Raw genomic sequence first — 62,356 nt, forward strand, 5'->3', positions numbered from 1 at the left:
AATTTCAGTAGTATCTACCGACTCTGTAGTATCTCCTGCTATATACCTACACACCCTAAATGCATTAGTCAGTAGTATCTACTGACTCATGAGCAATATATAATTTCAGCAGTATCTACTGACTCCATAGTATCTCCTGCTATATACCTACACACCCTACATGCATTAGTCAGTAGTATCTGCACACACATGGGGGGAGAAGAGGACATCGGAGTGCGACGGGCGAGGCGCCGAGACGTCCCCTGCACGAGGTGGCGGCTTACGGGGGCCGTGAGCCGTCGAAATTCGAGTGGCACAAAAACGACAGCAGGGCCAAGAGACGTCACTGCTTGATAGAGCGGTGCACTTTGAATAGAACCTCATCTGGCAGAGAAGCAACCTTATGAGCAATATATAATTTCACTTTTGAAAGCTTTTAAAACCGACGATTTTAAAACGATGAAAGAGAAGCTTGCAGTGTACACCCCATGATGTACAAACGTGTTTTATATCGATGCAAAAAAATGTATTGGGCGTTGAATCGTGGAGTTTGACATTTGGTAAACTTGTTATGGTATTCATCTTCTTGGTTCTTTCGGTAAAGTTACGTAGAAGGGAAATAATAAAATAACAGGTCTGTCGGAAAGACAGTGTCTCATTCAGACGCTGTCTTTCCGACAGACCAGTTCTTCACCTGAGGACGGCTGCTTGTGTTGTGGCCGAAACGTGGTGAGAATTGTATTTTATTATGTTTTATTTTTATTATTTTATTATTTCCCTTCTACGTGACTTTAACGAAAGAACCAAGAAGATGAATCCCTGCAGTCACGAAAGCTTCAAATCGAAACTTGTTATAGTATTCTTCATATCACAAGACACAGTTTCCCTATATTTGAAAGCAAGATTTGGGGGTGCGTCTCATAATTAAAACGGAGGTTCGTGTATTCATAATCATAGCTTTGTTGACGATGTGTCAACTCCCTCGCCTGGTATACAGGAGGTCGTGGGTTCGATCCCAACCCTGACCGCCTGCGTGTTTGGAGTTTGCGTGCCTCTCTCCACGTGGTCGCAAGGATTTTTCTCTGGGTCCTCCGATTTTTTTTTCCTCCACATTTAGAATCAACATCACTCGTTTTAGAGTATTTGGCTGCTATACATTTCCACATAAGCCACTTCGCCGAGCTTTCATTCGTGGCCAGATCGCTTGTGGAAAAATAGTTAAACAGTTCAGTGGGCCTTACCTGGTAAAATAAATAACAGTTAAAAATAAAAAAATAGATTTTACCCTTTCTGGCAATACAACAGTTGTGTTAAGATGTTAAAACACCAAACAGAAACCTTTTGCAGGAAATCATGTCTGCATTAACCACCTATACTGGTGAACATGCAAATAAAATAAAAACATGCTCTGGTAGCATATGCTGCAGTCTTTGAAACGGATTGGTCCATACCAGAGACAGCTTTCTTTAGAGCCTCGTCTCAAACAGTGTTAGACCAGAGGACGCCAAAAGGCGATCACAGCACAAAAACATTGCACCATCAGCACATTGAGTTCAGTTTTCGTTTATGATGCTGCGTGTGTGCAGCATGGGCAGAGTTCCAGTCGGGGATGGTGCTGCTACGCAGTAGGGGATGGTGGTGCTGCTACGCAGTAGGGTCTCTCAGCCAGCAGCAGTCCTCTTATCCCCCCTCCCCCCGCATATGTGCAGATACTACTGCAATATTTTGCTCTTTTCTTGGATTTTGTTTGCAGTCACTTTAAGATGTTTTCTTGTTCATGTTTTTTGTTTGTTGCGGTTGCACCCGATTCAAGAGCCGAATGGCTCACAGGGCTATACCAAATAAATGAACTTGATGAGCAGATTGCTAAACGTGCTCTGTAAGATGTGACGGTCGCTATGGTTATTCTCTTATTATTGGCGAGCGGTGGAGGAGGTATGGCGGGATACCTTGAAGAAGAACTCGATGGCACAGGATGGTGATTTTGAACTCCATCCTTGATAATAATAATTACATTTTATTCCGCGTCATTCATGCAATTGCATCCCACAACGCCGCACATCAATTATCCAGTTCTGTACATAAGACAAAAATAAAACCCCACTACTTGGCAAAGATTTTTTATATAAATAACGAGAGAGAAATGCACATAACACGTTTTTAACTCTGAAGCCGCGTGTATTTGCAGTAAAGAAACCAAAGTGTTGTTCTGTTCTGAGCGGCGGTTTTTGAAAACTAAATTCTTTAGAACGGAGTTTTTTGTGTGTGTTTAGTTTGTCCTTCCCCCCCACCCCACACCTCCTATAAGCGCGGTTGGCTACGTACGGGTGCGAAATAAGTCCGACACACATACATACATACAAACATACATGAATTGCAGGACGGTGTGTAAGTAAAGCACAAAAGACCAAAACCAGCAAAAACACGAATTAACTTTATTGAAGTTCTGAAGTGTGGGAAGACAGTCCAATAAAAGTCAGACACCAGAGATGCACATAAGGCAGTGACACAGAAACCTGAGTCCCCAAAAAGGCACATGGACATCTGGACATTCGCATCATCATCACGTGGCAGCATTTGTATACATTTTTTTTACACATCCCCCACCATTTTTGTTCCAATTATGTAATTAACGAAGATGTTACGAGACAAAGTATATCCATTATGAACTCTTTTCCAGAGCAATGCATCACGCCCCGGGTTATACGGCAACGGCGCAACTGAAAATGTCAACAGTAGGCCCGAGATTCGTTCCAAGTGACCTCATCATCCACACGCCAGGGAGAGCAATTTCTGCACGGTAATCAACTCGCCGTCTTAATTATCATACCGAGATGGAAGCCTGCAAAAGCCTTCCAGTGGCTCTCCCGTGCAATGGTCTTCGTCAGTTAACCTTCAAACGCAAGACCGTCACATCTCGGTCAACAACGTGGACGTCGATAATTCGAGCTCCGCCTAAAATGATCAGCCCAGCCGAATATCGGATTCCAAAAAAACCGGCCACGGCTGCCGGGAACAACAAATCGTTTGCCTTCGCCGCCCTCATAACAAGGAAACTGGTTCCCACCGACGACGGAAATCTGGCACAGCCCAAGATCGACCTCTCCCCTCTCATGCTAGCTCAATCACACCGGTTTGTCGTCATGGCCTGCTGCCGAGGTTGGCCAACATCATCAGATGCCGTTCTCCCACAACACCCAACCGTACTTTCGTATGTAACGTATGGTAACTTTCCCACCGAATGTAGCCAAGCGTGCTAATCAGGATACATCAGAGGTCGCAAACGGGTTTTGATTCCTTACCCGTCCCGTACCCGGCCGCACCAGAGTCGCAAGCACCAGGGTCGCAAACGGGTACGGGTATCGGGTACCTGATTGCGACCTCTGGGATGAGGGTACGGGTATCGGGTATCTGATTGCGACCTCTGGGATGAAGCCATGTTGCAGGCGCGGGTGGGTTGATTCTAGGAACTTGAATTGTGAGAAGAGACAAGACGTTGGGAAATGAGTGACAAACGGTGACTCACCAGTGACTCACGGTCTACCCGTACCCGTACCCGGCCGCACCAGGGTCGCAAACGGGTACCCGTACCCGGCCGGGTACGGGTAGCCAGGTATCAGGTAGGGTACGGGTATCGGGTACCCGGTTGCGACCTCTGGGATACATCTCCCTTGTAAAGGCAGCCACCAGAGAATTATGAACGGCCTTCCACAATCAAGCCTGGGTACTAGCACCATCACCGTTGCAAAGTATAAGTGCACCGCCATGAGAACATCATCTTGCAAATTAATATATGCAGATGATAAGAGTTCTTGCTGCACAGGGCACACAAACCTCGAGGACATTGCAAATACTCAGCCGATCTGATATTATCGGAGGCATATATCCATCGCTGGAGACTGACCAACTCCTTCTAAAAACCGCAAGCGCTTTCCACCTGAACAATTTGTGCAACAGATGCCACTTCTTACGTGTCATGTGGTGGAGCAGTGTACTATGACCCCCAAATCTCCAGATGTCTGGGTGGGGGGGGGGTTAACATGGATAGAAGCCTGGCCTCCCAAGTCCCACATAAAAACCTGTGGGTATTTAAGAAATAACTTCTGCTCCGGAAACTTGCAGGAATGACCCGGAGCGCGCCTCAGCAGATGTGCTGCCAACGGGCACTCCATCGCCGATTTACCAGCTTGGCAGTGTGTATGCCCTCCGGCCTGGTCAGGGAACTCATACACAAAACTACCGGATGCAGAATTAAATAACGCAATGCGGCATCATCACCAGAAAACCACACCAAATCGCACGGCACCCTGAACGTTCTGCCAGCAAATATCCACTCTCTGTCCTGAAGCCCTCCGGTGGCGAGCAAGACTTCAACACTGGCATTCAACTCCCGAACATATTACCAATAGGCAATTTAGCGAGGCGAAGTAAAATAACAAAAAAAATATAATTTGATATCGGCTTTTTTTGTTCCTGTGCAGCCATAGGTGACTCAACTGAGACCACCAATTCAGCACACTTTTGAAAACCTGGTTTAAATCGCATGGTGGCTGCCCGGATTTGAACCCAGGATTTCTCAGCGTTGTTGGGCTCGGTGCTCCGACCCCCTGCCGCCCCCGAAGCCATCCACAGCCACCGACACGTTTCACTTGTTGAATGAAGCATATCTTATTTTGTGTATTTGCTTTTTTCGCTGAGCACAGAATTCTAAATTTGAACACGATACATTGCAAAGCTTGCAAACCACACGCCGATCTTTTTTCACGAATTAATTATCTTTACAACTGTGCAGTTAAACGTTGAATCGGCCACTACTTTACGGCTCCAAAGAGGCCAGGTGAATGAAATCAGTATTCGTGGTGAATTGCAATGTATTTTGTGGACAATTCATAAGCATGAAATGATAAAAACTAGCAAAAACAATACCTTCTTGATAAATGTATTGATGGGTTTGTATATTGAGACTTTTCCGTCTATAGTAGAATAAGTTTAAGTGATGCTGCGTTCACCATGACCCCCAGTAAAGCGAACAGTTCTTTCGCAATGGACACAACACCAGAGACTGACACACAAAGCCAGTGAGTCAAGTTTACAAAGTGGCTGCATCACGACATCCAAATCCATGTATGAAAAATAATGTTTTACCCTTTCTGGCAATAAAACACAGAATAGAAAACTTTCGCAAGGAATCAAGTCTGCATTAACCACACGTGCTTGTGGTGAACATGCAAGCATGGTGTAGGCCCAATCAGCTTCAAAGCCAATATTATCAGACGATGTTAGCTTGCATGTTCACCAAAAGTATTTAGTGTTTGCACATCTTACCACCTCCTGTTTTATTGCCAGAAAGGGTCAAACCTATTGCTATTTTCCATAATATGATAGTGGCAAAATAAGTCCCATGGTATCCCAATCTATGTCAACACGGACGAGGCAGCTTTCATGTGTGCCTTCGCTTTACAATAAGATGCCTTGTACTACCGCGTATGATTTCAAGGTCGTGCAGATGATAGCGAGGATGGCGACTGGTAAAGCGATGTTTTGAGATTGACGGCTGTTGGGGAGGGTACCTTTATATTTGCGATGTGTGCACGGCAGTCTGGGATTAGCCGGAGTCACTTGCCACCGCTTGTCATTTCGGTGCGTGACGGATGTCAAACGACGGGCCAAAACGAGGCAATCGTTTTGACGCGACGATGGAAGTTTGACGCAAGAGCGGTCACAGTTCCAGCTTGGCCAATCAATTTTCCCGTGTGAAAGTGTACGTGATTTTACACCCATTTTTTTTATACTACAAGGACATGACTCGACTTACACATCCCATTTACTTGTATATACTTTTAGTGTAAGGACACAAAAGGTTGATCCATGTCCCAAAATGTAGTCCTGTTTTACAATACCGTGAAACAACATCCTGCGCCCTGCTGTTCTGCCAATTGTCATAACCCAAGCGGCCCACCACCCCCTCATCCTGGATAGATGAAGAAGCCACGGATTGGTATCGTTTACAAATTGTGCGAATTCGCTCATTGTGACGCCACGGAGGTGAGATGTTAACTGCCTCGCTAGGTATGCAGGAGGTCGTGGGTTCAATCCCGACCCAGACGCCAGCTGTATATTTGGCATTTGCGTGTTCTCCCCGTGCCCGCGTGGACTTTTCTCCAGGTCCTCCGGTTTTCCCCTCCACATTTAGAATCAACGTCACGCGTTTAGAGTATTCGGCTGCTGTACATTTCCATGTGACGAGCCGCTTCGTTGAGCTGTCATTTGTGGCCAGGTCGCTTCTGACAAAAGAGCTACAGAGCTCAGTGAAACTTGCCTGGCAAAATAAAATAGTTTAGTTTGTAGTTTACATTCAGCATCACCACATGGTTAGACACGTGTTCCCAATTGTCCGATTAATCTGTAAAATCTGAAAATAAGAACCTCCCTAGATAAAACATTTGAGTTAATTTTGGGGGGGGGATGGTAGTCTGGTTCATCCGAGCGTATGACAACGCAAACGTGAGACTTCACTATTTCAGCTTTTCCCCACCAAACAGTGATGTCGAGTTGCATCAGGTCACGTCACAATGTTTCCGATGGTTATTTAAAATCGTTACGCATTGCAAATGATACTAACATCTGCAAAACTCTGCACAGATGTGACATTGTAAAATAAAAAAATATCACGCATTTTGAAATTACGAGGACTCTTCGGTAGCACATGCTAAATTGTAAAAAATGAAAACGACCCCAAGTAACAATGTAGCCTCGATAATATTTCACTTAACGTTAAGCAATTGCTCAAAGTGAACTGGGAAGTGATGTTTAAAAAATAAAATTATCACGTATGTCCCGCTAATCGAAATAGCTCGATTTCATAAGCGACCAGGCTATCACAAATGGCTCTACAAAGTGGCTTGTCGTGTGGAAATTGATAGTAGCCAAAGTCTCTAAAACACGTGATGTTGATTCTAAATGTGGAGGGGAAAAGCCGGAGGACTCGGGGGAAAACCCACGCGACCACGGGGAGAGACACGCAGACTCCAAATATACAGCAGCGGGCGTCAGGGTCGGGATAGAATCCACGAGCTCCTTTATACCAGGCGAGGTAATTAACATCTCACCACCACGGCGATACGTTTCGTACGGATGGTGCACACCTTCACATTTAAAGCAGAAGGGACAACATTTGGTTGTAAAAAAGCTTACTTTGTGACGCGCTACAGAACCACACAGGGTCGCATTTGAAATGTAAACTTCAACAACAAAGTGGGGAGTCTGAGAAGCAGAGTTCCAAAGAAACACACTTACACATCACAGCATTCTTAATTCACAAAAGGAGTAAATTCACAGGTTTTATGTAGTTAACGTTTGTGCATGCTTGCGATACTCGCAAATAAACAAGCAGGGTATGTTGGTAACACCACTTTATAACGGTGTTTGGCTCAACGCAGCTCATCTGGTTAAGGGGTCCTCGCTCCACCCCCCACTACCGAGTTACACAACCGTTGTGTTGAATTGCCAAAGGTGTAATGTGGCGAATAGTTTATTTAACCGACAGTTTATTCAACGAGATCTGTTTAAGAAGTGGCATGCAACTGAGGCCAAAGTACCGCTCAATTTTGCAGCGGCCGCCAGCCGTAAAGGTTTGACGTCTCTAAACTTCCAAACTGTTTTTCATAATTCGAACAAGACGAGAACGAATGTTGTCAGAAATGCGGATGTGGCATTTCAGACTACGGCTCATGAAAAGAGACCAACGTTAATGCAAAGACAAGAACTGTTGTGTAAACGAATGTACAGAGCTGCAGCCACTGCACTGATACTTTATTTTATACAAGTTGCAAGATAAACAGACCCGGATCGAAAATGACTTCTTCAAGAAAGTATACTTATGAACGTTGGCAACTCTGTTTTCGATCTCTAACCACTCCTGTCCCGATGCAAATTATAAAAAATCTTTACAAACGTGACCCACGAGGGCCCATGAAAGGTGATATTTCTGCATCGACATCTGGATTCTGGTGAATTTCCAAAACAGTTTTAGAAGTATCCCACCCGCACCTCCGATTCCAACGGTTCGATACACACACGGTGACAAAGAAGTTCAACATACGTACAGCATCACACCTGTTGGCAAAATGATAATTAACCTGGTCCTCTCAATTTCTGCTAGAATATAACAGTCGGTAAATTGCCTGGCCTCTAAATTAGGTGAACCCAGTATGTGGAAAACTCCATGGACTAAAACTTGCTATGACGACTTAGCCGTCATATAATATGGACCTGCAAGCTTTTTGATTTTAATCGCTTTTGAGTGTGATATCGGTTCAAATGTGCGCACTACATTTGCAGCTTTGACAACAATCACTTGGTGAAATTTCAATGACACTGATGTGTGTGCTGTGATAGTTCACTGAGCCCGCTCCACCCGAGTCCATTCAAACACAGGTTTGAACACGGATGAACCAAGAAATTCACCAGGGGTTGCAGAGACAAGGGACCTGTGCTTTGCTTTGAAAAAAAACTCTGCAGGCTCATGTGGATTAATCAGGATGGATTAAACAAAGTCTGACAAAGAAATGTAATAAATAAGCTCGACCAAAGCAAGCTTTGGGTGCTTAACACAAACGTATCTTAGTAAAAAAACAACACACGCACGCGCGCGCGCACACACACACAGTAAAGTAAAAATAATCACCGCAATGAACCGCAAACAAAAAACATCATCACATAAAATGTCACAGTAAAAAAAATGTACAGAAAGTATAAAGGCATGGATAAAGTGTGGTACTAAATAATTGTACATTTCACCATTTTGCTACATTCCACTTGGCTCTGTTGTGGCACGACCAATGGAGTTGACCTCGTCACTGCCAGGGGAGTGGCTGTTGTTGCCATCCGAGACGACAAACACATCCGTTCAACTCGCAAAATAAGCAACAGGCATCCCCCCCCCCCCCCCCCACTGCACCGTATCAGTGGCAAACGTACGGTGCTTCGGTCTTCTTGCGATTCACCACTCGCACTTGAACGTTGAATCGCCGGTCAAATCAGCCACCATAAAAAAGACTTCCCGGTGCAAGCCACCTCTCTCGCTGGAAAGGCAACCAATTAACAACACCCTTGCCTGCTCTATCAGCTTTAGATTCCCTACTCTTTCCATTGTGAATATAAAAATAAAAAACGAAACTCACGTAATACAAACGCCCAACTTATAGATAGGCCAAGCAACCCAAGCAAATGTCACCACATTTCAAATGTCAACATTTCTGACCCAATATCGAACGTCCCTTATTATAACAGCTCTCTTTAAGGCATCTCACACCGAATACATTCCACCCAATTAAAGTACAGTCTACACATCCACTGGCAGGTGAAGCTTTGCTATAATTAATTCACGAAACAAAGAGATGAACATAATCATAATAAAATAGTCATATATATATGGGTCTTCCTCAGTCACGGTCCTTTGTTTTTAGAGGCAAGCAGCATATTGTCGGTTGAGATATTATTGACACTATCAAATGGGGCGTACTATCCCAACGTACAATTTAAATGGAATACAACAGCCCACGTAATAATCGCATTTGTCGACGTGTACAAAGACGGCAGTCCGAAGGCTTACTCTCTGCACGTTCCGTGGCCCTGTGGGATTCATGCTAAAAGTAATGAGCACGAAGAGTCCTGTGGATGGTGAAAATTATGTCAAAAATAAAAAGGCATGCCCTATGCATAGCTGTGGAAAAGCCAGTCTAATTAGAATAGTGATTTGCGTTTCCTCTTTCAAAACATCAGGTGAGCATGGAAGAGTAAGCCATATACCCATCATGTAGATTTGTTCTTTAGTCGCCTGCAGCGGAGGGCCCTTTTCGCCAGCAGCGTCATGAGCAAGCAAGTAATGAACGGGGCCTGTGCCTGTTGACTCGCTCTCAAACATTGATCTTGCCGAGTCACAAAACAAGGTGTCCGACAGAGGCAGAACCGCCCCCCCCCCCCCCCCCAACAATCAAACCGCTGGGCCAGTAGGAGGTCCCGGGGGAAAATAAGTGATCTCAAAACTTAGGACTGAGCAACTACAAGACATCTGAACAACACTTCTAACCACGCTCAACTCGGTTAACCTTTTTGTTGTATTAACGCAATAATCTCACAGATGCCCTGTACTTACCCCCCCCCCCCATATCCCTGCTGTGAAATATTTCTGCCGCTTATTTTTTTGCAACCGATGTCGACAAAATGTACAAACAAAAATATTCAACGACCAAAATACAGAGACCTCTAAGAACACAATTTCCCATAGTAAGCAGTAAATTAAGCATACTTTTTGTTGCCGTAATAAAATGTACATCAGTTTCCATGGTCTATTCAATGCCATGAATAGTCCCATCCACAATAAGGGCACACAATGTTAAATCTCATCACAATGATGCGAAAACATTTCCAATTCCCGGTTCCTACTTTTAATGTGGTTCCAAATTTAAGCCTGCAATGTTTATAGCAAGGTTACATCACACCAACATGACAAAAATTAAGAAAACATCGGGACTGACCGTTTCCTTCTGTTTCAATTTGGCACGTGAAAGTCGAGCTCAAACATCTGGCCACACTGTTCACTCATAGGTGACTTTACAGTTTATTTGATCTACGATTCTTGGAGACCAACAAAATCCAGTCTCTAAGAACTGTCTGAAAATCCGTACCCTGTAAAGAAAACCTTTGGAACTGGCAATTCCATGCCATGTTTTAAGGCCTCTGCAACAAGTGAAACCTCTTTTCATTCTGAAAAATGGGACTTAGAAATCATAACATAATGTGTGGACCGAGACCGTTTAGGGCAGTAGGAAGGGCAGTAGTCTTGGTAAAGGCACTTCGATCAAAAACATTTTGGCAGGACTGAGAATCTGTTCCGAGTCTCTCAATGTCACCGTTTTATTTCGCTCAGTCCATCCTGTCTCACGCTTTGAAGAGGAGAGAAGGGTGGGAAGAGCGTACGCACGTGGAAATCAGGATCGAGGTGCGCCTTGGGAAAACCTTCAAACGGCCGACGGCACTGAGCGTCAGATTCCCAGGATCGGCACGTCAAAGAGGTCACAAACGCCCTCAGTCTCGTCCAGGTTGAAGTAGTAGTCGTGGTCCGCAGGAGGGGGAGACAATCGGAGCAGTGGCGTGAACACTGCGCGCGGTAGAGTGACCAAAGGGGAGCGGGGGCACGCACGCACACGGGGTGTTAGAGTTTACATCAGAGGTCACAAACGGGTTTTGATTCCTTACCCGTACCCGGCCGCACCAGGGTCGCAAATGGGTACCCGTACCCGGCCGGGTACGGGTAGCCGTTCCCTACCCGGACCCTACCCGAAATGAGTGACAAACGGTGACTCACCAGTGACTCACGGCCTACCCGTACCCGGCCGCACCAGGGTCGCAAACGGCTACCCGTACCCGGCCGGGTACGGGTAGCCGGGTATCGGGTAGGGTACGGGTATCGGGTACCCGGTTGCGACCTCTGGTTTACATGTGAACACCGGGGCACGTGTGTGCGAGTGTGGGGAGTGGTAGTGTAGCGGTTAGGGCGCTGTGCTACGAACCCGGCCGCCCGAGTTCGATTCCTGCTCACGGTCAACACCAGTGACGATTATCTGAACCGTTAATGTTGTAAACAAAGGCGGCCGGGCGTCGTGCTGGCCACCCATCCCCGCATGTGCCGTGCCAGCATTCATAGGTGCTCGCTAACAACACTTGCCCCAACAGACTGTTAAGGCTACACGGGGGATCTTTGTTGTTTGTGTGTGCGTGTAAAGCACGGCAAGTTTAGTGGGGTAGCACAAACTCCACTTATCCTCGCAGCAGCGGCTTTTGGCCAACCATCAAACAAAGACGGGGCCACAGCAGTGTGGCAGTGTGCTGTCAGATGCGCTTCTGTGGCCGTCTGAAGTGCTCTTTCCTTCCGATATTAGGAAGCCACTGGAGCTGTGAACTTTTAAAATCTAGATTGAAAACTCATTTCTTTAGAACTGATTTTTGTGTTTAAATTTGTTGTCCTTCCCCCGCAGCACCTCTGATTAGCACGGTTGGCTACGTACGGTGCAAAAGAAGTTCAAAATACATACATTGTGCTTGCTGGCTGTATGGTGGGGTACCGCGCACAGATTGTTATGCGTCATCACCCAGGCAAAGATTTACACCGTGAGAGTCACGGAATAAGTAAAAGTAGTAAAAAAATATATATATCTAGAAAGGGCATGCAATTTTATGCCTGGTTATATAACGAGACAATTTCATAAATGTCCTTGCTCAGAAAATGTCCTTTAGTCTCGAGATAAATAGTCACTTACAACGTGAAGAATATCTATTAATCGAAATGCAGCATCACTTATTTACCCGTACACTTGTAAAGAGGATCTTAATTTGGGATATATTAAATGTGAAAAGGAAACTGGGCATAATTCAGAGAAACTACACGAGCAATGGCGCAACACTAAAATACATCTGCAGAGATTAATGGTAGACAAACCCATTTTGCTGCACTGCCATCTGCTGTCCACCACGTCAACCTACACAGGCTAGGTGATATCTTTGCAAGACTCACTAAGGCCACCTCTCGCAAAGGATGGATCACAGGTGTGGGCCGCCAACCATCCGCACTAGGAAAACGATTCTAGTTTAAGTCGTTCATGACCCATGTACGCCCATCGACAAAACTCAAATGCCGTGTTAACACTCGGTCACTTTTCACAGTCGTTTTCTCAATTACGCTCGAGGCAAGGAGAGAATCCTTGCAGTGTTTGCATTCGTGTGATTCCTGAATGGCAAAGGGGTGGAGTGATGACGACAAACTCACCGTCCGAATACATGAGCTCATCAATGAAATCTCCCGCTGTAAAAAAAAGCAACAATGGCAGAATTACTTTGGATCAACGTACAAACATAAGTTACGGGTACAACAAGGTCTGCCACCAATACACGTTCGGACTATTGAAGTTGGAACTTTCGAAGAAAAGCTAAGTAACACATTCCTGCGGAGGGAGCTGGTAGGAACGTTGGGTTGCTCGGTCAATGGCCAGGGTCAACGGCGGCGTGGTGTATTCCCGCAAATATGGCCGACTGAGGGCGGGCACAAGCCGGCGTGAGTAGGTTAAACGTTGAGTTTTATAAGGGCACCACGGGGTGACCAGCCCCTCCCCTCCCCACCCAGCCCCACCACCCACCCAACCCCACCCTGCCCCTCCCCACCCAGCCCCTCCTCACCCTCCCCTTCCTACCCAGCCTCACCCTCCCCACCCAGCCCCTCCCAACCCAGCCCCTCCTTCCCCACCCAGCCCCTCCCTGCACGACGGACACAATAATCCCCTGTGGGCTGGTGTAACCAGGAGGTTCCTACCAGTATTATTTATAGTTTTACAGATCACACATACCACTCAGCAATGCTGTGCAACAACTGATGGAAGCAACGATGTTTAATGTGCACGCAAGTGAAAAGGATTGAAGAGTATACCTTTTGACGGCTCGAATATATCTTTAGGCAGCTGCAGACCTGAAAGTTAAAATGAAAGCCATTAATAGGTATCCTTCATGCACTACGGACTTTGCGTGCTTATAACATAAATCCATAATCCTCCGAAAAGATTGCACCTTGTAACATTTTTTGATTATTCTGATATCGAATCTACTCGTGATTAGACTTCCAGATGATAAATCACATGTTATATTAATTTTGAATCAAATCACGTGGATATCTGTTTTGTATCCGCACAATTTTAGTGCTGAAATAATTGCAAATAAATATTACAACAGTATACATGTAAGAATTTACTTTAAAACTGCATTTAAATCGTTAATATTTAACATGTGCGCGCATGTATAACTTGGTTTTGTATCTCATAATAGTCGATCTCAAACCACGTGAAACAAAATCATCAACTGGCCGAGCGTTAGATGTCATTTAATCTCAATTCAAGAAAAAGTAAAAAAAAATCGGTACACTATTTACCCATTTCGAAAAATACTGGCACGTTCACACAGTCCCATTGTGCAGCTCCGCACAGTCATTGAAGTATGACAACGGCAAGAGTTGGCCACAGACAATGGCTCAGAGAGACCTCGAAATGGCCACAATTAGAATTATATTTTCTAGAACATTTCATTTAATGCAGATAAAAATATCGTAAAACCCAATAAGTACTGTTCAACACGGAGGCTTTCACGACCACTATTATCCAGAGCTTTTTTTGGGTGAGATCGTGTAAATATAAATGTGTCGTTAAAACCACCACCGCCCGACACAGCCGAATAGTAAGGTTGTCACGTAAAAAATTAATTGGCGTGTACTGTTTATGTGACTAACCATATTAATTGGCTGTGCCGGGTGGTGGCGGGTTTAACGAAACATTTAAATTTACACGATCTAACCCAAAAAAAAAACTATTATGCCCAATAAGTATTCTTGCTTAATTTCGGAGAACCTACACGAAAGATCCGTCCCCGTGTGTTTCCACAGCCAAGGGTCGCCTTTTACTCATTCACACTGTCCATATGTACGACACAAACGTTGAATTCTGCCTTTTTTACATTATTTTTCTTTAAAAGCCCTCTTTTGAAAAGGCGCACAACAACAGAAATGCTGGCCCGTCGCTCGTCCACGGTGGCACGAAAACGTGAAAAAGAAGTGCCAACTTATGAAATGGAGAATGTGCTGCCAACGTGCATCATTGTGCACTACCAACACTGGAGCCACTCATACCGTGCCAAGGGCATACAATGGCACCCCCCCCCCCCCCCCCCCGATTGGCGACGGGTTGTTTTAGAGATGCAAAACCTTTATTCCCCGTCGAGGTCCATCATGCGTTCTAAAAAGAGTTACCCCCGTGTAGCTGGCGTGCACGCCTAAACCTCCATCCATCTCTGTTGCCTAACACTGTCTGCCCGTTGTGTTCTCTTGAACACCACCCTCTGTGTACACGGGTCACTAACGGTGGAGTTCGTTTATATAAAACGCATTGTTGAATAACACAACGTGTGCGCGAAGATGCATGGGGAAAACGTGCATTTTGCATCGGAAATCAAAACTAACGTCTTTATTTTACGTGCTCGTTGAAGCTGCAACTCGAATATCAGAAGGTAATGAAAATGACAAAGAGTTAAAGGATACATTATATTTGAAGTTATATAACTTGGATGGAGTTTATAAAAACCTGGGCCGTATCAGGTGATGTTTCAGTTGTCTAATGTCGCACCTCTGATTAGCGCAATTGGCTACGTACGGTGCGCGAAAGACGTTCAACATGCATCCATGAACGATAATGTAAATTACGTAAATTGACGCATGTTTGAATTTTTAAGTTCACTCACACCTATGCTGTCTTCAGGTCAAAGCAACAAAAATGTGCCAAACTCGTGTTCAAATATATGCATGAAACAGAACTGTCCGCATTCCAACTGCGTCCACACCACCGAATTAAGTCGATGATTAAATAATCCGCAACAAAGCCTCATCAGAAGCTAACAATGTCTGCGCTTGCAAAGTGATTGGATGGGTGACCACAACACACAAATGGATTGTCATATGGCTTACGGGGCTAAGTGGTCGGGATACAATCGGGTCGTGTGGCAAAGTCCATTGCTGTACTCTGATCCTCGGCTCCCACGTTCACGTGTGAAAGTGTGGCCATATGACCACCACAAAACACAAAGGCCTGGGGAGAGGCCCTCATCTCAAACAGCGGATTGTACCCAACGACACCGACGACGAACATGCTGCACAACTCGAGTCCTTTCAGGCAGCGACGGCAGCCCCAGTGCGTGCGGCGAGACGGGGGGCGGGGAGGAAAACGTGGATGAGCTTTTTTGGAAAATCCTCTCGTGACGGAAACGTGACGGCCCTCACCTTCCACCGTCTGCGCCTTGATGGGCTCCAGCGCCAGGTGCAGGGGTTGCGGCTTGCCTTGCGCTTCTCCAGAGAGGGCATGACTCTCCGGACTCTGGGTGCACATTGCCTGCCCCCTCATCGGCGACGGGGGGTCGCTCAGCGTCAGGCTCCCTGCTGCAGCAACAACAAAAACGCACAACACACACAACGCGCACGCTTCAATGCAAACGTCTCGTATGTCATAATCGGTGGCGTGGTAACAACATCGGCTCGGGGCGTGTGCGGAAATCGGTTAGGTGGGGCCCAATATTTTATTTGTCTCGATATACAACAGGGTGCTTAAAAATTAGTAACAACTGCCTGATTACTAATCTAGTATATAATTACAATAATCCCCCCCCACGCCACCTCAAATCGTTGCACCTGATGAGTTAATGATGACATCACCCTGCTGCTGTTTTATATAAGAACGGGAGCCAGAGCAGAGCCTCACCATTCTGGCGAATTGCCCGATGATGCTGGATGCAATTACCAGCGAAATGTCGTACTAAAAAATTGAAAATGTTGTGGTTTCACGCTTCAACACACCGGTGGGCTAAAGCAGTGAACTATTTGTCTTTTATCAACATGACACTTTTTTACTGATTGGCCGTGTCGGGTGGTGGAGGGTTACGACACATCTATAAATAACGCGATCTAAACCCAAAAACGTTGATTATGAATAATATTGGTCGCGAAAGCCTACGTGTTAAACTGCTTAAAAATGTTTTTAACACTTCTGAGAATTTGCAACACCACGTTAAATGTGCCTCCGGGCTCTGGAGACCACCTGGAGAAGATTCGAGGCACGTGTTGACGATGATGGCGAATAAGTGGAGACTCTCTTACCTTTTGAAGCGATTAACATACACTTATTATCATGTTACATACTTCCATTAAAAACGATAGTCCCATATAAGTGTTAACATTTTCTTGAAGCACTCTGTATAATAACCTAGAGGCTATTGTATATCGTGGCCTCTTCTTGCCTAATCAGATGATCGTTAAGCTCAAGGCCTTGAACGTTATACAATAAACTACTATACAGGACACATTGGGCTCTATGGAGGGCCCGTTTTAAAGTGGTTAGTCGTTAAGAGGGGTGGTCGTTAAGAGGGGTTGTATTGTACGTTTTATTGAGGATGTCAGGCAGAGTGTTCACAACTTACGGTCGTACTCAAGTGTGTGAGAACGCGCTCCGCGTGTATATAAAAAAGTGATCACTTGAATGGAGGGTGAAAGTGTCATCCCGCATAATAATTAAAATGTATAATGGCCATTCAAATCTAGTATTCCAATGCGCAATGCATGAAAAGCAGGAAACAAAAACAGGACCAGGGGCAGGCAACCGACCGATACTCAAGAGGGAAGGCCACTTTTAAAGAGGTGGATTTTGAAAGCAGACTCAAATATATCAACCAACTCAGATTTCCCGATGTCAATTGACAAGGCGTTCCATACGCTCGTTTCCTCGAAATATCACTTATGTAAGAATAGTGTTTGTGCCAAGATGGAACCCTGCTCATGAACTACAGTATGTGGAGGACAAACGCACGTCGGAAAGCGTCCCGAAAAATCCATCCGCACACGCGCATGCTTTTTCTTCCTTGCGTTTGTTTGTCGTGCACGTATGTACGTATGTAATGTTGCGTAGCCGACCGTGCTAATCGGAGGTGCGGCGGTGGGGGGACAATTAGTCCTCCTGCGAGGCCGACACGCAGCAGTCGTCCCTGGCCGCAAGATCCTCAGCGTGTGCCTCGTCGCCCGGACGCCCCAAGAGCGAGAGAGCCGCCCCCCACACACACAAAATCCACGCGAGGCCGCACGACCGACGAGGCCGCACGATCGGCGAGCCCGCACGTCCGCTCACCGAGAAGTCCGTCTGTCGGCATGGGAGGGTTGGGCCGCTGAGGGAGGGGCGGGAGGTGCCGCGTGGGTTGCACCATGTCGTCCGGGGGAGGCACGGGAACCACCACCGGGCTGCACGACGACTCCTTGTTGACCAGCAGAACGTTGATCGGTCCAGACTGGCTCTTCAGGTGGATCTGGTACTTTCTGTTGCCATTAGAGCTCTGCAACAACAAAGGGCACGGACACGAAACGAGAGACGAGCATCCCAAAGAGTTTCACCTCCAATGCAATCTCATCGGTTATCTTGGGTGCGATGTGAGGGAGGGGGTGGAAATAGTGGTGCAGTTGTTGTATGTTGAACCGTACGTAGCCAACCGTGCCCATCGGAGGTGTGGGGGGAAGAACAAACTAAACACAAAAAGCAGTTCTAAAGAAATGAGTTTTCAATCTACATTTAAAAAGTACGAAGCTCCAGTGGCTTCCGAACATCGGAAGAGCATTCCAGACGGCTGCAGAAGCGCATCTGAAAGCGCGCGATGGGGTGACCCCTCTCTGTTTGGTGGCCAGCCAAAAGCCGCCGCTGCGAGGATGACCGGATTTCACGTGATGGTGGTTTATGCCCCTTGACGAGGTCAGCACGGTGTTGTGGTTCACTTGTGCAAAGCACTTTGCTGTGTAATGAGTGCGACCTTCTTATGTACTCGTTCGGCAAACTGAAGCCCCAGTGCCGCTCGGCGAACACAAGAGGGACACGGTCGGATCTCGCTGTTGGCACGCTGCACTCACACACTTCACGTGTCCGCTGCCGACCTCTGAACCCAGAGTTGACCGTGGGATGGGCTGCACATTCAAGTTTGTCACTGGGACTTTACGTGAGAAAATCCTAAAATTTTCCATCGCTTCAAAACGTGTATAGTACCCTCGAGGTGGATTGCAACTTACAACTTGCTGAAAGATTTAAATTCAGTTTTATATTAACGACCTCGTTAAACCCATAGAAATGTATTCTTTTACAATGAGAAGACAGCCAGTAATGAAGCCATACACAGGAGTCAAAGATTGTGACACAGTGCCACCTAGGGGCACCACTAACTAAAACAATGGACACTGGCGATGGTACTAAAGACGCTACGTGAAATGCCTTTTGTGATGCAATATATTTGTAAAGTATTTGTGTGTACAACACAAACATGTAGTTACACGAACACGTAAAAAAACTGTACGTGCAAACATGTCTAGATGATTGCATGCCAGCTTAAAGCATAAATGTATTATAGTTTGTCTAAAGCAGATTGCAGACAGGGAAAATGTGAATATTCATGAATGTGTTGAGTTAACTTTAACTGAATTAAAACTGTAAAATGCAATGCTACCTTATTACCAGGAAATTACCCAATTAGGTTTGCGAACAATTTTGAAATTGTAACCGTGCCAGCGACACACACGGCCTACTTGATTATAATTATTTCTCAGGATCTTTCAAGATCCACTGGAAATAAGCACGATGGCGAGTATTTGTTGGTAAAATACACCCGAAGCATTAACCCTTTCCTGTGCCGAGACGTCTGCAAGTTGCAGGGTGGGTGTCCCGTTCACCGCTGAATCTCGGAACGCGCAAGCGGGTTAGCGTTAATTTTCTTGAGGCATAGTAGCGCCGCTGTTTTTAAAAGACATTGTACTCGCACCGTAGAGAACCGTAGCGACACGACCGCCACACTCTATATGGTAGCCGGCACCAAACTGTTCCACACCGCCCTCCCGCGTGGCCTTGTGAGAGCCTCGGTACCGATGAAGTTATTTTCGTTTTTCTTCCGATTCCGTACAAGTACGTCATCGTCTACGCCTCTATACAAGGAACGAAACAGGTGGACTTCTCCACAAATCTGGCTGTCGCCTGATGAAGCTGGTTGTAATTACTGGCGAAACGTTGTACTCAAAGATTGTAAATGTTGTGGCTTGGCTCTCCAACACACCGGCGTGCTGTACTAGTGACAAATTGGCCACATTCTGTTTACGTGACAACCCTTACTAGTTGGCTGTGTCGGGTGATGGTGGGTTTTAACGACACATTTAAATATTTATACGCGATCTAACCCAAAAAAAACCTCTATTATGGATGATGTATGTGTACGTCATCGGAACGGAATCGCAAGAAAAACTGACCATGTGAACGAACGTACGCGTACGTCATCGGAACGGGGTAGGGTTAACCAGGGCGGCCGCTGGGTACAAACTGAGAACTTCTGCAACATCAACGCGCTATCGCCCCGACCATGGCATCGCCTCCGACGTCAGCGCCCAGACCGAGTTTGTTTTGTCAGACAGTGGAGAACGCTTTTCCTTACCGACTCGGGGACCGGAACTTCCAGGTGGGTCCCAGCAGGAGCTTTGATCACCAGCAGCGTGTCACCTAAACGAAGAACAACACGTTTCTCATGGCGTTCGAGTCACAGTCAATCACACCTGAGATGCACCCCACGTCGGGAGCTCACAAGTGACGCCATCACCATCTATCCCTCTATTTAAGGAACAAAACAGGAGGCTTTCTCCGCAAATCTGGCTGTCGCCAGACGATGCTCGTTGTAATTACTGGCGAAACGTCGTACTCAAGATTGTGAATGTTGTGTACTCTCCAACGCGCCGTTGTGCTGTACTGGTAACGAATTAGCATGTTCGGTTTGCGTGACAAACCTTACGAACTGGTTGTGTCGGGTGGTGGCGGGTTTAACGACACATTTACACGATCTGACCCAAAAAAAACTGTATTATGGATATTGGTCGCGAAAATCCACGTGATTAAAATGCACCTTATTATTTGCAAGCATCGCAAATACATGGCGATCTATTTCTAGGTAATGCTAGGTAGGACTTGCTGACGCGCCCTGACTTGAAACCTGTGAAATAGAGCTTCATAGTTTATCGGATTCCTACGGTCTTAATAAAGATTCAGATTCCGATAGTAGAGAGAAAACAACATTATTTCACGGCCTCTACATGTCTCCATCTAATCTAAATAAACTGATTCAAATAAACGCGCTCTCTCCTTTGTAAGACTCGGAGCCATTGCTTTAACACAGGGTCAATGACCTCTTGAAAATAAAACAAGAGGGGAAATCTTGATTTGAAGCTTTCGTGACTGCAGGAATTTATACTCTTTGGTTCTTTCTGTAAAGTCACGTGGGTATAGAATAAAACCGTCTGCCTCAGCAGCAGGCCATGCTTTCCCACCTGATGACGGACGCTTGTGTTGCGCCCGAAACGTCGCGATATATTTTATTGTATACCTACGTGACTTTACCGAAAGAACCAAACAGTAAGAGGGGAAATGAGAAATCAGTGGGATATTTATAACTGCAACAGTGTAAATTTGGAATTGGATGTGAATTTTTTTAGCAATTTCCGTCAAGAACGGCAGGTACTATCGATTCAAGGCGCTCGTGTTATTTTCTCCATGGCAACAACTAAAAATATTTTACACAACAGCGCATCAACTCTGAGCTGTCATCCCCCTATCAGTGAATGCCATTATCCACTGTGGCATGTTATCTGTTGGATCACCAAGAAGTGGCCGATAAAAGTATTTAAAAAATCTATCCAAGCCATTCCAACAGTCAATTAACTGTAAGTTTTTTTTTTGGGTTAGATCGCGTAAATGTGTCGGTAAACCCGCCACCACCCGACACAGCTAATTAGTAAGGTTTGTCACGTAAATAAAACATGCCAATTTGTTACTAGTACAGCACACGTGTGCTGGAGAGTAAACAGAGAAAATTTACCATTCGAGTAGGTATCGCCAGTAATTACAAGAACAATCAGCAGGCAATAGCCAGTAAATTTAATGAATAATATACCAACCCTGAACCCTTAACACGGAGCAATTTCCACATTAAACTGAAATTAAGCTGTTAAAGCATTGCTAAAATACGTTTCAAAGTAAACCAGCGGTGGAATAAATCAGCAGTAGCCACCACGGCAGGAGAGGAAGCCCAGGCACATGTGGCTGTAATGTTCTTGTGATAATGCTGTTCTAGATTTGAAGTTTTCGTGACTGCAAGGATTCATACTCTTTGTTTTTGTTTTGTCATGTAGGTAGAAAATTCAAAATAAATTAAATCAAAGCGTTTCGGAAGCAACACAAGCCTCCGTCATCAGGAACGCTACAGCAATTTTACTGGAGCGGTTACACCTGATGACGGAGGCTTGTGTTGCTTCCGAAACTGTCGTGATTTAATTAATTTTCTACCTACGTGTCAAAGGCACCTTATAAGTGCAAATAATGATTATTAATGATGCCATGATGCATCATTATTAATCATAGTGGAGGGCGAAGCATGATGCTTCAGATAATTAATGTTCGTAGTTTTGAAAATTAGGTTTACGCCATCCATACGATGGGCTGGGACAGATATTTTGTTTGCAATTCTTTTATAACACCGGTTGCGAAAGATCCCATAACGTAAGGGGAGAGTCCTTGCCTGGACGGGCAGTTCACCGATATCGATTCAAGCAAGCCTGACTGCTTATGAGACAATGAATGCCGAAAACCGGTCCAGAGTTTGCTGGCCGTCGAGGGTGGGTGATTTAAAAATATTTGCATTCGTGATTCAACTGCTGTGTCAGAATAGGGTATCGAACCAGCAACCTTAGCATTGCAAGTCCAGTTTGTTCAACAATTACACCCCTACAAATCCCCAACATAAGTATACATTATTTAAATTAATGTTTGGTAAAAAAAAAAGGTACTTTTGAGACCATGAAATCACAAGAACAAAAATTCCTAAACCTACAAATATTTGGTATGGATATGTGAAGGAGACATACTGTCTGCTTATTTATTTATTCTGTTACGACACCAATTAGGTTCACGTAACATTGGTAAGCACTCCTTATGAAAAGCACAATCATCGTTTAAAAGCAGTGGTTCTTAACCTGGCGTGCATGCACCCCCCCCATGGGGGTGCAAGATTCCCTTTCTGGGCGGGGGGATGCGAGACATGGCCAGATTTTTTTAGAAGGTAAATCATCGACACACAACTTAAGCACGGGCCCGTAAGTTACAACTACTTTGTTTCATCAAACCCTGTGTATTTATGAACATTACAAAAAAATACGTTTGAGATCCAAAGGGGTGCAAGTCTGCAGTAAAGGTTAAGAACCACTGCTTTAATGTATCAATCGTGTTCATTTTAAAAGTAAATACAATCCCCCACCTTTGAAGCATTTGCAGAGATCTTCATGGGTGAGGAACGCGGACGTGGGGTGTGTTCAGGAAAGCAATCGGCAAAACCAAACTCTTATAAAAAAAAAAAAACACCCGAGCAATCCATTTTAAACTTAAGATGTCTGTGTGACATTCAGCGTTACACACGGCACACAGCCATATCGCCGAAACAAAAGTTCCTTTAATACCTTCCAATGCAATGGCAAAACACAACGGTTCAATAAAAGCTACACAACTGCGCCCTTAATAACAACTGCATCAACTTGGAAACCATTACAAGGCAACAATTAATGAGGAAATACATTATATGAATACGTGTGCCACATATTGAGGACTATTGTGAGTCATTGGCGACATGCCATACCTGTCAACCCCTTATCAGTGCCTACCCTGCGATAGACCAATTCAGACCTTAAATGTTCACCCATATTGAGACGGCTGTATGCTGTATGGACCTGAAAACTCAAGTTTCCCTGTTCAAGAATACAGGTAAATCGTATGGGTTGACAAGTATGACAGGCATAGGTAGGCAGATGCAGGCCAAGTGGTCGAACGGTATTGCAGAGGTTCACGGTTCGAAAACCAGCTTAGTATGGAGCGGTAGGCCAGGTAGTTTCCACACAGGGTTACACGCTGCTGTCGAAAAGATGCCACTCGACTGATTCGGAATGAGACATCTGCTGTGAAGATGGAGCTAGTCAAAAGCAGACTGCCCAGTTATGGAAACCTCTCCACTCTATCCTCAACTACCCCATCACTCGTGCAGAGCGGAGGTGGTGGGAGGAGAGTATTGATGATATAAAATACCCAGACATGTGCTTTGTTTTTGTGGGTGCTGATGGTCAGGCCCCATCTTTGAGTAGCATGCCTCAGGCTCAGCAGTAGCATCTCCAACTCCTTCTCAGGGTAGGCAGCAATTGCCAGATCAGCATACATAACATGATTGACCAATAGGGAGCCAGACCTACTGCATCTATACCAGATTGAAATTCCACCCGTAAAGTCAAGCCTCTCTCCTCAGCATGTCTGGAGATGTGATGTCGAGGACTAATCCTTGCCGGGAGCTTTCCTGGCAAACTGGAGTGGAAGGGAGATACCCAAGAAGTCGTTTCACTCGGTGCAAGTTCCCCTTTTTTTAAACGGTGCGCACCACACAGCATCCTTCCAATCCTGCGGGAAACCCATCCTGTGGACCAGAAGGTTTTAATGCCGTCACCTAGGGCAGTCTGCACACAGACACTACCCCCTCCCCCCTCAGCAGCTCGCTTGATAAGTCATCTCTGCCCGGAGCTTCACCTCCTCTCAGGCTCTGGACTGCCCCTTCGCGTTTCCTCAAGCGATGGCACACATCCGGCAACTACTCACAGGGCTGCACAAAGGTAAAGATCCCCCGTGTAGCCTAAACAGACTGTAGGGGCAGCAAGTGCTGTTAGTGAGCACCTATGAAGGCCGGAACGGTACACGAGGGGTTGGTTGGCCAGCACCACGTCCGACCGCCTTTGTCTCCCCAATGGCGATGATTACACACCGCACCAGGTACTCATTTGAGGCGGAGTCGACCTAGGGGAGGCCCAGGACCGGTTCAGATAATCGTCACCGGTGTTGGCCGTGAGCGGGAATCGAACTCGGGTCGCCAGGTTCGCAGCGCAGCGTAGCGCTAACCGCTACACCACCGCTCCCCACACAGGGCTGCACACACAGACACACACACAGACAGACACACAGACACGCGCGCGCACGTCCACAAAGGATATTTGCTGTTGTCAGAGTCCTCCGTGACGTTGCGAATGCTCTGCTGCACCCACAGGCGCTGCTGATCCAGCTCCCTCTCGCGTCGCTCCAGATCTTCGAGCTCTTCCTTGATCTCCACGAGCCGATCGGAGATCTCCCGCGTGTTCGCTCCGGGTCCCACCCCCCTTTTAATTGGACGCACAGGCAACCATGGGGACACACGGCACGATAGACGTGTTTGAGCTGTAGTCTCAACACCGTAACATGCAATGTGGATTCGTACCATATCTACATGGGCACTGCAAGTGAAGATGATATATGTGGGCGCCATGGTGGCGACATGTTAAATATCTCTCCTGGTATGCAGGAGGTCGTGGGGTCGATCCCGATCCTGACGCCCGAATGTTTGGAGTTTACATGTTCTCCCCGTGGTCATGTGAATTTTACTCCGGGTCCTCCGGCTTTTTCCTCCACATTTAGAATAAAAATGCATTTAGATTATTTGGCTGCTATATATTTCCCACGTGATAAGCTGCGTCGTTGAGCTATCATTTGTGTACCAGATCGCTTCTGAAAAAGAGCTCAATAGCTCAGTGGGCTATTTTTCTCTGCCTATGGCAGAGTCATAGGCAGAGGAAAAAGAAAAGTATTGAGCATTGACTTGAACAGGAGGCAGGGGAGTCGACAGCACAGACAAATCTAGATATTGGAACAGCATTGGAGAGTTAGTGACATCCCAGCGAGCGATGGAGACTACAAAATAACACTTCGGACGTTGGAGTGGAGAGTGTGTGGAGGATAGTCGAGTGAGATGAGAGGCAATATTGCGAGGCAGAGTGGAGTCCATGGAGCAGTGTTCTGCATTGCAAGGCCCGTGGGCCACTGGCGGCCCCTGGTGGCCTTTAGTGCGGCCCCCGACAATACACAAATGTGAAAACATCTCATCATGCTGTCAAACACCAAATGGTTTCAAATAATGTGCGACGGCCCTCACACTGATGCCTTTTCGGCGAAAGTGGGCCCCCCTCTCAAAATTAGTGAAGAACCCTGCCATGGAGGATCTTCAAGGTGGCGAGTGTGATCTTCACACTTTCCTTCGATCATGAGTCAACAAGAACGAGAAAGCACTTCCAATCAACCTTGGAAGATTAAACACGAGCCACGGCACGATCGATCGTAACGACGACTAAGGTTGCCGTGGAACTGACGTGCAATAAACCTTAGGTATTTAACTTGCATGCATATGCCAAACTCAATTGCAATGCATGCAATATAATCGGATCTAGGAAGGTAAGCAGGGCTGACCCCAGATAGTGCCTGGAAGGGCGACCACCACGCACGAGCCAGTTGTTACAGGCCTGCACGGTCAACTTGTTTTCTGACGGGAGCACGTCCGACACTGCCCGCTTTCAACTCCCAATTTATATCGAGGTTCACCCAGCGCCAATCGAGCTCCAAAATAGAGCCTCTCTACCCCACGTCAAGTGTCGAGGATAGACATTGCGTGTCGTTATAGCAGACCCAATTGCTCAAGTTTATAAACGCTGCTCTTCGACAACAATAACACGGTCGGCTACGTATGGTGCGAAATAAATTCAACATACATATATTATGGATACATATATTGATTGTTTAATACCATCATCCATCTCTCACCGACGTTGGCTTTGTACGAATCAGGCTATAATGTGTGAACACCAAATGTGCCCTTACACAAAATGTGATATTAATAAATAGGCACTTTTTTGAGTTAACACACGAAGAGAGAAGTAAATAGACTGTGCACTCTGCAGTAAAAGTGTACCAAACAAAGCCTCACTTTTACGTACTCACAAAAAGTTCAATGCCCACACCTGGGCAACAACTGTCGGATAACAGCGGTTGTAAAAAAAAATGATAAGAGCACTGGGAACACTGGGGAGCCAAATGGAGCGAGAGTAAACTTTTACACACCACAACGCCGCCGCGTGTGTGTTTAATGTCCTAGGGTTCTGTCTTGAAACCCCAACACCGCAAAGTCAACAAACCACAAGCAAGGTAGACCACAAATAAGCGCCTACGGGCAAAGTTCACGCGCTTGTGTGATACATCCAAGACCCATGCCGACATATTCATCAAACCGTTTTCCTTCCTGCGATAAATGCTGTCAGCGTGCAGGACAAAGCATTGCACTGGATATGGTTTTCCGAAACTAGACAAAAGGATAAAAAAACGAGAAACAGGATTTCCAAATCTTGCCACCATCTTTCCAGTTGCTACCCATTGGGGTAAGTTTTATGATTGCTATAAAATGGGAGGCAAGGCACACTTAGAATGTGCCACCGGTGTGCAAGATGTTAACTCCCTCGTCTGGTATGTAGGAGGTCGTGGGTTCGATCCTGACCCTGATGCCTGTATGTTTGGAGTTTGCATGTTCTCCCTGTGGTCGTGTGGATTTTTCTCCGGGTCCTCCGGTTTTTCCCTCCACATTTAGAATCGGCATTCGTTTCCAGTATTTGGCTGCTTTAAATTTCCACGTGGTAAGCCGCTTCGTTGAGCTACCATTTTGTGGCAACATTTTGGCATCGTTCATTATTCTGAAGATTAAAAATAAACCACACATGGCTTCTCCCAACACTCCTAACCATCATAGAGTACTTTAAATAATTATTTCTAGGAGCAAGAACTTTATCAACATTTAATGACTTTTAAACGGTGTACAATATGCATCAATTCCCTCCAACCTTGACGATTAAGGTGTGCTTTGGCTGGCTGCCTGCATCATGAGTTTACAGCGTGTACACTTGCTAATGCGCTGATACTGTCCAATGATCCCTTAGTAACCAATATGCATCCTCTATCAGTCATTACACACTGGCAATGTCTCTCACATCCAGTAGGGAGTGAACTGAAGACATGATTGCAAGGTTCTGAGCACGATGCCAGAGACAGCTCAAAGGAGGCTGCACAACTGTTTTGGTCGTAGTAAAATGATCCGGAGCAATTTTACAGTCCAATGCATTTAATTGGGAGCAACTAAAAGATTGTAATTGCTCCAAAAATAAATATATGGTTCTTGGAAGTTTGGTCAAACTTTCTAAAAGGGTCATTGGAATTGTTTGCTGCGAAAATTAATCTTTCCATGATACAATGCGATGTTCCATTTTACGATTGTGATGATTATCGTGATGTCAGTTTCCTTTAACTTTGTAATTTTATCTCCAAATGTTCTCACTTTGCTCAAGTGCGTTGATGTACTTAGAGTACGAACAAAGACTGCTAATAAGTATAACCCGTAAAAACAAAGTTTTTCACTCTAAATCCTTTATATGCGTGGCGGCTAGAGTCCTCTCGTCCTCTGGCTTGAGATGGCTGCCACCTATGGGTCAGATGATTGTCTGCCAGTATTAAGCAATTGGTAATTAAATATTTAATTTGTTTTCCCTAAACAGTGTAAAATTTTGGAAAAAAATTTTCACGAACATTAATTGTCTCGCACAATGAGTCTGTGCAAAATGTCAGCTCGATTGGATCACGGGAAGTGGGTTAAAAACGACCGAAAGATTTGCACGGTCGTAAGCAAGCAAGCAAGCACGCAAGCAAGCGAACTTAATATAAAGGATTTAAAAAGTACCTCAACTGCAATTGCCTTAAAGGCCTGCAAATTATTTTTGTTACTTTACAAGCCATAACACTTACAAATGAAATGACATCATATAATCGCCATGCCAGCCATTCCCCTTGAATTAAAATAGTGAACTTTAATTTTGGTTATTTTCAGAAACGAAATAGGTTCAAAACTATATTAAAGAATGATAACAATCACTTAATGACAACTTTTTTTTTTAAACAGACAACACAATAATCTGTCTCTTGAGACACAGACATTTTCAGTCGCAGGCAGGAGAGAGAGAGAGAGAGAGTCAAACCTAAGCCTGGGCTAGAGAAGGAGAGAGAGTAAGTTAAGGTGGCCAGAGGGAGGACATTCCAGACCGTGGGATCAACAGCAGAAAATGAGTGACGAACCCACTGAACAGTGATTTGACTTGGGGCTTTGACGAAAGGGTATTTGGTTGCTGGAGTTGAGGGCACGTGGTGAAGACAAATGCGAGTTGAGAGAGGAGTGTTATGCGGGGGCGGCGAGTCTATTGAGGATTAATGCAATAAAAAGTTCATGTTTACACGTGTGGAGAGAACACACGACCGTGCTCATATCAAGCAGACGCATAATATCGATGTGATATATATAGCAACATTCACTGACGTAAAAAAAATGTGAGCCTTATCGGCTGTCAAGAGAAATGCTGTCAGACGAAATAAACGCATGCCAACTGGATTCCTCTGTAGACTGTTCATTCCCACACCTCCGATTAACACGGCTGGCTACGTACGGTGCGAAAGAAGCTCAACATATGCACATACATTCGGTTTACATTGTGTTTAGCATACACAATTAATGTTTTTTTACTCAAAAAAAACATCTCATATTTTAACTTTTTCCTCGACAATTACAGCTCTGGACAAGTCGCTTCATCAACGCGTCAGCATACGCAAGCCAACATTCCACGACGGCGATGCTTTCACAGAGCGGTCCACCGTGTGTGTGCGCGCATGTGTGCGCGCGTGTGCTCGTGTGTGTGCGCGCATGTGTGCGCGCGTGTGCTCGTGTGTGTGCGCGCGTGTGTGCGTGTGTGCGCGCGTGTGCTCATGTGTGTGCGCATGTGTCTGTGTGCACCTGCCACAGCCGCCACGGCGCTGGCTCGAGAGGACGGCTCGTCGTTTAAAATCGGCGGTCGCCTCAAACGCTCGAGGCAACGGCTACGCGGCTTCACCTGCAAACGCACGCCTGGCACCTGCGCAGCCACTTGCACACTCAACAGACGACGGGGGAAACGGACTGCGCGAATGTGAGGGGCCCTTCAATGACAAGAGTGCTTTTTAAAACGTAAAAGGGCGCAATCCTTGCGCGTGCCATTCGTGCCATTGCTGGCAGAAGAGCCTCCATTTGAGGGAGCACCGGAGAACCCGTAGAGAGTATTTTGCACGTAGCCTGGCATAAGCGCCGTGGTGACTCCACCGCCACTTGGTGGCGAATGGCGGATTGTTGCTGCAGTTGTTGATGAGCCTGGGGCAAAGCTCATCTCCAACAGCAGAAATTCTACATTCCTATGGCAGGGGGCAATTTATCCACAAGACTACCATTGATGTGCCAGGGTACAAGAGATGATCCAGCATCCTTTATGCCCTACCTAAGATGGCAGACCGCTGGTACACGTGCTTGAAAAATGTACATCCATCAGCAAGGTCAGCTCTCATTGGTTGTCTGCATCCTGAATTGTGAATGGCTGCAGCTCACACCAGTAGGTTGTATCGACTGAAACCGGTTATGCCTGTCTGGTGCCGAGTTGACCAAGTGTAATTGCTCAAATAGAGCCACTTTAACATTAATATTTAAATTATGGAGTAACTTCGTGATTTCGTTGACGCTTGCTTTTTTTTTGCCAAGTATACAATTCACCATCAAAATGAATTATAAATAATGCTTAAATTATTTCTTATTTTTTGTAATTTCACATTGTCAAAAAAGTAACTAGCACACGGATACATTTTCACTACAAAAACCCACAATACAACATTGTGATTACTGCAATGCTAGAAAAAAAGACTAAGCTATACATTTTACGCATCAGTTAGTCGCGTACAATAAATTGTTAAACGTGCTACGAAAAAATGCCGCTTGATTTAAGATCAATTGTGGATGCAGGGCGTTCAACGCCTTTGTGATTCTGACATCGCCACTCCCTCTCCCTCAGTTGAAGACAGACCACCCCCCACATCCCCCGCTCTCCCCCCCCCCACATCCCCCGCTCTCCCCCCACCACATCCCCCGCTCTCCCCCCACCACATCCCCCCCCACATCGCCTGCTCTCCCCCCCCCCCCGCACATCCCCGACTCTCCCCCCCCACATCCCCCGCTCTCCCCCCCACATAATAATAGCTTTTGATTTGGTCAAAAGCCATTATTACCGTATTTAAGACCTAAAATGACCTGATCAAGCTGGTTGTAATCACCAGCGAAAAGGTCACGGTACTCGAATTGTAAATGTTTAGGGTTTACTCCCCAACACGCCAGTATGCTGTAGTAACCAAATTGCCGCGTTTTGTTTTACGTGACAACCTTACTAATTGTCGGGTGGCGGCGGGTTAACGAAACATTTATATCAACGTGACGTAAGTCAACTTAAAAAGCCTTTATCGTTGACAATTATTACATGTTTTATTCATACAGGTAGGAACAACAAGTTCCACACTGCCCACCAGGGATTATTTGTCTGTCTGTGTCGTGCATATTTGTCTGTCGTGCACGAATGCGCTGTCCAACCAAGTTCCTACTTGCCCACTCCGAAGGAACGTGTTTAAACATAAATGTAGGTAAAGGAAGAGCTATCGAAGTCTCACTTCCACTGGATGCTGTTCTTGGACTTCTTCTCAATGAGGCCGATGCCCTCCAGCACGTTGGTGATGTCGTATATTCGCCGTTTCTGTCGTACGGCAAGGGTATCTGCTGCCTGTAAACACAGTGGACATTCATAGCCTGGTGTAAGGCACAAAGTGGTCTGTTCGTAAGCAAACGCGCACACACACACATTTGCGTTGACACATACACACCAGAATGCCTCTTATACTCGTTGTGCCAGAGCCAATACAGATTAAAAAATAAAGCGTTTATCCTTCAGCCGTGTGGCAAGAAAATCTGCTGCCTGCAATCAAAGTGGATATTGAGTTTGGTGTAAGAGACAAGTGGTCTATGTGTTAGCAAAAAGGCCCCCACATATTTCAGGATACACATACATAACACACAATACAAAACACACCATGTCATCCAGCCAACACAGAATGATTATTTTTTTAATTGATGAACATTTGCCCTCGAGCATTAGGATCTTCTTGTCTTATAATGTTCACGTAGGCCCCATTTGCCCATGAAACCTACAACAAGGATGAATGCGTCACCCAACACTTATGTTGTGCATCTCATACCATACGATCTTACAAATGTCTCCCCTTGATATAATTACTCTACACATTAACATTTAAAATTTGCAAGAGTGCACCGACTGCTATAGAATCAGCCTCAACCCACCACCATCCCTCCCCAAAAAGGTAATAACCTGTCTAACTTGGCTGTACGATTTGATTTAAAATATATATTTTGTCCTTTTAGCATCTTATTTGGACTGCATCTTGTTCATGTTATGTAATAATTTGTTCCGGCTCGTAGATTCCATCCGCTTGAACGGTAAAGGTTCAGCCCTGTATTTTTTTTAAATCTCAAACTGATGTTAGGGAGCTCAGAGGTGAGACCCTAAGGCGCTGGTCAGAACCTGTGAGCAGTGAGAGTTTAAAAGGGGGGTGCTAGAGGTGAGGAGACTTGCAGGAACACGAGGAGAGAAATATGCAGAGAACACAGCAGTGGACGACACATCAGCTGCGGGGCAAAGATAAATGACTGCAGGCTTCTGTAATGATTACACACTAAGCTGTAGATGCTCACTCACGCTGTACTAGTCAGCGCATATAATTGCACATTTCCAAGAGCAGTAATAGCAATCATTAGAGTGGTCACAGCTGCATTGTTTCAATTATCCACCACATCATAATTTCAGTGAATCTATCTGGCGAGTGTCAAAAAGCAATGAAGCGACGTGTGCAATACTGTGCCCGGGGAGATGCGGTTTGTAGCCCAGTGGTTAACATACTGCGCCATGAACCCAGCGATCTGAGGTTCAATTCCCGATATCAGAAGCGGCAGTGGGCTTTCCATCTTCACCAACTCTGCAGTGAACAGCATAATTGAACAATCTGTTTTGCATTTACGTTGTTCTTTTTGTTTTGCTGTGGTTTTCATATAAGCCCTCTTGGGTTTCCAACCTCACCTGCACATCTTTTAACTTGTTTTTATTTGCACTATTTGCCTTTCACTTGTTTTTTTTTGCGCGAATAGAGAATAATAATACTGGTGAAGTGTGGGGCACCACTCATCTGTGTTTTATTAGCATCCTCTACACGTTTTCCGTGCAGCTATAGAACTACGTATACCTTGTAACCTGGATAACTTGGAAAACACATTCCTGTGGAGGGAGCTGGTAGGAACGTTGGGTTGCTCGGTCAATGGGCAGGTCAACGGCGGCGTGGTTTATTCCGCAAATATGTCCGACTGTGAGGGCGGGCACAAGCCGGCGTGAGTAGGTTAAACGTTGAGTTTTATAAGGGCACCACGGGGTGACCATCCCCTCCACACCCAGCCCCTCCCCACCCTCCCCTCCCAGCCCCTCCCTGCACGACGGACGGACACAACAATCCCCTGTGGGCTGGTGTAACCAGGAGGGGTCTACCAGTATAACACTGTTTTGCACTGAATGGGCTCTATGGTGTAGGTCAGGGGTCAGCAACCAAAATAACAAGAAGAGCCATTTCTTTCCAATTCGGTACAAAATTCAGTATTTCAAGAGCCGCAATGCATCTGAGTACATACTGTACATACGTACATATCGTCAAGAAGCAGCCCGTAAAGAGCCGCATGCGGCTCCGGAGCCGTAGGTTGCCGACCCCTGGTGTAGGTGGATGGCTCTTGCCAATAGCATCTGGCAACATAATAACCACAAGCTTGACTCCGCAGATGATACTAAGAAAGTCAAATACTGGTCCTGGTTTTTCCCGCTTCAGATGATCCTGTAAATAATAGTCCAGAAGTACCCACAGACTGTAGGATTCAAAAACATATATTTTTCATGTGGAGATAGACTCATCTCACCATCAGCCATGGTCAATCCACAGCTGGATGAAGGCCTCAAGCTGCCGCTGACCTTTGTCTGTTTATTAATTAACGTTGTTCACGGTTCCTCTGTGACAGCGCACGAGTTCCTTGCGTTGTGGAGATGGGCTATAGCAAGTAGCTGTGATTAATGCGCATTTGTGAAGCGGCAGAGGTTTCATGACGCCCACAGCCCTGGGGCCACGCGTGCAACATACGCGCGTCCGCAGAGCCGTTTCACAATTTGCGTCCTATAAATTACACAGCCGTGAATTATGCACTGCTGCAAAACACTGCAGTGCTGGACCACTGCACCATTAACAAAATAAGTAATATTAAAAAGAATTTTTTTTTAAACACGCTTTTATGAAATGTACCGTACTTGTAATGGAAGAACTCCACGACTCCAAGAAGTGGGCCCGAAGCTTGCCATAACATAAGGGGCCGTGGTCATTTACAGCCAACGTGAGTTTACCGTGGACAATTAGAGCCAAGCCGAAACATAACATATACAAAATAATGTTTTAGAATGTTTTTAATGATAGAATGTTGTCATCAGTATGACATAAGTATACCACGTTTGCAGTCGATATCACATTGGGAAGTGGGTTAAAATTGAGTTACAATATTTGAGGATACGACAACAACAGACAGAGTGAGTTAAATAAAAGCGGTGTAATAAAAAAATATTTGCATCGCCACACAACGTTGCTCACGAATGTATTCAGCAGGGTCAAGATGTGATGTACGTTGCTGACAGAGGCGTTCAGCTGCGGGCCAACGGTGAACAAGAGGAATCTGCGAATCGAATTGCTGAACATTTTAAAAGACAAAAGCAACAATCACAAACATTGTTACCCTTCGTATCAAGCAAAGGAGAGGAATTAAGTGATGTTAGCATTTTAATTTGATTTTTTCCCCTCAGTGTAGATACTAAACATTAGCACTGAAGCAATTCATCGTTTATAAATACATATAAAACTTCGATAATTGGTTAATCGGCAGGCATGACATCAGCAAAGCTATTGCCTGTCCAGTTTAGAACACAACATTCGCATTATACGCTATCAAGTAAAACTCTGCCAATCTCAATACGCAATGACCTGGTAAAACTGTGCAGTGGCCACTTGTTGTGACATTAACATAGAATCTCAGCACCTTCAGTGAACTCCGAGCATGCTCATTCCCTTATTACAAGCATTGCTATTTAGATTTTTTTTTTTAAGGTAAAGGGACAGCCCTGAAATTTATTGCTCACGTCACTGCTGGCAGAGGGACGGCCTCTGCGAAGGAGAACTCTATAGAGCCCCTGTAAAGGAACATTGGTCTACTTCTTCATGCTGGCCAGAAATCTTGAAGAGATTTTTTTTAACAAGTTAAATTATCGGCTTACACATCTATTTCAACGACTCTTTAACAGCAATATATATCTCAAAGCAGAAAAAAACACATTAATAACCGTATTGCTTTTTGTGTTGTATGACGTCCAGCACTTGAAATTGAGTCCTCCGGCCAGTGAGCCTAACTTTGCTGATGAAACCCTCAAAAGGTATAAACCGGTCCAGGGTTAGTTTGCTTAAACACCTGCAGCTTGACAATATTGGCCTTAAAAAAACAATAGGCGGATTGACAAGGACAAAAAAAACTAGTTTTATTAATAGTTGGACGCACAGGATGGTTAATAGTTGGACGCACAGGGTGGCTATTCTGCTTCATATTTTATTATATTTTTTTAAAATGCAGTGTCACCTGTGCAAGTCAACAGCATCTGTCCTCGATCTCACCATAATAATGTGGAATTTCCAAAGGACCCAGGGCTGTGACCAGACTAGTAGCGTCTTCACGCTCACTGGATCGGGGTGAACAAAGTACTGACATTTACACATGAACCTCAAGATCAATGTTTAATACTGTACTGTCAAATAACTCGTTTGTGGCGATATTCCTTAAGGACCCAGTACTCGTTCTCTGGCATATTTACGCTTTTGTTGCTGTTCAGAATCGGAAAATGTGTTTAGACTGGAAGAATCCGATGAACTATGAAGCTCTTTTTCACTCATGTCCAGTAGGGGCGGGTCAAAAAGTTACCACAATAAACAAAACAAAAACACGATAGGAGTACAAAGTAAATGAAAGCTCAGCTAAGTCACGAAATAGAAAACAAAAAGTATATATAAGTACATCAATTCCTGGCGATTTTCAACCAAAAATGCGGTGTTGCTTCACTCGGCACCACGGATTTCCCTTGTAAAAAATATTGGGGAAACTGCCTGCATATTTGGAGTTTGCGTGTTTCTCTCTCTCCGTGGTCGCGTGGATTTTTTTCTCCACGTGCTCCATTTAGAAACACGCATTGAGATTATTTAGATCAATTTGCTGCTACAAATATCCAAATGACGGGGACCACTTTGTTGAGCTTATAATTCGTGGTTGCCAGGTCGCTTCTGAAAAATAAATTAATACCGAAGTGGGCTTTGCTTGGTAGGATGGTGTAGCTTTAGTTTAATTTCTATGTGTTTGGGTGATTTGGTTACCTTTCTTGTACTCTGCACTCATATCGAGTTTGTTTGTATATTGTTTGTCGTTGTAACGTTCTTACCCCGTGCCAACTAGTGGATATCTGTGAAAAAAACTTATAGCTAATCGGATTCCTCCTGCAGTATGAATATCCCGATTTTTGTAAAAATTATAATTCCGCGTCTTAATTGCAAACCTCCATTCTTTCAGCCACAAAAAATTCCAATAATTTGGTAATTGTGTATTAGTGTCTTTAATTCATGTGCAAAACACAGAGAGCCCTGCAAGGGGCGTGAGGATATTTAAAAAAAAAACCTCCGATCTGGTAACAAGCGAGGCGCTGCAGTTAAATCCCCATTGAAGCTCGCTCATGATGAAGTCAACACGAGGGGCCACGATACACAAATGAATCTCTCTCCAGCCTCTACCCCCAGCATGAATTCCTCCCCGCCACCACCACCACCCCGTTAATTTAACCACGGCCGCAATCCTCGTTTGACATTAGTATGAGAGAGACACAGAGAGGTGACTGCGATCAATTTGAACAATGGGAGTGTAAGTAAGCGTCGTTGCGCTATCACGAGAGCACGTGGAACCTTAACACGAGTCCCAGCTGCTACTACAACAACAACGTAACTAAGGGCTTCCTCGTGTTTTACGTCTCCGCCGGGTTTAAACCTCACCACCTCCCCCTGTATCGATAACCCACTGCACTCAAATCGGCGACTTCGGCTGTCATTCGGCAGCGAACGATGTTGACAATGGTGGCGAGGCGATCCTCACGCCAAGACAACCACCCACCCATCCCTTGTTGTATCCTCACCACGGCCACGGATCGATCCCTTCATATAACACAACCAATTTAATATTTGATTGTTTGACAAAGTCCACAACAGGCATTGATTGCGCGGCCTACTACCGGCGAAACGAAACAAAGACAAAGCTCCCCCGTGTAGCCTTCACAGACTGTTGGGGCAAGTGCTGTTAGTGAGTAGCAGCACCTAACGAAGGCTGGAACGGTTACACGAGGGGGTGGCAGTACCACGCCCGACCGCCTTTGTCTCCCCAGTGTCCACACACACAAAACAACATCCAGAGCACGCGATAATTATCGATACGTTCGAAAAGCAAAATGACCGGAAACGTATCGCGTTGCAACGTGGGTTTTGAGGGGATGGCGAGCGAGCGTTTGGTTAATATCGATTCGCCTTACTCACCTCACCACCACAGCGAGATTCTAACCAAAATCCTCGCATAAGCGGCGACTGTAGCGGCGGTCATTTGCGAGTGTTCAAATCCGCCACACAACAACAACAACCAACAACAACAACCACAACAACCGAGCAGTGTATTGCGAGGAGCGCCCCACCACTTTGAGGTCGAGCACTCCGTCCGGCGCCTCTTGCAGCAGCGACACGAACTTGGCGGTGAGCAGTCCCAGGCTCTTCTCGTGCCGGCTCGGCGTGGCCGGAGTCGCGTCCGTCGCTGCCGACGCCATCGCGATCCTCGTTGAGTGTGATGGGAGGAGGGAGGAGGGGGGGGGCAGCCGTTAGCGCGCGGGGCATCACGGGAGCGAGCTCGCCCATTCAAAACTTGCCCCGCGTGGAGGTGATGACGACCCCTCTCGCTTTGCCCCCCTCCCCTTACTCCCACGTGGTGGACTCCCACTCTCCCGTGGTGGACACCCCCCTTACTCCCACGTGGTGGACACACGCCCCTCTCCCACGTGGTGGACCCCCCCCCTCTCCCACGTGGTGGACTCCCCCCTCTCCCACGTGGTGGACTCCCCCCTCCCACGTGGTGGACCCCCCCTCACGTGGTGGACCCCCCCCCCTCTCCCACGTGGTGGACTCCCCCCTCCCACGTGGTGGACTCCCCCTCTCCCACGTGGTGGACTCCCCCCCCCTCCCACGTGGTGGACACGCCCCCCCATCTCCCACGTGGTGGACCCCCCCCTTCCACGTGGTGGACCCCCCTCTCCCACGTGGTGGACCCCCCCCCTCTCCCACGTGGTGGACCCCCCCCTCTCCCACGTGGTGGACTCCCCCCTCTCCCACGTGGTGGACCCCCCCTCCCACGTGGTGGACACGACCCCCCCCCTCACCCCCAATCATCATCGTGCTGCTGTCACCCCCCCCCCCCCGCCCCAATGGTTTCAAATAGTGAGTGTCGGCCCTCACTGATGATGTCGTAATAGGTTTTTACCCTGATTGTTTTTTTTACCCTTCTATCTGGCAACAAAACTGACACTTTTTTTTTTTTACAAGGAGTCATGTTTGCATAGACCACAATACCTGCAGTCATAATGTAAACAAAAAACATAACTCTGATCATGTATGCACTGTCCTTGAAGTTGATTGGTCCACACCTGAGACTAGGCTCTAAGGAAAGCTGTCTCGGGTGTGGACCAATCAACTTCAAGGACAGTGCATACATTATCAGAGTTATGTTTTTTGTTTGCATTATGACTGCAGGTATTGTGGTTTATGCAAACATGACTCCTTGTAAAAAAAAAGGTGTCAGTTTTGTTGCCAGATAGAAGGGTAAAAAACCAATTATCATATTTTTTACTGGCAAATGAGGTTCCAATGATGTTTTTACCCTTTCAACTGGTACAAAAACTGACACCTTTATACAAGGCATCATGTTTGCAATAACCACAACACAAGCAGTCAAAATGCAAACAAAAAGAAACAACTCTGATAATGATAATGATATGCACTGTCCTTGAAGTTGATTGGTCCACACCAGAGACAGCTTTCTTTAGAGCCTAGTCTCCATTGGTGTTGGACCAGATGACGCCAAAAGGCGTACAACTCTCTCTCTGGTGTGGACCCATCAACTTCGAGGACTAGTGCATATCATATCATTATCAGAGTTGTTTCTTTTTGTTTGCATTTGACTGCTTGTGTTGTGGTTATTGCAAACATGATGCCTTGTATCAAGGTGTCAGTTTTGTACCAGTTGAAAGGGTAAAAACCTATTACTATATTTTCCCACTGGTAAAGGAGATGTCTCATAGTCTGATGATGTCCTATCGGCGAAAGTGACCCCCACACCCCTCGGAAAATTAGCAAAGGATGCTGATATAGGAGGTGGCGATACAGCCCAGCCACCGCATGCCTAAGCAACTTTTGTTCGGCCGGATCGAGGGGGCTAAACGGGCGCGGCACGGGCTAGAGAAGAGATGGAGTGATGTGGCACAGGAGGACGTGGAGCTGAGTGGACTTACCAATGACTGGTACCAGCGGTGTCAAGATCGGCCTCTGTGGAGGAGGCTCGTGAAGGACGCTACTGGGCAGTTGGAGGCAGTCGCCCTCCAACAACAACGGAGGGCGGAGGAGCGATGTTCACAACAACGAGCGGAGCGCCGGGTGGCTAAAGCACAGCAAGTTGGCACAGTAGGGGGCACAGGTGGTGCATCAGCCAGTCATCTCGGTCATCCCAGTCAGTCCACCCGTGGCACCTGGGTCTGCCGGTGACCTCCTGCCAGCGGGTGTTCGACACTTCACATGGCCTCTAGGTGCACATGGCCTGGCACAAGCGTCGTGGTGACGTCACCGCCACTTAGTGGCGAATGGCGGTTGTTGTTGTTGATACAGCAGCAGTGAGACAAATGCCACTCCACCTGCGCCTGAACATTCCTGAGAAGTATTTTCACGAACGTGCCATCTTATTTGTATGCGGGCAGACATTGTTTGTGCCTCTTTAAAAAATAAATATGTGCGTCAATAGGCTAAATTTCTGGGCAACAACCCCTAATCGACACCACGCTTAATATCACTCCATATTTTCCGGAATGCCGCTAGGCTTGGCTTGGAGTATGGACTGTTGGCATAAGGCACTACCACTAGATTTGTAACATACGCCCGTCCTTACGTTGAACTTCCTTCTCACCGTACGTTGCCAAACGTGCTAATCGGAGGTCGCGGGTACATAATTCGATATTATTCCTGCAAATCCTAAGATAGCAGCAAAATAAGGCAGGATGGATGTGACGTGCCGATATAATTGTGCTGCTAACAGCGTTCGGGCGCTGTTCCGGCTGAAACGAATCGCACTGCTGGAGGAATTGTACAGAGCCGGCGGCGTGCCTAGTACACAAACTTGGCATGCGATGCCCTCACATGCCCACACGCTCTTACCCTCCACGTTTAGAATCAACGCCACGCGTTTTAGAGTATTTTGGCCGCTATCATTTTCTTTTCCACACAATGATGATAAGCCACTTCTCATTGAGCTATCATTCATTGCCACCAGGTCGCTTCTGAAAACAGAAGCTAATAAATAGCTCAAGTGGGCTTTACCCGGTAAGATAAAATCACAAACAAGTTATTTGTTTACTTAATACGTATCACTACTGTCGTGTTTATGTATCGTTTGTTGTTGGAGCATTCTCACCCCGTGCCCCTACTGAACATCTGTGAAAAAAATAGCTTTATAGGTCATCGGATTCCTCCAGTATAAATACAATTTTGTTTCTGGACATCTGTGCAAAAATAACTTATAGCTCATAGGTTTCCTCCAGTATAAAAAACGTATTCTGATTCTTGACATCTGTGAAAAAGAGCTTTTTGCTCATCGGATTGCTCCAGTATAAAAACAATTCTGTTTCTGGACATCTGTGCAAAAAAATAACTTATAGCTCATAGGTTTCCTCCAGTATAAAAAAACGTATTCTGATTCTTGACATCTGTAGAAAAAAATAGCTTTTTGCTCATCGTATTGCTCCGGTAACAAACACGTATTCTGATGATTCTCATGCGAGGGGGGGGTATCGCATGGGCGATCACGCGTCTCGCGGGGAGGTGGGAGTCGTTGTCACTGGTGAGAGAACGGGTCGAGTGCACTCATCTTGTTGACAATGGCACTTTTTTTTTACGAGGGTGGTGGCCAGCGGCAAAGGGAGAGGGGGGTAGGGGAAGGGAGCCTTGCCTCCTCTACTGCAGCCTTGCAATAAAGTTGGTTCTCAATGGCAAAAAAAATGTGAATAAATACGTTGGGATTTGATGAAACAAAGTTGCTTTCGTGCCCCTGCTGAAGTTGTGTTTCGCACCCGCCAGAAAGGGCATCTCGCACCCCCAGGGAGATGCTTGCATCCCGGGGAAACAAACCGCTGCCTCTAGATTTGAAGCTTTCGTGACTGCAAAGATTCATACTCTTAGGTTTTTTCGGTAAAGCCACGAAGGTAAAAAATAAAAATGAATAATAAAAACAATAGAAATAATTATATTATTTTATTTCCATCATTATTTCTATTATTTTTATTATTTTTTTTTAGTTTTTTCCTACGTGACTTTATCGAAAAAACCTAAGAGTATAAACCTCTGCCTCCAAAGCAATGCTTTGAGAAGCCTGCGGCCACTTTGAAGCTTCCATCTGCGATGATCGGAAGCCCGAGTAGAGAGCTCCAACACCACGAGCCATTGCACCCCCCCCCCTCCTCCCCCATCCAGCCACACACGCTTTCTATATTTACCGCTGCCTTGACAGTGGAGGCGTACTGGGTGATGGTGGTGGTGGGGGGGGGGGCATCTGCACATTGCCGGCCCTGGACAAAATGTCCAGTCTATCCCAGGATGTTCACACGAGAGAACACGCGGACAAAATATGGGATCGGTTTTCCACGTAAACTCTCTTTGGCCACGTGTGCCCGAAATGCACCAAATCACGTGAGCTCTGTCCATCTGTCTGTAGCAGGGGCTCACGATAACTCGCATACTACTTGATACAGTTTTGGTATGAAGTTGTGTTGCCGTTTGGAACCGACCATGCCCAAGCCTGCTTACTTATTATTTAAAGCAGTGAATCTTAATCTGGGGGTTCGAGATGTCCTTTCTGGGGGGTGCGAGACGTGGCCAGATGTTTTTTAGAAGGTAAATAATCGAAAACATGAAAAAATTAAGCACGGGCACATATAAGCACAACTTACTTTGACTTAAAGCTTTCGTGACTGCAGGAATTTATTTTGTTTCATCAAACCCCTATGCATTTATTATTATGATAATTTTTTGTACGATTGAGAACCAAAGGGTTGCATGCTGCAATAAATGTGAAGAACCACTGATCATTAATACGTACCTAACTTACATACCTCCGAGTAGCGCTGTTGGCTACGTACGGTGCGAAAGAAGTCCAACATACATACATTCTCTGATCCATGTATTCCCCTTTTTGCCTCTCATTGCAAGGACGCATCTTTCGAGATTTTATTGTTATTTTATACAGATGCTCAGATATGCGACCTTTTCATATCACCGCCCGTACCTCCATCCCCAGCGATGTTAACTACCTCGCCTGGTATACAAGGAGGTCGTGGGTTAGATTACTTGCTGTATGTAATGAAGCGTAATTAATTTCCCAATCACCCCTTTATGTATAATACGTCTTCCCCAGAAGCTAGTGACTTGAGATTCAAGTCAGCGGCGAGATTCGATCCTGACCCTGACGACCCCTGCTGCTGTATATTTGGAGTTTGTGGCGTCTCTCTCTCTCTCATCATCATCACGGTGGCTACGAGATGTTAACTGCCTCGCCTGGTTTACAAGAGGTCGTGGGTTCAATCGTGACCCTGACGCCTGCTGCTGTATATTTGGAGTATGCGTGTCTCTCTCTCTCTCATCATCATCACGGTGGCTAGGAGATGTTAACTGCCTCGCCTGGTTTACAGGAGGTCGTGGGTTCGATCCCGACCCTGGCGCCTGCTGCTGAATATGTGCTGTTTGCGGTGTCTCGCTGTTTCTCTCATCATCACGGTGGCTAGGATATGTTAACTGCCTCGCCTGGTATACAGGAGGTCGTGGGTTCAATCGTGACCCTGACACCTGCTGCTGTATATGTGGAGTTTGCGGTGTCTCTATCTCATCATCATCATCACGGTGGCTAGGAGATGTTAACTGCCTCGCCTGGTTTGCAGGAGGTCGTGGGTTCGATCCCGACCCTGGCGCCTGCTGCTGTATATTTGCAGTTTGCGGCGTCTCGCTGTTTCTCTCATCATCACGGTGGCTAGGAGATATTAACTGCCTCGCCTGGTATACAGGAGGTCGTGGGTTCAATCGTGACCCTGACGCCTGCTGCTGTATATTTGGAGTGTGCATGTCTCTCTCCGTGGCCGCTTGGCTTTCCCTCCGGACCCTCGGGTTGTATTCCCCTCCGCATTTAGAATCAACGTGCGCTTTGAAGTATTTGGCTGCGATAAGCCACCTCGTCGAGCCATCATTGGTGATAGCCAGGTCAGCTTCTGATCAAAAGAGCTTCCACAGCTCAGTGGGTTAAATAAAATAAACCAGTAAATGGTCGATTCGGATAGGCGACGTTGCTGCTGCTGCTCTGTAGCGAGTAACTCGAGTAAAGCTGCCTTCACTGAGCACACATTTGGTTGAAACATGCATTGGTTTTTTTATTCACACCCTACCCCCCCCCCGACAAAAGAAGTTACTCCACGAGAATCGTCTGTCTGTCTTCGTCGCCATTCACTGGCAACATAAACGCCCGTTAACAAAGTGGGCTGCGGGTTTTGTTTTTGTGTGTGTTCCTTTCGGAGGCTATTACATATTTATTGCGGCGGATTCACTTGACCCGCGACGCTGGCAAACAATGGGATAAATAATGGGCGCGGGGAGAGAGGGTGGCTGAATCTCTGGCAGCATACGCAGGCAGATGGTGCGCTATGGTGCTGTACTGACCCGTGCTAATCGTGAGAGTGGAGGCTGTAGATGGAGCAATGGGGGGGGGGGGGGGAGGAAGAAGGAAATTGAAGCAACGCTGGAGGAGGGGGGGGGGGGAGCAGAGAGTAAGGAAGGTGGAGGGGGGGTCGTCACATTTCCGCACACACCGAGACGCGACTTCTCAAAGTCAGCCCGAGGCCGGTCTGTCTAGGGAAGCCGTGGTCGTGTTCGGTCCAAAATCTTTTATTTAGGCTTCAGGGCGAATCCGATGTGCTGTGAAGCTCTATTTTTTGTTCTTTTTCCACGGACCTCCGGTTATTGGCGGTGTCTGAAAAGTCACAACAGCAAGCAAGCAAGCAGCAGCAGCGATAGCAGTGCAAAATTGAGAAAATGGTGAGCAAGTCACTAAAACATAAAATGAATAATAAACCAACACGGCAATACCGGCACCAGTGCAAATCAATTCCTGCCAACCGAATGCAGATGCCAATATCCGGAATGTCCCGAGAAAAACCGGACGGGTGGCAGCCCTAGTTTCATACATCACTGCCCCGTATCGGCATAACAGACTGCAGGGACAAGTGCTGTTAGCGGGCAGCACCTACGAAAGGCTGGCACGGCACACGTAGGGGCTGGGTGGCCAACACCATGCATGCCCAGACCACCGTTGTTGTCCCCAGTAGCGATGTTTACACACTACACCAGGTACTCATTTGAGGCTGAGTCAACCCAGGGGAGAGGCCCCAGGACCGGTTCAGATAATCGTCACTGGGTGTCGGCCGCGAGCGGGATTTGAACTCGGGTCGCCGGGTTTGTAGCGCAGCGCGCTAACCGCTACACCACTGCTCCCCACTACATCACCACCGTCACTGAGCACACACACACGCGCACGAGCACACCCGGTTAGTTGAAACTGAATGTTTATATCATCATCGAAATTGAAATGTCTCCATTGTCAAATGAGCATTGGGCAGTTATTCGTCTACATGGGTGGATGTGGGCCAATAGCGGAAATGGCACATTCCTCTGAACGACCACAAAGTGGTACCTATTTTAACTCACCCCTAGGGGGATGGGCTGAGTTGAGTCCTGATCGAGATTTGAACTCACGACCTTCTCGTGACCGTTGAGTCCAGCGCTCAACCCACAGCAGCCTTAAATTTTTATTTAAAATCATCATAATCTATGATAAATCCACTGCTGAATGAAGGCCTCCCTAGGTCATCACCATCCCTAAAGGCCTTGCAACGCAAACAAATATCCACCCCAACACCTGTACACAAGCTGAATTAAGTTAGCGTCCTGTGTTAGGACGTGTTAACTTGCCAGCCACGCTAGAGCGAAACAATCTGGTGATCCGCCGCCGCATAATAGGAACATCGGGTTGCCCGCTCAAGCCAAGGAAGTCACAACAGCTCCACAAAGGCCACTCCGTGGGGCCGTGTGGGCGTCACGCAGTTTTCCACCTCATTTACCGCCGCCCCACAGAAGGCCCGATTCACGTCAACGGGAGGACGAGGAGAGGGCCGGACAAGTGGGAGACCTAGCGGCGGAGGTTTTAAATAAGTCCATTGTTTCCCATTCGCACGCCCGACAATGCAGAGCATCTGGTGGCCAGCATTGTGACACACGACGGCGACAAGTTGAGCGCTCTTGGCAGTCAATGGCTGTGCTCTGGCATCCACCGCGGCGGGGAGCGAGCGGCCGCAGTGCTTTTGCACAGAAGGCGCCGGATGGATTGCCATTGACCTTCTACGTGTATCCCGACGGCTTCCGTCGGCGAGGCCCTCGAAGTACGCGGGTGGTGTCACCGCATTGGGGCCCGTGGGGCCAGAGGAGCAAGTGGGGGCCCGGGCAACAAGCTTCGCTTCATTCTCGTAGGCTCTCGATCGTCCGCGCTAATGACGGGGAGGACGGCCTGTGGATAATTCGAAATCGCGGGTAATCCAAAAATAGAATCATTTTCCGCGGATCTCTATGCCAAAAACTAACGGTCGACCCATCAATGCGCGTGCACTTTACCACTCCTGTGTAGAAGACCCGGCCCACTTAGTGGATGATAGCAGAGCCACGCCAATCAAAATCAGTCAAACTCCGCCCCGCTGTTGTAAAGATATGCAACTACTGCGCTGTAGAGGCGATCACGCGGATTTCGGATTAACCGGAGTACGTATTTGTTCGGTTTAAGCACGTGAATTGTCGTAAACATTTGCAAGAATAACCCTGTATAACTGTTTTTACATGATTAATTTGGACTTGAGGGAAAATCTATCAGTTAGTCACTTGTGTCAAAATCTCAGGTGTGCTGTTAATCCGCAAATCGGATCAACCACACGTGGATAATCGAGAGTCTACTGTACTTGGGACACTGTACACTCTTGTGTGCTGAGGGCTCCCAATCGCTTTATTGCTGCGGCAGGCAGGCTGGCTGACTGTCAAGACCGTGGATTATGATATAACCGTACGTAGCCAGTCGTGCTATGCATGCATGTATGTTGAACTTCTTTCGCACCGTACGTAGTCGACCGTGCTAATCGGAGGTGAGAGAGGGCGGATGGTCAACAAACTAAGAACACGAACAGATTTTTCATGCAACGCCAACAACGGCTGCTCCACCGACCCCTGACAACCTGCTCACGGTATTCCCCTGGAGTATAAGACGCCGCCCAAGGTAAAGATGCACTCGGAACTTTGGCGCCGTCTCGAACATTTCCAGAAACATTGGACGTCCCAGGAAGGTCGGGAGATGTTGGTGTGAAATATAAACATACGAAATGCATCTGGGTGGTGGTGGGGTCCATCTTATAATCCCGAGCGTACAGCAATAATAATGGAGGAGGAGGAGGGGGGGGTGCGCAGTGGAATTTTGGGGAAATCCAAAAACTATCGTTCTACTGCACTTCTATGTGCCCCCGGAATTCCACCAAGAGCAGCTGTTCCTGCGTGGCGCAAGATGAACGCGTTTACCGGGCCTGCCAAGTGGGCATCTGGTCTGCCACTAGGCCAGAGGGGCGATGTTGTGATTTGTTTTCCCAATGAAGTACATTATGCTCACTGGTTCTTTCGGTAAAGTCACGTAGGTATAAAATAAGATAAATGACGACGTTTCTGGCGCAACACAAGCGTCCGTCATCAGGTGGGTAAGCATGCTTTAACCGAAAGAATCAAAGAGTATGGATTCCAGCAGTCACGAAAGCTTCAAATGAAGAAAGTACATTATAATTTAGACTACAAACTAGGTTTGATTTTTTACCAGGTAAGGACCCCACTGATCTATGTAGCTCTTTCTCAGAAGCGACCTAGTTATCACAAATGCGAACTCGACGAAGTGGCTTATCGTCACGTGCAAATGTATGGCATTAGCCAAATACTCTGAACGCGTGACGTTGATTATAACACTGGTCAACACACTTTTTCTGGCATAAGGTATTCCAACCGTTTTAAGGTACTTTTGGGGTGCTGATTCCAAATCTGGCATCAGTTTTTGTCTATCACATCAGGTTTTTGAGATATCAAATATTGCATTTTCAATACAAACTGCAGAAGAAAAATATTAAATAAATGTGGCTATCTACATAAAATGACATTATAAACACACTATCCTAAAAATACAGCACCATATTTTAACACTAAAGTAGTCACTGACTCGCAACAACTTGCAATCATAAGTGACAGAGTTAATTTCGGGTAAAATCAATGAAAATGGGGTATGCCGATAGCATACAAATGAGATGTGATAGAGCAAATCTGAGATCAGATTTGGAATCAGCACCCTGAAATTAGTCTAAAACAGCTGCAAAAGTCCAGGCCAGAAAAAAATGTTTTTTTTGTTGACCAGTGTTATAAATGCGGAGGGGAAAATAAGAAGACCCGGAGAAAAATCCACGCGACCACGGGGAGAGAGAGACACGCAAACTCCAAATATACAGCAGGCGTCGGGGTCTGGGTCGGGTTCGAACCCATGGCTGCATAACAGGCGAGGTAGTTAACATCTCCTAGCCACCGTGGCGCTCAACTTTCCCGAGTTCCTCGCTATAATTGTTCAACTTTATCGGCCCCGCATGACTGCGCTCACCCATGAGTCACCCATCGTACACTCAGCGTGGAATATTGAGACATTTCTGTCAGCGTGGTTATTTTATCAGCATAATGTCTGCCCTTGGTCTATGCAGTGCATTCAAAACAAAAAAATCCCCATTGTCGAGTCACTCCCGATGGCATGTGGAAAACCACGCTTCCTCTCGTGCCACCAGTTTCGTGAGGAATCTCTCCACCGTGTGAGTGAAACGGGTTTGCTCGCTGTGAGCAGAATTTTAAAAACCAAAAAATTCAACTGAAATGTTTTTTTTCAACTGAACTCTTATCAGAACTCCGCGGGTTATCAACGATGTAAAGTTACACGGAAATAATGTACAGTGCAGTGTGACTTAAAATACTATTTTGCGTCGTTGTAGGAAAATAACGAAATAAGTAAGCAATGTCTATATAGCTAGTGGGCCTTACCTGGTAAAATTGTTGAGTTTAGAGTTCACTTCATACATATTCTCATACCTGTCAATCTCTTATCAGTGCCCTACCTTATTACAGACCAATTCAGACCTGATTGGTTACTCCGCGTCCCTTATAAATCTCAACGTTCATCCTACAAAGTTCCATCACAAGGGAGAAACACAAACAAATAGACAAAAACTTGTTTTGCCCGTACTGAAACCGTTGTACGCCGTATGGACCTGAAAACTCGATTTCCCTGTACAAGAATACGGGGTAAACAGTGTGGGTTGATAGCGATGTAGTCTGCTTATTTATTATAACATCTATACTGTATATATCTTGACTCCATTCTCATTGCCCACAGTCAATCCACTGCTGGATGAAGGCCTCCTCAATCCACCACCACCACCACCTCTCATAATCCCGAGTTACGACACTTCCACCTCGTGCCTTGCAACAGAAATTATTCCATCGCTCGCTCGAAACATGTTTGGTGATGCTCCATTGGCAGTGATGCACACAGCCCAAATAACAAGAACTCAACACACACACATTTGTCAAAAACACTGCCCCCGAAAAAAAACCGTAGCAAAGAAGAAGGACCGTTGGCCAAAACGTCACCTATTACAGGGACTCCTCTGATTACGAACGGGTTACGTTCCAGATATCTGTTTGTAAATCGATCTGTTCGTAAGTCCAACTTTACTTATGTCGATTCTAAACGTGTTGTACGGCGTGTACACTCAACACGGGGAATGGCTTTAAAAGCTGTATAATCTCCTGTAGATGTAGATGCCACTGGTTCTTCATGTTCTGTAGATGTAGATGCCACCACCGCCATCTATTGCGCGGTGGTTGAACTTACGACTCTCGGTCCGAATGGGCAACTGGACATACGGACCGGGTTTGTTCGTATCTCTGAAAGTTCGTAAGTCGAATGTGCGTAAGTTTAGGAGTCCCTGTAAACGCTTTTCTTGAAGGCGACCTGGAAAAATATATTTTAGACACCCAATACACCACATCCATTATTTTCCGCACGTCCGTTTAACACGGTTGGCTACGTACGGTGCGAACTAAGTTCAAAATACATTCATCTTTCATTGGCTGTGGTCTACGACTAGTCACGTGCCATCTCCAGTCGACCAGTGACCCCCCAAAAAACGGATTTCTAGCGAGACGTTAAGCGCTGCGTAAAAGTTTCCGTCGTGGTAAAGGCGACGGATTCCAAGAAGTCCAGGGGTTGCTTCTGTGAGTCGAGTATTGGAACGCTCCGTAACTATAAAGCCAATGACAATGAAACGGATGTATTTAATTATCGGTGCTGGAATTTAGACAAATGAATTTACAATTGTGTCTTCGAGAACGCATGCATAATTCCACGACAACCGAGCGTGTATGTCAACAGATAAAGTAATAATCCTTGTTTATCCCCTGTACAAATCCACTGCTGGATGATGGACTCCCCACACCACGTGGTTGAACAACCTACATGATAGGGGCCGTCCATAAATGGCGTCACGCGATTTTGGACGATTTTTTACCCCCCCCCCCCCCTCGTCACACGGCGTCACAAAAAGTCAGACCCCTCCTCAAATATGACGTAACAAAGCTCTGCCCCCCCCCCAAAACCATGTTTCCATTTTGAAAATAAAACATGCTTCAAATCGCTTTAAACTATTGTCATTGTAGTGCGTATTTAATGTGGCGCTGCACTCTGATGTTGTAGGAGAAAACATTTATTAAAAATCTATTTCATTAAGTAGAACGTGTTGTCTATATTTATTTAAAGTTGCGCATTTTGATGTGACGTCACATTTCTCAAACCGCCCCCCCCCCCCTCGTCACACATCGTCACAAATGTCTGACCCCCCCCCCCCCCCTCTAGGTGCGTGACATCATTTATGGACGGCCCCATACCACGTGGATGTTCAACCATACCTGACCACGCTGGTTGGACAGTGTTGCAGGCTGGCGAAGAGGGGTTTCGAGTGATCGGTTCGGACATCACTCGCCACTGATGTTAGCCGTGGGCAGTGGACGTATAAATCAGGCCGCTGGATTCAAAGTGCACTGCGCTAACCACAGCGTCCACCGCTCCTCCACCGCTCGGCGGCAATGCGTATTATTGCGCCCCCTATTGACGCCGCCTGGTGATTATGGGGCACGCGAAGGTGATGACGTAAGTTGAACGCGTTGTTGCCTTTTGCGACCAATATCATCCATTATAGAGGATTTTTTGGGGGGTTGGATCGCGTAAATATATAAATGTGTCGTTAAACCCGCCACCACCCGACACAGCCAACTAGTGAGGGTTGTCACGTAAACAGAACGTGGCCAATTCGTCACTAGTACAGCACTAGTGTGTAGTGTATAGTAGTGTAGTGTATAGTAGTGTAAAGCACTGTACGTCACCTTTGTGGACCTGACAAAAGCGTTTGACACCGTGAGCAGGCAGGGACTTTGGAAAATCCTGGACGAGCTAGGCTGCCCACCGAAGTTCCTCACCATGATCGTCCAGCTTCATGAAGACCAGCTTGGACAAGTCAGACATAGCAACAATCTCTCGCAGCCCTTCCCTATTGCAAACGGCGTGAAACAGGGCTGTGTTCTTGCTCCCACGCTGTTCACCATTTTGTTCAGCATGATGCTCCAGCAGGTCACAGAGGACCTCGACGACGCTGATGGCGTATACATCCGTTTTCGTCTCGACGGGAGCGTGTTCAACCTGAGGCGTTTGCAGGCCCACACAAAGACCATGGAGCAACTGATCAGGGAGCTGCTTTTTGCTGACGATGCCGCCCTCCTTGCTCATACAGAGGCAGCTATGCAGCGAATTATGTCCTGTTTCGCGAAAACAGCTCAGATCTTCGGCCTTGAAGTCAGCCTGAGGAAGACTGAAGTTCTTCATCAGTCCGCACCCCATGAGGAGCACCATCCACCAAGCATCTTCATTGAACAAACAGAACTGAAAGCTGTCCACCAGTTCAGCTACTTGGGGTGCGTCATCTCGTCTGACGCCAAGATCGACAACGAAGTCGACAACAGGCTGGCCAAGGCAAACAGTGCATTTGGCAGACTATACAAACGTGTCTGGAACAACAGAAACCTTAAAAGAGCCACAAAGGTCAACGTCTACAAAGCTGTTGTGCTGACCACTCTCCTGTATGGCGCTGAGTCCTGGGTCACGTACCGTCGTCACCTGAGTCTCCTCGAGCGTTTCCATCAGCGCTGCCTCCGCACAATCTTCAATATTCACTGGAGTGACTTCGTCGCCAACACTGAAGTCCTCAAGTCAGCGAAGGTCATCAGCATCGAGGCCATGGTCCTCAAGACACAGCTTCGTTGGGCAGGGCACATCGCCAGGATGGAGAACCACCGCTTGCCTAAGATTGTGCTGTATGGGGAACTGTCCTCTGGCCATCGCGACATAGGGGCACCACGAAAGCGATACAAAGACTCCCTGAAGAAGTCCCTCACTGCTTGCTGCATCGATCACCGTCAGTGGGCAACACAAGCAGCTGATCGCAATTCCTGGCGGCACACAGTCCACCAGGCCACCTCCTTCTTCGAAGATACCCGCAGGGCCCGTATGGAGGACAAAAGGAGAAGGAGGAAGAACCGTGATCCCTCAGCACCCATCCCAGATGAGACCTATACTTGCAGCTGTTGTGGCAGGACCTGCTTGTCCCGCATAGGCCTCTTCAGCCACCAGCGTGCCTGCAGAAGACGTGGATGTCCTTCCTAGATCTTCGTTCGCAAAGCCAAGCCATGATGAGTGTATAGTGTAGTATACTAGTACAGCACTAGTGTGTATTGTATAGTGTAGTGTATAGTAGTGTAGTGTATAGTGTAGTATACTAGTGTAGTGTATAGTAGTGTAAAGTGTAGTGTATAGTAGTGTTGTGTATAGTGTAGTATACTAGTACACCACTAGTGTGTAGTGTATAGTGTATAGTAGTGTAGTGTATAGTGTAGTATACTAGTACAGCGCAACGGTGTGTTGGAGAGCCAAGCGACGACATTTACAATCTGAGTAAGACGTCTCGCCAGTAATTGATGAAGCCAGTTGTAATTACTGGCCAAACGTCGTAGTCAGATTGTAAATGTTGTGGCTTGGCTCTCCAACACACAACCGGTTAGTGCTGTACTAGTACACTACATTATACACTACACTACTATACACTACACTACTATACACCAGAGGTGGGACAAAGTCATTGTTATGCAAGTCCAAGTCGAGTCTCAAGTCATCAAATTCATGACTCGAGTCTGACTCGAGTCCAAGTCACATGACTCGAGTCCACACCTCAGAGGTGGGACAAAGTCATTGTTATGCAAGTCCAAGTCGAGTCTCAAGTCATCAAATTCATGACTCGAGTCTGACTCGAGTCCAAGTCACATGACTCGAGTCCACACCTCTGCTATACACTACACACTAGTGCTGTACTAGTGACGAATTGGCCACGTTCTGTTTACGTGACAACCCTTATTAGTTGGCTGTGTCGGGTGGTGGTGGGTTTAACGACACATTTGTAACCAGAAACCCTCTATTGGGAACGTCCGATGTCACCGCATCGCGAGCTTTCAGATGCGCCTTTGCGACCGTCTGGAACGCTCTTCCTTCCGATATGAAGAAGCCGCTGGAATTATGCACTGTGAAATCACCTAGATTTAAAATTAACTTCTTTAGAACTGCTTTTTCCTTTAGTTTGTCATCTTTCCCCCCGCGCAACCTCCGATGAGCATGGTTGGTTACGTACGGTGCGAAAGAGGTTCAACGTACACACACTGCAGTACATACACACGAAGCAGCTAATGCTCACAACAACGAGCAGAGCACCGGGGTGGCTAAAACTCAACAAATTGGTACTCAGCGAGCGAGGCACGCAGTGAGGACTTTGCATAAACTTCCCCGAACAGTCGTCACGGTTGCCATCAAACGTGGAACTTTTGAGGCAACGTTGACGCAACGTTGCATGCTTACTGGGTTTTCCCACAGGCACACACGTGACATCACCATCTCCTCGTGTGCACTCTCACCATTGCCTCTCTGCAGTGCATTCTGGGCGCGTGTGCCTGAGACATACCTCGCGTCTCAGAATCACAATTGTATTGATACTGGAGGAATCCGATGAGCCATGAAGCTCTTTCCCCCACACGGAAGTCCAGCGTCTATGTATCCCTCTCGTGCATCACACCCGTGCATGACACATTCTACATGTGCATTAAGTGTTTGTAATTTAAATGAAGAGCAAGAGAGCGAGAGAGAGAAAATCGAGTGTTAACATCCCCAGCGTTTAACAGTACTCTCTTTATTGTCAGCCAACACTGGTATAAACAACATGGGCATTCTCGTTTCTTTTCTATCATGTGCATCAACAGTGACTTGCGCACAAACACGTCCACGTCGACGACGCCCACGAGCACCTCGTGCCCTCTTTTAGCCCCCCCCCCCTCCCGATACGTTCCATTCATTGGCTACCACATTCTGATAAGCTCCTCCCCCCTCTCCCCCTTAATTTGTATTTAAGAGCTTGCATCTTGAATCCCTGCCTCACTTGATGCAGCAAATCTGGCTGTGACGGTCCCACCTGATGACGGAGACTTGCGTTACCTCCGAAACGTCGTGATTTTATTATTTTATTATTTATTAATTTTAATTTCATTTTTTACCTACGTGACTTTACCGAAATAACTAAGAGTCTGAGTAAGAAAATCGGGAGTTTATCTTTGGAACGTTTCTGCCAGTCGCTGTCCCCCTCGTGGCGAGGCAGACGGCTGCTACCCCAGCGACAGCTTCACCCCTTGAACCTCGACTGTCACAGCCTTGCACCCCCGTGGAACTCAATCGCTAAGAGAATGAAAGAATCTTCTTGGTTCTTTCGGTAAAGTCACGCAGAAGGGAAATAATAAAGTAATAAAAATAAAACATAATAAAATCATTCTCACGACGCTGTCTTTCCGACAGACCTTGTCTTCACCTGAGGACGGCTGCTTGCGTTGTGGCCGAAACGTCGTGAGAATTATTTTATTATGTTTTATTTTTATTATTTTATTATTTCCCTTCTACGTGACTTTACCGAAAGAACCAAGAAGATTACTACGTGCCCGTGTTTAATTTGCGTGTCGATTATTTAGCTTCTAAACAAAATCTGTCCACGTCTCGCACTCCCCAGCAAGGTCATCTCGCACCCCCAGTGGTCGTGTTGAGTCTATAACCCCACTGCCCTGAGCATGTTAAAGGGTTTGGCCTCGAATAGGCTCCGTGCTTGGCCCATTGCGTCAACCTCTTTGTTGTTAAATTTTTCTTCTTGGTTCTTTCGGTAAAGTCACGTAGAAGGGAAGTAATAAAATAAAACATAATAAAATATAATTCTCACGACGTTTCGGCCACAACGCAAGCAGCCGTCCTCAGGTGAAGAACAGGTCTGTCGGAAAGACAGCGTCTGAATTTGTTGTTGTTGTATCTGAAGCCACCGAAGCGTAATGAAGACGCCCGTCAAACGCAGACCGATATAACGATGAACACATCGGGATGGTGTGGGAGGAGGAGGGAGGGGGGTAATGTGGGGGAAGTGAGGTTAAGTGATGAATAGCTCAGCGAGAGCCATCACCTCCCATCGTACCGTCACGTGAACTCAAACCGCATTTTAAACGTGAGGATTTCATTATTCGCTCCCGCATTCAATTCGCAGGCCGCCGCTGAGACGGGATAGTTGACAGTCACCGGAGGCTCCCGATGTTGAACTTCTTTCGCACCATTACGTAGGCGACCGCGCTATTCGGAGGTGACGGTGGGGGGGGGGGGGGGTGACTGCACACAAAAAGCAGTTCTCATGAAATTACTTTTCAATCGAGACGAGCTATGGCTATGCAATCGAGACGAGCTATGCACTTTTCAATCGAGACGATTGAAAATTGCATCGCTCCCAGTTGCTTCCTAACGTCGGAAGGAAGAGCGTTCCAGACGGCCGCAGAGAAGCGCACCTGAAAAGCGCGGCGATGCGGTGACTACCGTCTTTGCTCGAAGGCGAGCCAAAATCCGCTGCTGCTGCTGCTGCCGCAGCGAGGGTGGTGACCGGAGTTTGCGCGATGTCACAGACGTCTCTGGCCGCGATCGTTTGTAGAATTTCGTGTTGGGGAAGATCGAAGGGGAAGAAAAATCCCAACCGCTCTCCCCGCGAGATCGGTCGCGTAAATTGCCAACGTGGAATTTTTTCATCGCGCGTCGAGGAATATTGCAGTCCGTTTGAACATTTAGTGATTAAAGTAAACGCATTGCTTGCAGCTTCGCGCGGCTAAATAATTGGAAATTCTGGTAAGTGCTGAACATGTTTTTTTTTTTTTTACGAATGGGGAATTACACACGAAGTAACATCCTTTGAAGGAAGAACACGCGCTGCTGCTGCTGCGTTGGCAGTGGCGTGCACAAGCACAATTGTAGTGAGACGTGTAGAAGGCTCCTTGTTTATTTCTCGCACTTTACAGGCAGAATCACTGAGCGACATACGCACTGGGCTGCGTAGAGCTGATCCACTCATACAGCCCCATCACCGGCGTCTAACTTTCTAGCTGGTTGACTTTAATACAGCGACGACGACGACGATGGGAGCCGCACAGCGGATCGGCCGTACGGCCGGAAGATGAAGAAGCGATGACAGTGAAGACGGCGACGGCATCCGGGACCCGAACCGCCATGACAGCCCCGAACCTCCAATCACGTCCCCCTTCTAGAACTCTCTTGCAGGTTCCAGGGACTTCCCGACTGATCCCCGCCTCTGACCTTTGGCCCAGTTACACCCCCTTTATGGTTGGCTGTTATATAGCGCACCCATACCCGTAATTACCCCTCCTGGTCAACAGATGGCACCCTGTCACTACACAATGAAGAACACAACCGGAGACATTCCGTGTTCAATAACACAGCCCCACGGTGTACACAAGAGGCAACGTTCCGGGCAATGGCCCTCATGCACATAAAATAGAGAGTTCGAACGGGAGCGAGAGCGATGTGGATGGGGACTGCGCTATGCACGATGGGGCCCTCACGTAAAGTTTAATTTAAATAAATGTTTCTCATCGTGTGTCTTTTGACAATCGCTCATCTGGCAAATTATTGGTTTGCGTTTTTAAACATCGTTGAGAACTGTCTGGTAGAGAGCAAAGGAGATCGAGGGCAAATGTGCAGGGCACGCCCCGAGAACAGCTGACGCGATGTGTGTTGCCCATGCTTTGCTTTTAAAATATAGCATTTTAGCAACGACAACAACAACGAATGCGGTATCTATGACCACGTGTGTGCGGACCACGTGTGTACGTAAACCACCCACAGACTGGAGAATGCCCTTCTCTTAAGGGGCCGTCAATAAATGACGTCACGTGATTTTGGACGATTTTTGACCCCCCCCCTCGTCACACGGCATCACAAAAAGTCAGACCCCCCCTCAAATATGCCGTCACAAAGCTCTGCCCACCCCCTACCAAAACCATATTTCCATTTTGAAAATAAAACATGCTTCAAATCGCTTTAAACTATTGTCATTGTAGTGCGTATTTAATGTGGCGCAGCACTCTGATGTTGTAGGAGTGTTGTTATAACAATTAGTGTTGTTATAACAATTCTATATTTATTTAAAGTTGCGCATTTTGACGTGACGTCACATTTCTCACCCCCCCCCCCCCTCGTCACACATCGTCACAAATGTCTGACCACCCCCCCCCCCTAGGTGCGTGACGTCATTTATGGACGGCCCCTAACGAGGGTAATTGGTTCCACGAAACCGATCGTTAGGTGATATGGTCGTTAAGCGAGTCGAGGTAATAAACGCTAAAAGCTTAAATCGTTCCAATCGCGTCGAACTTTACCCCTTTTTTCACCCAAAAAACGTACTTTATAATATGAAAAGAAACACAGTTAATGCATTAATTAATATTTACTGTACATACAACAGACAGTCGTTAACAGGGGAACGGTCGCTAAGCGAACACATAGGGCTCCTAATTAACTGGGTAAGGGACTGGCTAATTGATGTTGCAGCGTTGTGGGATGCAATTGCATGAATGATGCTATATTCAATGAAATAAAAAAAATATTATATAATGCCATATGCATGATGCTACTACAATTATTACCGAGCGGACAAAGCTGCAAGAGATTCATTGGCGTGCTCTTCATATTACTCCGATAGGCGCGCGCGTGTGTATTTGTGTGTGTGCATCGTAGTGGTCTCACTTGATACAGCTATCGTGCTGTGACGGTTCCACCTGAAGACGGAAGCTTGTGTTGCCTCCGAAACGTCGTGATTTTTATTTTACTTTTATAAAAAAAAAATTTTTTACCTACGTGACTTTACCAAAAAAACCTAAGAATATGGTTACAATGAGTTTGTGGGGAGCGGTAGTGTAGCGGTTATCCGGCGCCTCGAGTTCGATTTCCGCTCACGGCCAACGCCCAGTGACGATTATCTGAACAGATCCTGGGTCTCCCCTAGGTCGATTCAGCCTCAAATGAGTACCTGGTGCGGTGCGTAAACATCGCCGCTGGGGAGACGAAGGCGGCCGGGCGTGGTGCTGGCCACCCACCCCCTCGTGTGCCGTGCCGGCCTTCATAGGTGCTCGCTAACAGCACTTGCCCCAACAGTTGGTTAAGGCTATTCGGGGGATCTTTGTCTTTGTGTAACGTTTTTTTGACCCCGGGCACAAATATTGGGCTCGTCTTTTAAGCCAGAGAATGACGGTGGATGTATAAATATACTGTGTATCACAGCCGTATGAAATAATGGAGTTAAACATACCAATTACGATCATTTCTGGTTATTAAAAAATAAATATTGAATGCTAATTACCATCTGAGTTTGAGCGGACCGAGTAATTTGGTGCAACCCGTTTTATTTAGGATCCCCGCCCCCCTCCTCCCCCCCCCCCCCCCCCCAGAACCCCCACCCCCCCCCCTTCCTTGAGCTGCCTCTTGGGGCTCTTAAGCCTTCGCTTTAGTTTGCTCATTCCTCCTGGAGCCCACCACACTGCATCGCGGTAACGTGCAACGAAATGCGCCCCTGCTGAGCGCCGTGCTAATTAACGCGACCACAACACCGCCACGCACGAGGGACACCGGGGGGGGAGGGGGGTGCGGAGGGGTGGAGGGGGTGGCTCCTAACGAGCCCGTGGAGAGCGCGAGCCGCACGTGGGTGGGTTTGCCGGGTGGGAATGAGCACGTGGGGAGGGGGGGGGTTGCCGAGTGGGAATGAGCACGTGGGTGGGTTGCCGGGTGGGAATGATCACGTGGGGAGGGGGGGTTTGCCGGGTGGGAATGATCACGTGGGGGGGGGGGGGTTGCCGGGTGGGAATGAGCACGTGGGTGGGTTGCCGGGTGGTAATGATCACGTGGGTGGGTTTGCCGGGTGGGAATGAGCACGTGGGTGGGTTTGCCGGGTGGGAATGATCACGTGGGTGGGTTTGCCGGGTGGGAATGAGCACGTGGGTGGGTTTGCCGGGTGGGAATGATCACGTGGGTGGGTTGCCGGGTGGTAATGATCACGTGGGTGGGTTTGCCGGGTGGGAATGAGCACGTGGGTGGGTTTGCCGGGTGGGAATGATCACGTGGGTGGGTTTGCCGGGTGGGAATGATCACGTGGGTGGGTTTGCCGGGTGGGAATGATCACGTGGGTGGGTTGCCGGGTGGGAATGAGCACGTGGGTGGGTTTGCCGGGTGGGAATGATCACGTGGGGGGTTTGCCGGGTGGGAATGAGCACGTGGGTGGGTTTGCCGGGTGGGAATGAGCACGTGGGTGGGTTTGCCGGGTGGGAATGATCACGTGGGTGGGTTTGCCGGGTGGGAATGATCACGTGGGTGGGTTTGCCGGGTGGGAATGATCACGTGGGTGGGGTGCCGGGTGGGAATGAGCACGTGGGTGGGTTTGCCGGGTGGGAATGATCACGTGGGTGGGTTTGCCGGGTGGGAATGATCACGTGGGTGAGTTGCCGGGTGGGAATGATCACGTGGGTGGGTTTGCCGGGTGGGAATGAGCACGTGGGTGGGTTGCCGGGTGGGAATGATCACGTGGGTGGGTTGCCGGGTGGGAATGATCACGTGGGTGGGTTTGCCGCGTGGGAATGATCACGTGGTTGGGTTTGCCGGGTGGGAATGATCACGTGGGTGGGTTGCCGGGTGGGAATGATCACGTGGGTGGGTTTGCCGGGTGGGAATGATCACGTGGGTGGGTTTGCCGGGTGGGAATGATCACGTGGGTGGGTTGCCGGGTGGGAATGATCACGTGGGTGGGTTTGCCGGGTGGGAATGATCACGTGGGGGGGGGGGGGGTTGCCGAGTGGGAATGATCACGTGGGTGGGTTTGCCGGGTGGGAATGATCACGTGGGTGGGTTGCCGGGTGGGAATGATCACGTGGGTGGGTTTGCCTGGTGGGAATGATCACGTGGGGGGGGGGGGGGGTTGCCGGGTGGGAATGATCACGTGGGTGGGTTTGCCGGGTGGGAATGATCACGTGGGTGGGTTGCCGGGTGGGAATGATCACGTGGGTGGGTTTGCCGGGTGGGAATGATCACGTGGGGGGGGGGGGGGTTGCCGGGTGGGAATGATCACGTGGGTGGGTTTGCCGGGTGGGAATGATCACGTGGGTGGGTTGCCGGGTGGGAATGATCACGTGGGGGGGTTGCCGGGTGGGAATAATCACGTGGGTGGGTTTGCCGGGTGGGAATGATCACGTGGGTGGGTTGCCGGGTGGGAATGATCACGTGGGGGGGTTGCCGGGTGGGAATGATCACGTGGGTGGGTTTGCCGGGTGGGAATGATCACGTGGGTGGGTTTGCCTGGTGGGAATGAGCACGTGGGTGGGTTTGCCGGGTGGGAATGATCACGTGGGTGGGTTGCCGGGTGGGAATGATCACGTGGGTGGGTTGCCGGGTGGGAATGATCACGTGGGAAGGTTGCCGGGTGGGAATGATCACGTGGGTGGGTTGCCGGGTGGGAATGATCACGTAGGGGGGGGGGGGGTTGCCGGGTGGGAATGATCACGTGGGTGGGTTGCCGGGTGGGAATGAGCACGTGGGGGGGTTGCCGGGTGGGAATGATCACGTGGGTGGGTTGCCGGGTGGGAATGATCACGTAGGGGGGGGGGTTGCCGGGTGGGAATGATCACGTGGGGGGGTTTGCCGGGTGGGAATGAGCACGTGGGGGGGTTGCCGGGTGGGAATGATCACGTGGGTGGGTTGCCGGGTGGGAATGATCACGTAGGGGGGGGGGGTTGCCGGGTGGGAATGATCACGTGGGTGGGTTTGCCGGGTGGGAATGAGCACGTGGGGGGGTTGCCGGGTGGGAATGATCACGTGGGTGGGTTTGCCGGGTGGGAATGATCACGTGGGGGGGTTGCCGGGTGGGAATGATCACGTGGGTGGGTTTGCCGGGTGGGAATGAGCACGTGGGGGGGTTGCCGGGTGGGAATGATCACGTGGGTGGGTTTGCCGGGTGGGAATGATCACGTGGGGGGGTTGCCGGGTGGGAATGATCACGTGGGTGGGTTTGCCGGGTGGGAATGAGCACGTGGGGGGGTTGCCGGGTGGGAATGATCACGTGGGTGGGTTTGCCGGGTGGGAATGATCACGTGGGGGGGTTGCCGGGTGGGAATGATCACGTGGGTGGGTTTGCCGGGTGGGAATGAGCACGTGGGGGGGTTGCCGGGTGGGAATGATCACGTGGGGGGGTTGCCGGGTGGGAATGATCACGTGGGGGGGTTGCCGGGTGGGAATGATCACGTGGGTGGGTTTGCCGGGTGGGAATGATCACGTGGGTGGGTTTGCCGGGTGGGAATGATCACGTGGGTGGGTTGCCGGGTGGGAATGATCACGTGGGTGGGTTTGCCGGGTGGGAATGAGCACGTGGGTGGGTTTGCCGGGTGGGAATGATCACGTGGGTGGGTTGCCGGGTGGGAATGATCACGTGGGTGGGGTTGCCGGGTGGGAATGATCACGTGGGTGGGTTTGCCGGGTGGGAATGATCACGTGGGTGGGTTTGCCGGGTGGGAATGATCACGTGGGTGGGTTTGCCGGGTGGGAATGATCACGTGGGGGGGTTGCCGGGTGGGAATGATCACGTGGGTGGGGTTGCCGGGTGGGAATGATCACGTGGGTGGGTTTGCCGGGTGGGAATGAGCACGTGGGTGGGTTTGCCGGGTGGGAATGATCACGTGGGTGGGTTGCCGGGTGGGAATGAGCACGTGGGTGGGTTTGCCGGGTGGGAATGATCACGTGGGGGGGTTGCCGGGTGGGAATGATCACGTGGGTGCCCAGAAAAGCAGAGCGTCACGTGCAGAGCCACACGACCCACGACGCAGCTCTGCTGAGATAATTGCAACAAAAAAAGTAACCCAACTGGGCTTGCGCGGCGGTCTCAGCACAATTTTCACCCTGCAATACACAACGTAAATATCCCCGTATGGAATTAAAAAAATGGGTTTTGCATTTAATTTAAGGCCACGTTATCCAACCAGTAGCCTACATGGATTCACCTCAGCCCATCATACCTCCCTCCCTCCGGGGGTCGATAAACCGAGGCACCAATTTGTGCGGACGTCAAGAGTGCTTGCTCCTGGGACAGGGACCAAGGGCGAGGGGCCGGATTCGGAGGGGTGGATAGAATAAATGGTCGTTTAGGTCGCCTCTTATGTTTTTATTATTTTCTTTACGTCAATGTCTGTTTCGGTTCTATCCCCTCTCTCCCCATTGTCATCCCTTCCCCCTTAAAAAAAAGTAACTTTTTCCCCCTTGGGTACCCCCCCGTATGGTTTGGGGCAGCGAGCCCAACCCCCCCCCCCCCCCCACATCTTTGTATCCCCCCCCCCCCTTCCTCTGCTTTTCATAACCGGTTTGGCTAACGTTGACAGTGTGTGTGTGTGTGTACACGTGCGTTACAAAGTGATGTAACGGGCCCACACATTGTCTCGATAATTTTTTTTTTGTTTCAACGGAGTGCTTGTCCTCTGGAGTAGACTCGCGTCGCCGCCATCGGGACGTGGCATTTCCCACGCCTGCTCCAAGCCCTTCACGCACAGCAGGTGAGCACCGCCCGCATGCTCATTAAGAGCCAGGGACATCGTCGGGAGCCTCATTGCAGAAACGTAACAAAGGACCCCACCCCCCACACCCCCAGCTACTCGACGTGATTTCCGCGAGAGGGCCCAGGGTTGTTACGTCTATCCTAGGC

General features: G+C 47.6%; 1 protein-coding gene across 1 annotated transcript; it reads right to left on the reverse strand.

Moving 5' to 3' along the window:
• Positions 1–5,584: 5,584 nt before the first annotated feature.
• Positions 5,585–37,497, reverse strand: LOC133356011 (transcription factor E2F4-like). Its single transcript, XM_061573504.1, has 10 exons — positions 37,352–37,497; positions 31,110–31,219; positions 24,695–24,856; positions 22,930–22,973; positions 20,065–20,129; positions 17,739–17,940; positions 15,848–16,003; positions 13,460–13,498; positions 12,806–12,841; positions 5,585–11,140 (listed from the first exon to the last, which is right to left on the reverse strand). Exons 1-10 carry the CDS (start codon positions 37,478–37,480, stop codon positions 11,025–11,027), a joined length of 1,059 nt encoding a protein of 352 aa, XP_061429488.1. The 5' UTR covers positions 37,481–37,497; the 3' UTR covers positions 5,585–11,024.
• Positions 37,498–62,356: the final 24,859 nt, after the last annotated feature.

Source organism: Lethenteron reissneri, chromosome 52 (genome assembly GCF_015708825.2).
Source record: "Lethenteron reissneri isolate LAM-NWPU_2019-01 chromosome 52, ASM1570882v1, whole genome shotgun sequence".
In the NCBI taxonomy this organism is placed as follows: domain Eukaryota; kingdom Metazoa; phylum Chordata; class Hyperoartia; order Petromyzontiformes; family Petromyzontidae; genus Lethenteron; species Lethenteron reissneri.

Excerpts from the sequence above, each read along its gene's own strand:
- LOC133356011 (XM_061573504.1), bottom strand. The coding sequence starts at position 37,480 with ATGGCGTCGGCAGCGACGGACGCGACTCCGGCCACGCCGAGCCGGCAC. Across the intron at positions 13,499-15,847 it reads CAAGGCGCAGACGGTGGAAG|GTCTGCAGCTGCCTAAAGAT; the intron begins GTGAGGGCCGTC and ends TTTAACTTTCAG. Across the intron at positions 11,141-12,805 it reads TGAGCTCATGTATTCGGACG|TGTTCACGCCACTGCTCCGA; the intron begins GTGAGTTTGTCG and ends TACCGCGCGCAG.